The sequence below is a fragment of the Topomyia yanbarensis genome, chromosome 1 (genome assembly GCF_030247195.1).
Source record: "Topomyia yanbarensis strain Yona2022 chromosome 1, ASM3024719v1, whole genome shotgun sequence".
In the NCBI taxonomy this organism is placed as follows: domain Eukaryota; kingdom Metazoa; phylum Arthropoda; class Insecta; order Diptera; family Culicidae; genus Topomyia; species Topomyia yanbarensis.
Genome location: NC_080670.1, coordinates 38,340,962 through 38,413,050, shown reverse-complemented (window position 1 = coordinate 38,413,050; position 72,089 = coordinate 38,340,962). Strand labels below are relative to the sequence as shown.

Below are 72,089 nucleotides of genomic sequence, written 5' to 3'. Positions count from 1 at the left end.
AAAATGTAAAAAATGTAAAAAATGTAAAAAATGTAAAAAATGTAAAAAATGTTAAAAATGTAAAAAATGTAAAAAATGTAAAAAATGTAAAAAATGTAAAAAATGTAAAAAATGTAAAAAATGTAAAAAATGTAAAAAATGTAAAAAATGTAAAAAATGTAAAAAATTTAAAAAATGTAAAAAATGTAAAAAATGTAAAAAATGTAAAAAATGTAAAAAATGTAAAAAATGTAAAAAATGTAAAAAATGTAAAAAATGTAAAAAATGTAAAAAATGTAAAAAATATAAAAAATGTAAAAAATGTAAAAAATGTAAAAAATGTAAAAAATGTAAAAAATGTAAAAAATGTAAAAAATGTAAAAAAAGTCAAAAATGTCAAAAATGTAAAAAATGTTAAAAATGTTAAAAATGTTAAAAATGTTAAAAATGTTAAAAATGTTAAAAATGTTACAAATGTTAAAAATGTTAAAAATGTTAAAAATGTTAAAAATGTTAAAAATGTTAAAAATGTTAAAAATGTTAAAAATGTTAAAAATGTTAAAAATGTAAAAAATGTAAAAAATGTAAAAAATGTAAAAAATGTAAAAAATGTAAAAAATGTAAAAAATGTAAAAAATGTAAAAAATGTAAAAAATGTAAAAAATGTAAAAAATGTAAAAAATGTAAAAAATGTAAAAAATGTAAAAAATATAAAAAAAGTTTAAAAAGTGAAAAAAAAGTAAAAAATGTAACAAATGTAAAAAATGTAAAAAATGTAAAAAATGTGAAAAATGTAAAAAATGTAAAAAATGTAAAAAAATGTAAAAAATGTAAAAAATGTAAAAAATGTAAAAAATGTAAAAAATGTAGAAAATGTAAAAAATGTAAAAAATGTAAAAAATGTAAAAAATGTAAAAAATGTAAAAAATGTAATAAATGTAAAAAATGTAAAAAATGTAAAAAATGTAAAAAATGTAAAAAATGTAAAAAATGTAAAAAATGTAAAAAATGTAAAAAATGTAAAAAATGTAAAAAATGTAAAAAATGTAAAAAATGTAAAAAATGTAAAAAATGTAAAAAATGTAAAAAATGTAAAAAATGTAAAAAATGTAAAAAATGTAAAAAATGTAAAAAATGTAAAAAATGTCAAAAATGTCAAAAATGTCAAAAATGTAAAAAATGTAAAAAATGTCAAAAATGTAAAAAATGTTAAAAATGTTAAAAATGTTAAAAATGTTAAAAATGTTAAAAATGTTAAAAATGTTAAAAATGTTAAAAATGTTAAAAATGTTAAAAATGTTAAAAATGTTAAAAATGTTAAAAATGTTAAAAATGTAAAAAATGTAAAAAATGTAACAAATGTAAAAAATGTAAAAAATGTAAAAAATGTAAAAAATGTAAAAAATGTAAAAAATGTAAAAAATGTAAAAAATGTAAAAAATGTAAAAAATGTAAAAAATGTAAAAAATGTAAAAAATGTAACAAATGTAACAAATGTAACAAATGTAACAAATGTAACAAATGTAACAAATGTAAAAAAAGTAAAAAATGTAAAAAATGTGAAAAATGTAAAAAATGTAAAAAATGTAAAAAATGTAAAAAATGTAAAAAATGTCAAAAATGTAAAAAATGTAAAAAATGTAAAAAATGTCAAAAATGTAAAAAATGTTAAAAATGTTAAAAATGTTAAAAATGTTAAAAATGTTAAAAATGTTAAAAATGTTAAAAATGTTAAAAATGTTAAAAATGTTAAAAATGTTAAAAATGTTAAAAATGTTAAAAATGTTAAAAATGTTAAAAATGTTAAAAATGTTAAAAATGTTAAAAATGTTAAAAATGTTAAAAATGTAAAAAATGTAAAAAATGTAACAAATGTAAAAAATGTAAAAAATGTAAAAAATGTAAAAAATGTAAAAAATGTAAAAAATGTAAAAAATGTAAAAAATGTAAAAAATGTAAAAAATGTAAAAAATGTAAAAAATGTAAAAAATGTAAAAAATGTAAAAAATGTAAAAAATGTAAAAAATGTAACAAATGTAACAAATGTAACAAACGTAAAAAATGTAAAAAATGTAAAAAATGTGAAAAATGTAAAAAATGTAAAAAATGTAAAAAATGTAAAAAATGTAAAAAATGTAAAAAATGTAAAAAATGTAAAAAATGTAAAAAATGTAAAAAATGTAAAAAATGTTAAAAATGTTAAAAATGTTAAAAATGTAAAAAATGTAAAAAATGTTAAAAATTTTAAAAATGTAAAAAATGTAAAAAATGTAAAAAATGTAAAAAATGTAAAAAATGTAAAAAATGTAAAAAATGTAAAAAATGTAAAAAATGTAAAAAATGTAAAAAATGTAAAAAATGTCAAAAATGTCAAAAATGTCAAAAATGTAAAAAATGTAAAAAATGTCAAAAATGTAAAAAATGTTAAAAATGTTAAAAATGTTAAAAATGTTAAAAATGTTAAAAATGTTAAAAATGTTAAAAATGTTAAAAATGTTAAAAATGTTAAAAATGTTAAAAATGTTAAAAATGTTAAAAATGTTAAAAATGTTAAAAATGTAAAAAATGTAAAAAATGTAACAAATGTAAAAAATGTAAAAAATGTAAAAAATGTAAAAAATGTAAAAAATGTAAAAAATGTAAAAAATGTAAAAAATGTAAAAAATGTAAAAAATGTAAAAAATGTAAAAAATGTAAAAAATGTAAAAAATGTAAAAAATGTAAAAAATGTAAAAAATGTAAAAAATGTAAAAAATGTAAAAAATGTAAAAAATGTCAAAAATGTCAAAAATGTCAAAAATGTAAAAAATGTTAAAAATGTTAAAAATGTTAAAAATGTTAAAAATGTTAAAAATGTTAAAAATGTTAAAAATGTTAAAAATGTTAAAAATGTTAAAAATGTTAAAAATGTTAAAAATGTAAAAAATGTAAAAAATGTAAAAAATGTAAAAAATGTAAAAAATGTAAAAAATGTAAAAAATGTAAAAAATGTAAAAAATGTAAAAAACGTAAAAAATGTAAAAAATGTAAAAGATGTAAAAGATGTAAAAGATGTAAAAGATGTAAAAAATGTAAATAATGTTAAAAATGTTAAAAATGTTAAAAATGTTAAAAATGTTAAAAATGTTAAAAATGTTAAAAATGTTAAAAATGTTAAAAATGTTAAAAATGTTAAAAATGTTAAAAATGTTAAAAATGTTAAAAATGTTAAAAATGTTAAAAATGTTAAAAATGTTAAAAATGTTAAAAATGTTAAAAATGTTAAAAATGTTAAAAATGTTAAAAATGTTAAAAATGTTAAAAATGTTAAAAATGTTAAAAATGTTAAAAATGTTAAAAATGTTAAAAATGTTAAAAATGTTAAAAATGTTAAAAATGTTAAAAATGTTAAAAATGTTAAAAATGTTAAAAATGTTAAAAATGTTAAAAATGTTAAAAATGTTAAAAATGTTAAAAATGTTAAAAATGTTAAAAATGTTAAAAATGTTAAAAATGTTAAAAATGTTAAAAATGTTAAAAATGTAAAAAATGTAAAAAATGTAAAAAATGTAAAAAATGTAAAAAATGTAAAAAATGTAAAAAATGTAAAAAATGTAAAAAATGTAAAAAATGTAAAAAATGTAAAAAATGTAAAAAATGTAAAAAATGTAAAAAATGTAAAAAATGTAAAAAATGTAAAAAATGTAAAAAATGTAAAAAATGTAAAAAATGTAAAAAATGTAAAAAATGTAAAAAATGTAAAAAATGTAAAAAATGTAAAAAATGTAAAAAATGTAAAAAATGTAAAAAATGTAAAAAATGTAAAAAATGTAAAAAATGTAACAAATGTAACAAATGTAACAAATGTAAAAAATGTAAAAAATGTAAAAAATGTAAAAAATGTGAAAAATGTAAAAAATGTAAAAAATGTAAAAAATGTAAAAAATGTAAAAAATGTAAAAAATGTAAAAAATGTTAAAAATGTTAAAAATGTTAAAAATGTTAAAAATGTTAAAAATGTTAAAAATGTTAAAAATGTTAAAAATGTTAAAAATGTTAAAAATGTTAAAAATGTTAAAAATGTAAAAAATGTAAAAAATGTAAAAAATGTAAAAAATGTAAAAAATGTAAAAAATGTAAAAAATGTAAAAAATGTAAAAAATGTAAAAAATGTAAAAAATGTAAAAAATGTAAAAAATATAAAAAATGTTTAAAAAGTGAAAAAAATGTAAAAAATGTAACAAATGTAAAAAATGTAAAAAATGTAAAAAATGTAAAAAATGTGAAAAATGTAAAAAATGTAAAAAATGTAAAAAATGTAAAAAATGTAAAAAATGTAAAAAATGTAAAAAATGTAAAAAATGTAAAAAATGTAAAAAATGTAAAAAATGTAAAAAATGTAAAAAATGTAAAAAATGTAAAAAATGTAAAAAATGTAAAAAATGTTAAAAATGTTAAAAATGTTAAAAATGTTAAAAATGTTAAAAATGTTAAAAATGTTAAAAATGTTAAAAATGTTAAAAATGTTAAAAATGTTAAAAATGTTAAAAATGTTAAAAATGTTAAAAATGTTAAAAATGTAAAAAATGTAAAAAATGTAAAAAATGTAAAAAATGTAAAAAATGTAAAAAATGTAAAAAATGTAAAAAATGTAAAAAATGTAAAAAATGTAAAAAATGTAAAAAATATAAAAAAAGTTTAAAAAGTGAAAAAAATGTAAAAAATGTAAAAAATGTGAAAAATGTAAAAAATGTAAAAAATGTAAAAAATGTAAAAAATGTAAAAAATGTTAAAAATGTAAAAAATGTAAAAAATGTAAAAAATGTAAAAAATGTAAAAAATGTAAAAAATGTAAAAAATGTAAAAAATGTAAAAAATGTAAAAAATTTAAAAAATGTAAAAAATGTAAAAAATGTAAAAAATGTAAAAAATGTAAAAAATGTAAAAAATGTAAAAAATGTAAAAAATGTAAAAAATGTAAAAAATGTAAAAAATGTAAAAAATGTAAAAAATGTAAAAAATGTAAAAAATGTAAAAAATGTAAAAAATGTAAAAAATGTAAAAAATGTAAAAAATGTAAAAAATGTAAAAAATGTAAAAAAAGTCAAAAATGTCAAAAATGTAAAAAATGTTAAAAATGTTAAAAATGTTAAAAATGTTAAAAATGTTAAAAATGTTAAAAATGTTAAAAATGTTACAAATGTTAAAAATGTTAAAAATGTTAAAAATGTTAAAAATGTTAAAAATGTTAAAAATGTTAAAAATGTTAAAAATGTTAAAAATGTAAAAAATGTAAAAAATGTAAAAAATGTAAAAAATGTAAAAAATGTAAAAAATGTAAAAAATGTAAAAAATGTAAAAAATGTAAAAAATGTAAAAAATGTAAAAAATGTAAAAAATGTAAAAAATGTAAAAAATGTAAAAAATATAAAAAAAGTTTAAAAAGTGAAAAAAAAGTAAAAAATGTAACAAATGTAAAAAATGTAAAAAATGTAAAAAATGTGAAAAATGTAAAAAATGTAAAAAATGTAAAAAAATGTAAAAAATGTAAAAAATGTAAAAAATGTAAAAAATGTAAAAAATGTAGAAAATGTAAAAAATGTAAAAAATGTAAAAAATGTAAAAAATGTAAAAAATGTAAAAAATGTAATAAATGTAAAAAATGTAAAAAATGTAAAAAATGTAAAAAATGTAAAAAATGTAAAAAATGTAAAAAATGTAAAAAATGTAAAAAATGTAAAAAATGTAAAAAATGTAAAAAATGTAAAAAATGTAAAAAATGTAAAAAATGTAAAAAATGTAAAAAATGTAAAAAATGTAAAAAATGTAAAAAATGTAAAAAATGTAAAAAATGTCAAAAATGTCAAAAATGTCAAAAATGTAAAAAATGTAAAAAATGTCAAAAATGTAAAAAATGTTAAAAATGTTAAAAATGTTAAAAATGTTAAAAATGTTAAAAATGTTAAAAATGTTAAAAATGTTAAAAATGTTAAAAATGTTAAAAATGTTAAAAATGTTAAAAATGTTAAAAATGTAAAAAATGTAAAAAATGTAACAAATGTAAAAAATGTAAAAAATGTAAAAAATGTAAAAAATGTAAAAAATGTAAAAAATGTAAAAAATGTAAAAAATGTAAAAAATGTAAAAAATGTAAAAAATGTAAAAAATGTAAAAAATGTAACAAATGTAACAAATGTAACAAATGTAACAAATGTAACAAATGTAACAAATGTAAAAAAAGTAAAAAATGTAAAAAATGTGAAAAATGTAAAAAATGTAAAAAATGTAAAAAATGTAAAAAATGTAAAAAATGTCAAAAATGTAAAAAATGTAAAAAATGTAAAAAATGTCAAAAATGTAAAAAATGTTAAAAATGTTAAAAATGTTAAAAATGTTAAAAATGTTAAAAATGTTAAAAATGTTAAAAATGTTAAAAATGTTAAAAATGTTAAAAATGTTAAAAATGTTAAAAATGTTAAAAATGTTAAAAATGTTAAAAATGTTAAAAATGTTAAAAATGTTAAAAATGTTAAAAATGTTAAAAATGTTAAAAATGTAAAAAATGTAAAAAATGTAACAAATGTAAAAAATGTAAAAAATGTAAAAAATGTAAAAAATGTAAAAAATGTAAAAAATGTAAAAAATGTAAAAAATGTAAAAAATGTAAAAAATGTAAAAAATGTAAAAAATGTAAAAAATGTAAAAAATGTAAAAAATGTAAAAAATGTAAAAAATGTAACAAATGTAACAAATGTAACAAACGTAAAAAATGTAAAAAATGTAAAAAATGTGAAAAATGTAAAAAATGTAAAAAATGTAAAAAATGTAAAAAATGTAAAAAATGTAAAAAATGTAAAAAATGTAAAAAATGTAAAAAATGTAAAAAATGTTAAAAATGTTAAAAATGTTAAAAATGTAAAAAATGTAAAAAATGTTAAAAATTTTAAAAATGTTAAAAATGTTAAAAATGTTAAAAATGTTAAAAATGTTAAAAATGTAAAAAATGTAAGAAATGTAAAAAATGTAAAAAAAGTAAAAAATATAAAAAATATAAAAAATGTAAAAAATGTAAAAAATATAAAAAAAGTTTAAAAAGTGAAAAAAATGTGAAAAATGTAACAAATGTAAAAAATGTAAAAAATGTAAAAAATGTAAAAAATGTGAAAAATGTAAAAAATGTAAAAAATGTTAAAAATGTTAAAAATGTAAAAAATGTAAAAAATGTAAAAAATGTAAAAAATGTAAAAAATGTAAAAAATGTAAAAAATGTAAAAAATGTAAAAAATGTAAAAAATGTAAAAAATGTAAAAAATGTAAAAAATGTAAAAAATGTAAAAAATGTAAAAAATGTAAAAAATGTAAAAAATGTAAAAAATGTAAAAAATGTAAAAAATGTAAAAAATGTAAAAAATGTAAAAAATGTAAAAAATGTAAAAAATGTAAAAAATGTAAAAAATGTAAAAAATGTAAAAAATGTAAAAAATGTCAAAAATGTCAAAAATGTCAAAAATGTTAAAAATGTTAAAAATGTTAAAAATGTTAAAAATGTTAAAAATGTTAAAAATGTTAAAAATGTTAAAAATGTTAAAAATGTTAAAAATGTTAAAAATGTTTAAAATGTAAAAAATGTAAAAAATGTAAAAAATGTAAAAAATGTAAAAAATGTAAAAAATGTAAAAAATGTAAAAAACGTAAAAAATGTAAAAAATGTAAAAAATGTAAAAGATGTAAAAGATGTAAAAGATGTAAAAAATGTAAATAATGTAAAAAATGTTAAAAATGTTAAAAATGTTAAAAATGTTAAAAATGTTAAAAATGTTAAAAATGTTAAAAATGTTAAAAATGTTAAAAATGTTAAAAATGTTAAAAATGTTAAAAATGTTAAAAATGTTAAAAATGTTAAAAATGTTAAAAATGTTAAAAATGTTAAAAATGTTAAAAATGTTAAAAATGTTAAAAATGTTAAAAATGTTAAAAATGTTAAAAATGTTAAAAATGTTAAAAATGTTAAAAATGTTAAAAATGTTAAAAATGTTAAAAATGTAAAAAATGTAAAAAATGTAAAAAATGTAAAAAATGTAAAAAATGTAAAAAATGTAAAAAATGTAAAAAATGTAAAAAATGTAAAAAATGTAAAAAATGTAAAAAATGTAAAAAATGTAAAAAATGTAAAAAACGTAAAAAATGTAAAAAATGTAAAAAATGTAAAAAATGTAAAAAATGTAAAAAATGTAAAAAATGTAAAAAATGTAAAAAATGTAAAAAATGTAAAAAATGTAAAAAATGTAAAAAATGTAAAAAATGTAAAAAATGTAAAAAATGTAAAAAATGTAAAAAATGTAAAAAATGTAAAAAATGTAAAAAATGTAAAAAATGTAAAAAATGTAAAAAATGTAAAAAATGTAAAAAATGTAAAAAATGTAAAAAATGTAAAAAATGTAAAAAATGTAAAAAATGTAAAAAATGTAAAAAATGTAAAAAATGTAAAAAATGTAAAAAATGTAAAAAATGTAAAAAATGTAAAAAATGTAAAAAATGTAAAAAATGTAAAAAATGTAAAAAATGTAAAAAATGTAAAAAATGTAAAAAATGTAAAAAATGTTAAAAATGTTAAAAATGTTAAAAATGTTAAAAATGTTAAAAATGTTAAAAATGTTAAAAATGTTAAAAATGTTAAAAATGTTAAAATTGTAAAAAATGTAAAAAATGTAAAAAATGTAAAAAATGTAAAAAATGTAAAAAATGTAAAAAATGTAAAAAATGTAAAAAATGTAAAAAATGTAAAAAATGTAAAAAATGTAAAAAATGTAAAAAATGTAAAAAATGTAAAAAATGTAAATAATGTAAAAAATGTAAAAAATGTAAAAAATGTCAAAAATGTCAAAAATGTCAAAAATGTCAAAAATGTTAAAAATGTTAAAAATGTTAAAAATGTTAAAAATGTTAAAAATGTAAAAAATGTTAAAAATGTTAAAAATGTTAAAAATGTTAAAAATGTTAAAAATGTTAAAAATGTTAAAAATGTTAAAAATGTAAAAAATGTAAAAAATGTAAAAAATGTAAAAAATGTAAAAAATGTAAAAAATGTAAAAAATGTAAAAAACGTAAAAAATGTAAAAAATGTAAAAAATGTCAAAAATGTCAAAAATGTCAAAAATGTCAAAAATGTTAAAAATGTTAAAAATGTTAAAAATGTAAAAAATGTTAAAAATGTTAAAAATGTTAAAAATGTTAAAAATGTTAAAAATGTTAAAAATGTTAAAAATGTTAAAAATGTTAAAAATGTTAAAAATGTTAAAAATGTTAAAAATGTAAAAAATGTAAAAAATGTAAAAAATGTAAAAAATGTAACAAATGTAAAAAATGTAAAAAATGTCAAAAATGTCAAAAATGTCAAAAATGTTAAAAATGTTAAAAATGTTAAAAATGTTAAAAATGTTAAAAATGTTAAAAATGTTAAAAATGTTAAAAATGTTAAAAATGTTAAAAATGTTAAAAATGTTAAAAATGTTAAAAATGTTAAAAATGTTAAAAATGTTAAAAATGTTAAAAATGTTAAAAATGTTAAAAATGTTAAAAATGTTAAAAATGTAAAAAATGTAAAAAATGTAAAAAATGTAAAAAATGTAAAAAATGTAAAAAATGTAAAAAATGTAAAAAACGTAAAAAATGTAAAAAATGTAAAAAATGTAAAAGATGTAAAAGATGTAAAAGATGTAAAAAATGTAAATAATGTAAAAAATGTTAAAAATGTTAAAAATGTTAAAAATGTTAAAAATGTTAAAAATGTTAAAAATGTTAAAAATGTTAAAAATGTTAAAAATGTTAAAAATGTTAAAAATGTTAAAAATGTTAAAAATGTTAAAAATGTTAAAAATGTTAAAAATGTTAAAAATGTTAAAAATGTTAAAAATGTTAAAAATGTTAAAAATGTTAAAAATGTTAAAAATGTTAAAAATGTTAAAAATGTTAAAAATGTTAAAAATGTTAAAAATGTTAAAAATGTTAAAAATGTTAAAAATGTTAAAAATGTAAAAAATGTAAAAAATGTAAAAAATGTAAAAAATGTAAAAAATGTAAAAAATGTAAAAAATGTAAAAAATGTAAAAAATGTAAAAAATGTAAAAAATGTAAAAAACGTAAAAAATGTAAAAAATGTAAAAAATGTAAAAAATGTAAAAAATGTAAAAAATGTAAAAAATGTAAAAAATGTAAAAAATGTAAAAAATGTAAAAAATGTAAAAAATGTAAAAAATGTAAAAAATGTAAAAAATGTAAAAAATGTAAAAAATGTAAAAAATGTAAAAAATGTAAAAAATGTAAAAAATGTAAAAAATGTAAAAAATGTAAAAAATGTAAAAAATGTAAAAAATGTAAAAAATGTAAAAAATGTAAAAAATGTAAAAAATGTAAAAAATGTAAAAAATGTAAAAAATGTAAAAAATGTAAAAAATGTAAAAAATGTAAAAAATGTAAAAAATGTAAAAAATGTAAAAAATGTCAAAAATGTAAAAAATGTAAAAAATGTAAAAAATGTAAAAAATGTAAAAAATGTTAAAAATGTTAAAAATGTTAAAAATGTTAAAAATGTTAAAAATGTTAAAAATGTTAAAAATGTTAAAAATGTAAAAATTGTAAAAAATGTAAAAAATGTAAAAAATGTAAAAAATGTAAAAAATGTAAAAAATGTAAAAAATGTAAAAAATGTAAAAAATGTAAAAAATGTAAAAAATGTAAAAAATGTAAAAAATGTAAAAAATGTAAAAAATGTAAAAAATGTAAAAAATGTAAAAAATGTAAAAAATGTCAAAAATGTCAAAAATGTTAAAAATGTTAAAAATGTTAAAAATGTTAAAAATGTAAAAAATGTAAAAAATGTAAAAAATGTTAAAAATGTTAAAAATGTTAAAAATGTTAAAAATGTTAAAAATGTTAAAAATGTTAAAAATGTTAAAAATGTTAAAAATGTTAAAAATGTTAAAAATGTTAAAAATGTTAAAAATGTTAAAAATGTTAAAAATGTTAAAAATGTTAAAAATGTTAAAAATGTTAAAAATGTTAAAAATGTTAAAAATGTTAAAAATGTTAAAAATGTTAAAAATGTTAAAAATGTTAAAAATGTTAAAAATGTTAAAAATGTTAAAAATGTTAAAAATGTTAAAAATGTTAAAAATGTTAAAAATGTTAAAAATGTTAAAAATGTTAAAAATGTTAAAAATGTTAAAAATGTTAAAAATGTTAAAAATGTTAAAAATGTTAAAAATGTTAAAAATGTTAAAAATGTTAAAAATGTTAAAAATGTTAAAAATGTTAAAAATGTTAAAAATGTTAAAAATGTTAAAAATGTTAAAAATGTTAAAAATGTTAAAAATGTAAAAAATGTAAAAAATGTAAAAAATGTAAAAAATGTAAAAAATGTAAAAAATGTAAAAAATGTAAAAAATGTAAAAAATGTAAAAAATGTAAAAAATGTAAAAAATGTAAAAAATGTAAAAAATGTAAAAAATGTAAAAAATGTAAAAAATGTAACAAATGTAACAAATGTAACAAATTTAAAAAATGTAAAAAATGTAAAAAATGTGAAAAATGTAAAAAATGTAAAAAATGTAAAAAATGTAAAAAATGTAAAAAATGTAAAAAATGTAAAAAATGTAAAAAATGTAAAAAATGTAAAAAATGTAAAAAATGTAAAAAATGTAAAAAATGTTAAAAATGTTAAAAATGTTAAAAATGTTAAAAATGTTAAAAATGTTAAAAATGTTAAAAATGTTAAAAATGTTAAAAATGTTAAAAATGTTAAAAATGTTAAAAATGTTAAAAATGTTAAAAATGTTAAAAATGTTAAAAATGTTAAAAATGTTAAAAATGTTAAAAATGTTAAAAATGTTAAAAATGTTAAAAATGTTAAAAATGTTAAAAATGTAAAAATTGTAAAAAATGTAAAAAATGTAAAAAATGTAAAAAATATAAAAAAAGTTTAAAAAGTGAAAAAATGTAAAAAATGTAACAAATGTAAAAAATGTAAAAAATGTAAAAAATGTGAAAAATGTAAAAAATGTAAAAAATGTAAAAAATTTAAAAAATATAAAAAATGTAAAAAATGTAAAAAATGTAAAAAAAGTAAAAAATATAAAAAATATAAAAAATGTAAAAAATGTAAAAAATATAAAAAAAGTTTAAAAAGTGAAAAAAATGTAAAAAATGTAAAAAATGTAAAAAATTGAAAAAATTTAAAAAATTTAAAAAAATTAAAAAATGTAAGAAATGTAAAAAATGTAAAAAATGTAAAAAATGTAAAAAATATAAAAAATGTAAAAAATGTAAAAAATGTAGAAAATGTAAAAAATGTAAAAAATGTAAAAAATGTAAAAAATGTAAAAAATGTTAAAAATGCAAAAAATGTAAGAAATGTAAAAAATTCTAAGAAATGTAAAAAAATCTAAAAAAAGTAAAAAATGTTAAAAATGTTTACATTTTTTACATTTTGCGCTTTAAAAAAGACAATCGTTCATCCTTTTGCCTTTGCGGTGTATATCTGACTGAAAGCCATTTGCTTCGACCCACTTGTCAAGTCGGGTATCTTGATCATATTTTCAAACAACTTTCGGATACAGATCTGCACTTTGTCTACACTGAGTTCCTATTTTACCGACGCCACAGAGGTGACTTCGTCGTCTATACCCTAGATATAGTCCCATTAATACATAAACCGGCTTTTCTTCCCTTCTGAACCGTACCGAAGAACCAAACGTAACGACTTCGACTGGGGCTGTATCCAAACCCACTGGGGTGAGAAGGATTCGCGATTACCACTCAACCACCGGCGCCGTTGAATGATACGAGTTGTGGTCGGCGGATCGGTGGCTTACTCTCACTCAGGGGGAGTTCATAACGTAGTTGGTACAACGATGGCCTTGTACGCAGTTCACTAGGGTTTTGATTCTCAACTCCGCTCAAAGGGTTATAGATTTTTCTAAAGAGATTTTTCTAACCCGAAAAAAATAGTCCGATTAAAACCTCTTTAATCGAAATAAGAAAGCACTTATTTGTCTGTATTCGTGTGATACAAGAAACGTGTTCAATAAATCTTCTGTTGGTAGACTCTGACAAATTCCTCAACAATTGCCCTGAGGCTTTATTGAACAAGATGGTGGAATCGATGAACGTGAACGTACTGGAAATCTACCCGAGCAAATTCTCATGGATTCAAACACCTTACAAGCCCATAAATAAATATACCATGAATATGGTCCGCACTAAATTTAACAACCATCAAAACACTATGAAATGGTGTCAAAAACCCATAAATAAGCGAGAATATTGTTTTTAAATGGGATCTTCCGGACTATGGTGATTGTGTTTTTGTTTTCATGAGGTGAACCCATTCCAAACACTATCAAAACACCATGTCGTGGGGATGAATTTGGACCATGAGCAGGGAGCGTTATAGGCTTTTCGTTTGCTCGGGTATTGCGCAATTCTTTTGATCTCCATTCCACAGCACTTCCTTAAAACTTTAAAACTAAAGCATAACAACATAGCTTACGTTGTATGCATTTCCAAAAAGAAAAAGGTTATCTAATTCAATCACCTACCCGTAAGTCACCCGAGTATGTCCGGTCGAGGTGTGAAACTCTCGCTGAATTCTTGATGCGATTCACCTGCAAATACTCGCCGAAACAAACATAATCCGTTACATGACCTGCGAAACTGCGTCAACGAATCCGTCAAACTGAACCGGATACAAGATTTAATTGCGCATGCACGGGCGTCCACTGCACTCAGTGGGGGCTGGGTTCAGCATTTTAATCCTGCCAAGATTTGTAATCGCAATGCGACCAACCGAAAACAGCGGGCTCGATTCAACATTGGTTCCTTGTCAAAAGTAATAGTGTATGCAACCTGCTGAAATTGTGTAAGCGATATCGAACTACACGTCTGCCTCGCCGAAGAAGATCCATTCACGAAACGGGCCAGCGAATAGCGGCCAAACTTCCTACTACGGGGTTGGGTGATACATGCATAGTTTATCGACGAGGAGTCGAGACTAAACACAATTGCTGATCGATTCGTGCCACATATAAAGTTTCGTCAGGATGGAAGTAAGTTTCCGAAAACGTTGCTGCCTCAGAGACACTTGCGATCTACTATCTACTACTATCGCTCATATATCGGGATAGTAGTAAGAAGAATTTTAATTAAAGAGTGAAAGCGACACTAGTTGGATTTTGATGTGGTTTACTAACTAATGGAGCACACTATATGAGAAATTGTCGTTTGTCATTGATCGACATAACTTAAGAAAATGTTGAATTTATGATTTTGGTTAAGGGATAAATTAAACTAATGCTAAAACTAATCTTAAATATTATACCAATTACACTAGTCCTCCTTTGGCTTTTTATATGGGGCCTCCCATGAATTTCATAAAAATCCAAAATTAAAAAAATGTCTTTGAAATTTCAGCAAAATGGTTCATATGGTTGCTAAACTCAACAATCAATGGTGTGGCGTGGCGATAATGGGCGATGGCGTTCCACGACCTTGCTGCAAACCAATTAAGACAATAATTCAGACTTCCAAATAGCAAAGTAGGCTGCTTGAAGCTAGAAAATAGAAAAAGAAAATATAGCAGCCAAAAAGTTAATTTTCTGCAAGCAACTGCTTTGGCAATGCAAACCTTACGTCTCGATTGACACGAGAAACTTACAATCCATTTTTTGTTAGGGTAAACTTTGCCACTGCGACTACTGTTCAGGTTAGAGATAAGTGTACCAGAAGTATCGCTGTCTTCGAAGCAAAAAAGGCTGCGCAATGGTAGAGAATATGTTCCGAACTCTCAAGCTCGTAGCTACAGAATCGACAAATGTCCTCTTGACAAATGTCAGAAACACAATGGCAACTCTTTGTTTTTCCGTCATTTGAGCACTGCAAAAAATGTTAAAAATATTAAAAATGTTAAAAATGTTAAAATGTTAAAAATGTTAAAAATGTTAAAAATGTTAAAAATGTTAAAAATGTTAAAAATGTTAAAAATGTTAAAAATGTTAAAAATGTTAAAAATGTTACAAATGTTACAAATGTTACAAATGTTACAAATGTTACAAATGTTACAAATGTTACAAATGTTACAAATGTTACAAATGTTACAAATGTTACAAATGTTACAAATGTTACAAATGTTACAAATGTTACAAATGTTACAAATGTTACAAATGTTACAAATGTTACAAATGTTACAAATGTTACAAATGTTACAAATGTTACAAATGTTACAAATGTTACAAATGTTACAAATGTTACAAATGTTACAAATGTTACAAATGTTACAAATGTTACAAATGTTACAAATGTTACAAATGTTACAAATGTTACAAATGTTACAAATGTTACAAATGTTACAAATGTTACAAATGTTACAAATGTTACAAATGTTACAAATGTTACAAATGTTACAAATGTTACAAATGTTACAAATGTAACAAATGTTACAAATGTTACAAATGTTACAAATGTTACAAATGTTACAAATGTTACAAATGTTACAAATGTTACAAATGTTACAAATGTTACAAATGTTACAAATGTTACAAATGTTACAAATGTTACAAATGTTACAAATGTTACAAATATTACAAATATTACAAATGTTACAAATGTTACAAATGTTACAAATGTTACAAATGTTACAAATGTTACAAATGTTACAAATGTTACAAATGTTACAAATGTTACAAATGTTACAAATGTTACAAATGTTACAAATGTTACAAATGTTACAAATGTTACAAATGTTACAAATGTTACAAATGTTACAAATGTTACAAATGTTACAAATGTTACAAATGTTACAAATGTTACAAATGTTACAAATGTTACAAATGTTACAAATGTTACAAATGTTACAAATGTTACAAATGTTACAAATGTTACAAATGTTACAAATGTTACAAATGTTACAAATGTTACAAATGTTACAAATGTTACAAATGTTACAAATGTTACAAATGTTACAAATATTACAAATGTTACAAATGTTACAAATGTTACAAATGTTACAAATGTTACAAATGTTACAAATGTTACAAATGTTACAAATGTTACAAATGTTACAAATGTTACAAATGTTACAAATGTTACAAATGTTACAAATGTTACAAATGTTACAAATGTTACAAATGTTACAAATGTTACAAATGTTACAAATGTTACAAATGTTACAAATGTTACAAATGTTACAAATGTTACAAATGTTACAAATGTTACAAATGTTACAAATGTTACAAATGTTACAAATGTTACAAATGTTACAAATGTTACAAATGTTACAAATGTTACAAATGTTACAAATGTTACAAATGTTACAAATGTTACAAATGTTACAAATGTTACAAATGTTACAAATGTTACAAATGTTACAAATGTTACAAATGTTACAAATGTTACAAATGTAACAAATGTTACAAATGTTACAAATGTTACAAATGTTACAAATGTTACAAATGTTACAAATGTTACAAATGTTACAAATGTTACAAATGTTACAAATGTTACAAATGTTACAAATGTTACAAATGTTACAAATGTTACAAATGTTACAAATGTTACAAATGTTACAAATGTTACAAATGTTACAAATGTTACAAATGTTACAAATGTTACAAATGTTACAAATGTTACAAATGTTACAAATGTTACAAATGTTACAAATGTTACAAATGTTACAAATGTTACAAATGTTACAAATGTTACAAATGTTACAAATGTTACAAATGTTACAAATGTTACAAATGTTACAAATGTTACAAATGTTACAAATGTTACAAATGTTACAAATGTTACAAATGTTACAAATGTTACAAATGTTACAAATGTTACAAATGTTACAAATGTTACAAATGTTACAAATGTTACAAATGTTACAAATGTTACAAATGTTACAAATGTTACAAATGTTACAAATGTTACAAATGTTACAAATGTTACAAATGTTACAAATGTTACAAATGTTAAAAATGTTAAAAATGTTAAAAATGTTAAAAATGTTAAAAATGTTAAAAATGTTAAAAATGTTAAAAATGTTAAAAATGTTAAAAATGTTAAAAATGTTAAAAATGTTAAAAATGTTAAAAATGTTAAAAATGTTAAAAATGTTAAAAATGTTAAAAATGTTAAAAATGTTAAAAATGTTAAAAATGTTAAAAATGTTAAAAATGTTAAAAATGTTAAAAATGTTAAAAATGTTAAAAATGTTAAAAATGTTAAAAATGTTAAAAATGTTAAAAATGTTAAAAATGTTAAAAATGTTAAAAATGTTAAAAATGTTAAAAATGTTAAAAATGTTAAAAATGTTAAAAATGTTAAAAATGTTAAAAATGTTAAAAATGTTAAAAATGTTAAAAATGTTAAAAATGTTAAAAATGTTAAAAATGTTAAAAATGTTAAAAATGTTAAAAATGTTAAAAATGTTAAAAATGTTAAAAATGTTAAAAATGTTAAAAATGTTAAAAATGTTAAAAATGTTAAAAATGTTAAAAATGTTAAAAATGTTAAAAATGTTAAAAATGTTAAAAATGTTAAAAATGTTAAAAATGTTAAAAATGTTAAAAATGTTAAAAATGTTAAAAATGTTAAAAATGTTAAAAATGTTAAAAATGTTAAAAATGTTAAAAATGTTAAAAATGTTAAAAATGTTAAAAATGTTAAAAATGTTAAAAATGTTAAAAATGTTAAAAATGTTAAAAATGTTAAAATGTTAAAAATGTTAAAAATGTTAAAAATGTTAAAAATGTTAAAAATGTTAAAAATGTTAAAAATGTTAAAAATATTAAAAATATTAAAAATGTTAAAAATGTTAAAAATGTTAAAAATGTTAAAAATGTTAAAAATGTTAAAAATGTTAAAAATGTTAAAAATGTTAAAAATGTTAAAAATGTTAAAAATGTTAAAAATGTTAAAAATGTTGAAAATGTTAAAAATGTTAAAACGGTTAAAAATGTTGAAAATGTTGAAAATGTTAAAAATGTTGAAAATGTTAAAAATGCAAAAAAATACAAATGTTAAAAATGCAAAAAATTACATTGCGGAACAAATGTGTGTAACAAATGAAAAAATGTTAAAATTTCTATAAATTTAAGAAATGCAAAAATGTTAGAAATAAAAAAGTTTAAAATGCACAAAATGTTGAAAAAGTAAAAAAAGAAATGAAAATTATTTTTTTTACCACAGGACAAAAATGTAAAATATTATAAATGTTTTAAATAAATACAGTGAAAAGACTTGAAAAAAATATCAAAATGAAAAAAATGTTAAAAATGTGAAAAAGTTGAAAATGTAAAAATTTTGAAAATGGATAATGTATAAAATTTTGAAAATGTATAATGTATGGGAAAATTTAAGAATGGAAAAATGTCATGGTGTATAATATGTAAATAATGTTCAAAATTTCAAAAAATGTACTAAATGTAAAAAACTACAAATGTAAAACGTCCAAAAAATTATAAAAAATGTTAAAATGTAAACAGTATAAAAAATTTGATAATATCAAAAATGCTGAAGATGTAAAAAACGAAAAAAAAACAAAAAAAATGTTCAAAATGTAAATAAAAAACTAAAATTGCAATAAGTTTAAAAAATGTCAAAAATTTGAAGGCTGTAAAAATGTAGAAAAATTAAAAAAGTTATTTTACATTTCTGTATCTTTTGGATTTTTACTTTGCTTACATTTTTAAAATTTTCTGATTTTTTTCGCATTTTTGACTTATTTTTACGAATGTTTCATTATTATTTTTTTTTTCTACCGCTTTTACATTCCTTAAATTTTTAACATATTTTGTGTCTTTTTAAATTTTTTGCTTATTTTAAGCGATTGTTCTAGCTTCCAAAATCTCTTAGTATTAAATTAGTAGGTTGACCACCGGGAGTGTTGCTACTATTAAATTGAATTGATAAGGAAGATATTTCGAGCGACAAATGAACAAATTTTTTTTTGCTTTTTTTCATTTTTAGATGAAATCAAATATGAAATATTGTTAAGAATAATGACTGAATTAATGTTAATAATAATAATTTATAACTTCCATTGCTTCACTGCAATTCAACGAACATAATATCCATAATTCTTATGCAAACCTCAAGTTATCATTTCTCTCAGGCAAAACAATGCGTATTCCCCCGCATAATGAACTGCGATTTGATTACATTCAAGAGAAGTTTATTTTTAAACTAAAAGTGCATTTCAACATCCTTTCATCAGTATCGTGGCAAATTAACTTGGCGGCTATGATAGACGCTATTTAACAATCAAAAGATTCGAACTGTGGGGTAAAAGTTCCTTTTTATGGACAGTTAACAACTAGAAAATGTAAATAAGTATGCAATTAATCAATATTTCGAACACTATGCTCACACTACAATGTTAAAACAAGTTATAATAATTAGCAATAGCAAAAACGTAAATCACTTTGTTTATTTTATGATAATTTTCGCATGTTCCTTGGCACATACTTTATAACATTTGAATCAAAATATCTTCGATACCATACCAAATTCATACACCATTGATAAAATGGTTATTTGTGTTGTAACCAGCTCAGCTCCTTTTACAGTTGCACAATGAAAGTTTGATTACGGTGTTTGGCTATAATTTTGAGCGCAACTCTCAACTGACAGCCCGAACGTAGCTATCCTGCGTGCCAACCATTACATTTAACTTTCGTGCATCGTAGCAAATTATTAACCAATAAATCTGTGAATCCATATCAGCCCTAAAAAAATATTAGGCACAAAAGAAAACAATGTACAGCAGTGCTCTAAACATTCCAAACATATCGTTTGTTTTAGCATATTCAACTGTACCTTCTTTCCTCGCTTGCCCCCGGGCAGCAGTAGTTGGGTTGTAAAAGTGTAAGAAAATAAAACCTCCTCCTACGTGACCGAAATCCTCAAGTAAATTTTCCTTCGACATATTGTCACTTGGCAGCAGTTCGGACCACCGCTACAATTTGGGGGCAATTGTCGCCTTCCTCCCCCACCACAGCGAAAAAAAAGCGACAACAAAACAAATCATTACAACTTCGATTCGTAGGCAACGTTGGCAAGTGCGTGAATATCCGAATCAAAGCGAACTTTTCCGAATCCGTCCGCACATGGCACATCCCAATCGACGAAATCGGAAACTATACACGGTTACCGGAAGGTCGTATATAAACTGAAGTGATTAAATTTTACACCAGCAAATCGTACATTTCGTTCCCCGTGGTCACATCGATAGTTAGAGCAGCGGTCAGCTGAGAAAGTTTTTTGTGGTGGAAAAACGCAAGAAAAGTCGTCCTGCAAGATGGCATTCAAATATGTGATACTAACTGTCGCCCTGGTTGGGCTGGCCGGAGCGAACCCCGCGAGTAAACCTGCCTTCTGGAAGGGAACCCCGATGGACGGAATGGTCGAAGAGATGCGATCGTTATGCAGCACTGACGGGGACTCCGGAGCTTGTCTCAAGTACAAGATCATGGACTTCTTGGATACCGTGTTCAAGAAGGATAACTTTAAGGTATGTTGAGATGTGGTCACAACTTAATCAGTTAAGTTTTTACGTGTCATTTATCCCGCCAGCTCACTGATGACGTCGAAGTTCACGGCAACGGATACACAGGAAATGGAGCTCGCAGTGCAGCCGGTCTAATGGAAAACGTTGAACAGTACCTGAAAAGTCACGACGTTACGTTCAAGCTACCGGTTGCGAACGCTAAGGTTACCGTTTCGCCGCGCAACCTGGACAGTGAAGAGCTGAGTTTGACGGTGAATTTCGCCAAAGTTGACAGCGGTCGCAGCGTAGGCGAAGCGCGCAAATCCAAGCTGAAGAAGATCGTCATCCCAATCATGGTGTTTATTCTGCTGAAAGCCATGACTTTGATCCCGATGGCTCTCGGTGTTCTCGGGCTGAAGGCCTGGAACTCGCTGCAGCTGTCCTTCTTCTCGTTCATTGTGTCCGTTGGGTTGGCCGTCTTCCAGTTGTGCAAGAAGGTGGGCAATTGATACATTTAATGGGAATATGAATTGAAATATAATTTTTTTTTGGAATTTCAGCTTGCCGCTGACAGTCATCATCCGCACATTGCCGCCCACGGTCCATGGGATGCAGGCCGATCTTTCGCTGCCGTGGATGCCGAACCGGAGTATGTTGGGCAGAATTTGGCGTACAGTGCCTATGCATGAAGCTGGCTAGGGAAAAACAAAATGTAAAAAGTTTTTAAGCAAAAAAAAACAAACCGACTCGTCGAATCCAGATTTTGCTGGGACAAAAGCCAAACTCGGATTCAGTGGACTTTCCGTGACTGATTTTAGTGCAACAGTAATTTATTTATTTATTTCTAATGAGATGCTCTCTTGATACGAACTCTTCCGTGCAATAAAACGAACAAATCTGAAGCATTGTGGATTTATCTTTTGATGACACGTATAGTAGGAACATCCCATTAAAAATTGGCTATAATGCAATTAAAAGAACTTCATGCAATTTTTATAAATGAATTTTAATTACGACCTACGACCAATAGGACTAGTGTAACATTAAAAAAAATATTTCACAAAAATTATTAGATTGATTGCATGTCTGCAGCAGAGTTGTAAAAAATTACCCTGAAATTTGAAAAAAAAACCCTGGTTCAATCCACCTAACGGTGCAATTGTGCCTTTCTCATTTCTTCAAACTATGACTTCATGACCGATTATGTTCAATACAATTGTGGAAATGTCTATTACATTCTTAACCCTAGAACGTTGCACTTGCGTTTTCCACCCTAGAACGTTGCACAGGGGTATAAATGTACCCCACGTGTTCGATCGCATTTTTCGCAGGTAAAAATGCAAACAAAAGAAATGTATTATACATCACTTTCTTCGCTTTTAAATTTCGAAAACAGCTGTTTAAGAGAAAGTAAGGAATTTATTGAATCAATGATACATAAATTGGTTTGATCAAAATAAAAAGTGAAAAAATCGCTTACTATAAAAACAAATGATTCTAAAAGTTCAAAGAATGGTCTTGAAACGGTAAAAAATGGAATTTCGATATTTTTGAAAAAGTGCAATTATTTTGAAGAGTGAAAGTTTAAAAATCGTGTTTTGGAAAATACCACGAAATGGGTTGGAAATTGAAATGAAAAAAATATTTCTGACCAGTAATACATTGGTAACACGCAACGTTACTGTTACTATAGTTACTGTGCACAAATTATACTTGCGAACCATTGCTTTGAAAAACTATAAAATATAAACAATAAAAATCAGCAAAAATGAGAACAATTTTTTGATCCGCTTCAAAATTAAATTAAATTAATTAAATAAATGATTAAAAACAATCATATAATACTAGTTGTTATTTACGCAATAAAACAACCAGTATTTAAACTGGTATTGTCACGAATCACATTTCCACTGACAGCACGAAATCTGACGAAACACTAACGGCAACCGTACACTGGGGTACAAATGTACCCCACGCTAACTTTGACACCTGCTTCCACAAAGGCTATAAGCAAACCACCTTTTTCTACTCTTACTAGGAACTCTAAATTGAATTATGGTGAGGGTCCCAGGTCGGTAAATGCCGAATTCTCGCTTTCACACGGCTGCAAAGAAGGCGTAGGGTACATTTGTACCCCAGTGCAACGTTCTAGGGTTAATACACTTTGCACCTACACACGCTCGCCGGACCTGATGTTCTCCTTACTTCCCTAGCCCCGTAAAATCCATAAATCCTATGTCAGTCGCAATAAAATTAGGTTGACGATTTTCAGAGTGATTGCATAACCTTTCTATATGAGAAAAGCAAAGGCAAAAATTTGCCAAAATACAGAAAAGTCAAAAAAGTCCCAACCATCCCCGATAAACTGATGTGAGTTTGTTAATTTTTATAGGTGGCGATTCTTCCGGGGCACTTCCGGAACTGTCTACCGAACTGTCGACCGCATTCAATGAGACTTCGGTTGGCCGTCAGTGACCTAGAACGGCTAATGCAAGTTGTTTGACACAAAGATATATTCATTTTAGCGAAATTTTTCCTTTTTGCCTTCATCGGGGTATCATTTTGAGTCGGAATTTTCTGTGACCGCATGCCACAACCCGCAACACCGGAACCGTAAGTCGGATCGGAATTAAATTTAATAGCAGTTTACGGGGTAGTAAAAGCTTTAATTTAAGTTTGGTTTAATCGGTCTGGCCATCTCCGAAAAACCTATGTAATTATTATTCTTGGATACTTCCGCCTGGGCTTCCAGATCCGTCGATGGTGGTCAATGTGGCCACAGAGACTTTGAATGACTGTTAGTGACATAGAACTACAAATCCAAGCAGTTGTGGCCATATTTTTGAAAAAATCTCACCTTTATCAATTAATCGCAGTATCCGTTGAAATCGGGATTTTCTGCGTGATCGTACTCATCATCCTGTAATTCAGGAACTAGAAGTCTAATCCAAAAAAATCAAAAGCAGATGGCAACATTGTACCTTTCATTTAAGACTAAGATTGTGATAATCAGTTCAGAAAATTCCGAGAAACCGATGTGGACAAATTATAACAAGATTTTCTATGTAACCGTACTTCTCAACTCGTAACTCCGGAACCGGAAATCAGAATTAAATGAAATTCAATAGCTGCCGATGGGAGTCTTGTGCCTTCCATTCGTGACTAAGTTTGTGAAAATCGGTTCGGTTCTCCGAGAAAACGATGTGGACATTATGTTAATATATCCGCACATACACACACATACACACACACATACATACACACATACATACACACATATATACACACATACATACACACAGACATTTTCCGATCTCGACGAACTGAGTCCAATGGTATATGACTCCGGGCCACCGTTAGAAAGTCGGTTTTTGGAGCAATTGCAAACCTTTCTATATGAGAAAGGCAAAATAGATACACTGATCAAAAAAAAAATGTAGAAAATGTGAAAAAGTGAAATAAAAAAAAATATGTTCATAGAATATATTCATATTGAACATTGAGAACATGAAAGTTGAAACCTTTATAATAGAAATAAAGATTTCAACTTTCACTTTTAGTTTTTTTTACCCTATGAACGAGAATTGGTCGGTGTTAAGTCAGACCGGACTAAGTCGCAAAACAACAAAAAAATGAGATAATGATAACACTGGATAAAGAATTTCTTCAGTTACATTCGACTTTTGCCAGATTATAAATATGTAACCGTAAACATGAACCATGGCAAAAAATTATTTCCAATTATAATGTAGAGGATGCTGCGATTCAAACTTTAAACACGTTTTCTTCTTGTGCACAACATTTTGTGTGTTGGTATCAAATAATATGGAATTTTCTTGGCGTAACTTTTTTCTAAAAATTGATCTAATTTTATTTTTTCTTCTATTAGAATTGATTTTGACGGCAAAAACTGATTTATGATATCAAAAATTAAGATTGATTTTTAATAGAGACACAACATTTCTGAATCACTCAGTTTTTTTTCCAATTATTTGATTTATCCCCTTAGCCGTATTGAAAATTATACTACTGATGGTGATCATTGAAAATAGCAGCTTGAATGAAGATTGTAATAAAGGTTAAGCTTTTTCGTGCGCTTGTGTATAATTTTCTCAACGACTAGAACTTTCCTCAACCAACAATGTATATGCACCACATAATCAGACGAACGCATCCAAAGATAAAGATGAATGAATAATGGAATTAATGAATGAAAATATTAATAAACAGACAGCAAAAGCTGTGCAAAGTATTAGCAAAATCTGAATCACAATTTAATACGAAATTTTGTTGCGGAAAGTATGATAAGTCTATAGTGTTTCATCAAAAATTTGAAGAGCTTCTTGATCGAATATGTAATCTTGAAACTGCAAAGTTTCATTGTGGTATAGCTTCCAACTAAAAGAAAGTTCGAAAGATGTGAAGATCGTGCTTAAACGTTTTCCAATACACGATAACTCGGACGATTCATGCTGCTAATTACGAAATTTTAAATCAACCAGTAATGAAAAAGTACTCCTAATAAATCCTATGCATCCGGGAGCCCCGAGCTTTCGACGCTTCATATAGCATTTAAAGTACCTGAACATTTTCAAAGCAACATAAGGTTAGTTACTATATCTGACAAAATCAACTCATCAGTCCGGATTTTCACTTTCTTCGCAAACGAAAATCATTTCCAATAATTCCGACAATGACACCCCCGAACGACGAATAAATGTCCGGCATGCTCATAAATCCTGCGTTCCGCATTTGATGTAATATTTAGTTCTTTCTCTTGCGAGTTGACATTACCATACCGAATACCAGACAGTCGGTGGCAGGAAGGAGAAACTTCGTACGTAGGGTGCTGCCTGTCCACAAAAGCAAGTATGTAGTACAAATTGCTTTTGTGGACACTTTCCATTTGCCATGTCGATGTCGGTTTATGGATGAAAATCGGTTATCGTTAATCCAGTCAAAGCCAAGTAGTAATAAAACAGAATACCAATCCGTAGCGGACAGCGTGCACGTTCCTCCGCGTATCGCGAGTAGGTTCGATTGCGTTATGTTGCTCGCTTAACAAAATACTGAGGATTTCTTCGAGATATTAAATACGATAAATTTCAACGTGTGTTGATTTTTGACCAGGAATCTAAGGATATTTTTTTTAATTTTCCACTCATCCACCATATTATCGCAGATATGGCGACAATTGAAATGCTTATGGAAATGTCGTTCCGTTCAAAAACACTTTCGTTTCCATAAGGCCAGCAATATCTTCCGAATACTGGGAATGGAAAATGTCACTTAAAAGTGTTATATTCAATCAGCTGATCGTTTCACAAAGAACATACCTGAAATCATACACTCCGTACAATCCGTCATTTTCTTGTGAAACCGCAAGCATATAAAAATCAACGGTGGCGGCGGTGAAACACAGCGGGACACAGCTCTAAATAAAATGTGCGCAATCGATCAGGCTTTCAGCAAAAAATAGACAACGCAAATCGGTTGAGAAGGCTCCATTCTATAGCTACATAACTCTTACTAGATCCAAATTGGTCCAGTTCCCCGTACAGAATTTTGTAAAAATGGTTAAATTTTGTAAAAATAAAAAAAAAATTGTGCGAACTACCGAATTTTGTAAAAACAATTTTTTTTGTGAAGATTAAATGTTTTTGTGAAATTTAAGAAACTTACACAAATTACAAAATTTGGCTAAATCAGAAAATTTTGCAAAAATTACGAAATTTTACGAAAATTTTTGAGATTTTGACAATATATTATATACGGAGCTTTGTATATATTACGGAGCTTTGTAAGAATTACAAAATTTTGAAAAATTCTCAAAATATTGTAAAACTAGAAAAATATGGTGGAAATTACGAAATCGATTGACTAGTAAATGTGGTGTTTATTATTACTTGATAATTACATGAATATTGCTTTTTCTTGCGAAAACGGTAATTTCTTAGTGAACGAATAAATTTGTTTTAGTTCGATTATAGAGATTTTAAACTTAAGGAAATTCGCCCCTTTCTTTGGGATAGAAAAATCAACAATCGATTTACCAACTACACCATGTCTGCCCCTTTGATGTGGGACACTGCCATAACAAACTAAGGAAACGCACCGGTGTTTCCAAATTTCGAGAAACATCGTTAATTAAGCTTTAAAACAAATCCTGTAAATTTGGTTCAGTTTGTTTGAATAGAAAAAAACTTATCCTGAAAAAATAGGGTGAAAGTATAAATGTGGGACACACAATAATGCAAAAACTAAAGCTACGTCGTTCGACGTTTTTCTAAGTATCCCTTTAGGTTGCCCTATGTATTATACATGTATCGAAAGGACATATTCTGCTGAACAAAAATGTAATAAGTTTAGCTGCTACTACCTGCTACTCTGCAAACTGTAGCCCCTCAAAGTTAGAGTAAAAACAATCGTAAACCCTTAAACGGTCATAAATCCTTAAAACGAAGAGATAGCGAGTTAGAATGTTCCGCCAAAAATGTATTTTTAAAGCATCTACAACTTTCCTGAATATTGCAAAACTGCCAAAAATCAAATAAAAAAGTTATAGCAAAAAAAATTGTTTTTAAGCGGGTCTGTCGACATTAGAGCTTTTTTCTCATTAGAAATAGACATTTGGGATCTTCAACTAATTTTCTCCAAAAAAGTTTCTCAACAAACTTCCCATAGATGAAAAAGTTATTTTTTTCATTCGAGTACCCCTTAAATTAAAATTTGCTATCATTAGATTAAAATGCTTAAAAATTAACGAAACCTTTCTGAAGATATCGAAGTGCTACAACTAATAGTTTCGTTTCAAATATCAATGTCCGGCTTTTTTTTATTCCGTCCCACTCAGGGTTGTTAATACGATACATTTTTCACGATAATTTATCGGCGTTACTCGTTAACGATAATGTATCGTCATCGGAAACTCCGTTAACGATAATGTATCGTCGTATTCATCGTCATCGTCGGTTCATCGGTTATCGCGATACATTTTGCGTTACTTTCCCGTTTATTGGAGTTGAAGTTAATGCGGTTAACTTTCAATTTTTTAGAAATAAATACCTATTGAAGGACTTGTTGTTGGCAGATGAAAATCAATAGTTTTGGACATTTTCTATGCACAGCGGAGTCCGACGATGCGTCAAAATGAATTTTTTCAACTTTTCGGGCAAGTGTATTATATTGAAGGGAAAGTTGTTGCCAGTTGAAAATCAATAATTTTGGACATTTTAATACGCAGAAGGTCGATGTGTCAAACTAGAATTTTTTCAACTTTTCGAGTAAGTTGGTTCACAGAAGAGTCCCAAGTGCACAGTGTTTCCAAGCGGCAAAATGTGATCAAAATTGTTTTGACCGTGAAGAAAACAAATTTTGAGCTATTGTGAAATTGTTGTGTAATTATTTTTAGCGCGCAAAAACATATTTTGAAGAAACTACTAAACCACTGTTATTAGACCATTCACAATTTAATTTAAACTAGAAGATTTTGGATTTTAAAAAGGACATGCATATTTCCAATGTTTGATTTCCTTTTCTAGTTGGGAAGCTTTTAGACCCCTCCTCCGTTTCTTCTCTCCACTATGTTACAAGATGCTTCATGCTTTCTTCCTTTACCCTTAAATATGTAGTGTAATTTATGAACGGCCTCATAATAGAGTTTTAGTCGTTTTTTGAATAAAGTGAAAACCCGTTTTTATCAGCCCCTAGGCGAATTTTATGCTGATAAAACGATGACATTGACAAAATCGGCTCATATTTTTTTCTGGTTTTGAAGAGACGAAGTCAAAACGCAAACCTGGACTAACATATTTTTTTCTTTCTTTTAATAAACCGCAGTGGTTAAAATATTCTTCTTTAGTTCCTCGACAAAGCCTCATAACCCGTTCTGATTATTTAGTAAAAATTTCCCTTAAAGAGGGATTACAGTACAGTATTATTATTTTTGTATATTTTGCATCTCTAAGATAAGAAAAATATGCTAAAGAATGAATTTACTCGAATTTGACTTGAAAGTAGACTAGAGCCCACCAAACGATTTTGATAGTGTTTGTTTTACAGATTCGTATTGGTCGTCGTCTGCGGAAAATTGCGGTCGTAAGAGATACAAATAAACTTACATTACAAAAATTCTGTATTTTCTTATGCTGAACAAAATCATGCGACATTTTGAAATTCTACAAAATTACCAGGAAAAGTTTTTTTTTTAAAGTCACATAGTCTCTTCAGCGAAGTTAATACTTAAGATATTCTCAACAACTTTGCCAAATAACGTTTTTTTTTTATTTTCATAAATGACCAAACAAAAACTTGCTTCACAGCTTTAGAGGGATTAATCACCCAACTAAAACCTTTTAAATGCAAAAAAATACAAATAAACTTTGCTGAAGTCACTATAGCTAAAAATGTATTTCGTGGTTCAATGAATTTCTTTCACCTTTTTGCCACTTTGGAAACACTGGGCACTGGTGGATCCTCCTGTGAATTGAAAATGTCCAAAACTATCGATTTTCAACTGCCAACAACCTGCCCTTCAATATAAAAAGTTCGCGATAAGTTAAAAAAAATCTATTTTGACGCACCGACGGTATATTGAAAATACCCAAAGCTATTGATTTTCACTTACCAATAACTTCTTCAATATAATAAACTTTCCCCAAAAGTTAAAAAAATCCATTTTGACACATCGTCGAACCCCCTGTGTATTGAAAATGTCCAAAACTATTGATTGTCAACTGCCAATAACTTTCCCTTCAATATAAAACTCTTGCGAAAAGTTGACAAAAAATTCCATTTAGACACATCGTCGGACCCCCCCCCCCCCCCCCCCTGTGCATATAAAATGTCCAAAACTATTGATTTTCAACTGCCAACAACATGTCCTTCAAAAGTTATTTTTTTCGAAACATTTGAAAGTTTACCGCATCAACTTCAACTCCAATAAACGGGAAAGTAACGCAAAATGTTTCGCGATAACCACCGATGAATTATCGACGATGACGATGAATACGACGATACATTATCGTTAACGGAGTTTCCGATGACGTTGACGGGTGGTTAACGTTATCGACGATGACGATTAATTATCGATTAACAACCCTGCGTGCACCGTCGGAAATTTTGTAAACATTTCAAAATGTTGCAAAAATCATAAAATTTTGTAAAAATTACGAAATATTGTAAAAATTGCGAACTTTTATATGTACTACAATGCTTTGTAAAAATTACAGAATTTTGTAAAAGTTTCGACATTTTGTAAAATTATGAAATTTTGTAAAAACTACTGAGCTTTGGAAATATTACGTACTTTTGCAAAAGTTACGTAATTTTGCAAATTTTACAAAATATAGTAAAAATTACTACATTTTTTACAACACGAAATGTTGTAAAAATTTTGAAAAAAATGCAAAATATGGTAAAATTTATAAATTTTGTAAAAATTTCGAAAAATGGCAAAATTTTGTAAACATTTCTAAATTTTCTGATATTACAGAATTTTATAAAAACCTGAAAACCTTGAAAAAATTAAGAAATTTTGTCAAATATAAGAAATTTTGTCACAATCAAGAATTTGTGGAAAAATTACGAAATTTTTAAAAATCACGGAATAATAAAAATTGCGAAATATTGTAAAAAAGGAAAATTACAAAATTTTCTCAAAATTAAGAAATGTAAAACAAAATTTTGTAAAAAATTCAAAATGTTGTGAAAATTAAAAAATCACGAAATTTTATAAAATTTGCGAAATTTTATAAAATTAACGATAGTTTGTAAAAATTACAGAATTTTGTAAAACTTACAAAATTTTTGAAAAATCATAAAATTTTGTAGAAATTACGGTAATTTGGAAAAATACGTTATTTTATAAAACTCGAAATTTTGTATCTATTACAAAAAATTGAAAAAATCATTAAATTTTTAAAATACACGAAATTTTGTAAAAATTTTGGAAACGTTTTGATAAAAATAAGAAATTCTGTAAAAAATATATAATTCTATGAAAATTTCGAAATATTACGAATTAATTTTGGGAAAAAAATACAAAAATATATAAAAATGACAAAACCTTTAAATAATCACGATTTTTTTATTAATTACAAAATTTTGTAAAATAATATAGTTTTGCCAAAAATGCAAAATTTTGTAAATATTACAATATATTGTAAAAATTACTAAATTTTGGAAAAAGTTCGAAATTTTGCAAAAATGGTGAAAATTTAATAAAAATTTAAAAATTTTGTAAAAATTTTGTAAAAATTTCAAAATTATGTAAAATTACAAAATTTTGAAAACATTACTAGATTTTGTAAAATGTTTGTAAAAATAAATTACGAAATTTAGGAAAAAAAATACTAGATTTTGCTGGAAATATAAAATTTTGTAAAGATCACGAAATTTTGTAAAACACCCATATGTACCCCAAACATTAATATTGACAAGCAAAATAGTAGATGATCGTCAATTTTCAGGATCCCTACATGTATTGGCTGTGTATGTGTAGATTAGACTAGACAAAACCAGAATTGCGAATTTTTTTAGGAAATACAAAATTTTCATAAGATTTACATTCTGCAAAAAATACAAAATTTTGTAAATATTATCTGCAAATCTGCAAAATTTTGTAAGTTACAAATTTTTGTAAAATTACGAAATTTAAAAAAAAATTAAAATAGTTTTCAAAAATTACAAAATTTTGTAAACATTACGAGATTTTGTAAATATTGCGAAATTTCATAAGAAGTATAGAATTACGATATTTTGAATAAATTGCAAAGTTTTGTTAAATTACGAAATTTTGTGAAAACTACATTTTTTTTAAACAATTAAAGATTTTGGAAATAATTACGAAATTTTGTAAAAATCACACAATTTTGTAAAAATCACACAATTTCGTAAAAATCACACAATTTTGTAAAAATCACACAATTTTGTAAAAATTGTAACATTTTGCAAAAATTTACTAAATATTGGAGAAATCACGAAATTATTGAAAAAATTACGCAATTATTTAAATTTTTTTTGAAAATTAGGAAAGTTTGTATTGCAATAATTACGAAATTTTGTCAAAATTACCGTTGTGTAGCTGAATGTACGTAACTTCTGCGAGTTTAAGCTTCATTTTAACTTTAACCAGTTGTTTCACCTACTGAACTGTGGTTTTAGTTAACCCGTAGTACGGGCAATTTTGTTTCCTTTGGCGCTTATTTCACTGCGTACCCGAGGGAACCATACAATGCTGTATGTGCACTCGATATAAAGCAAAGCGCTGGCTTGCTTCGCTGGTGCCTAAAGCGTACACACTTAAAAATATTACATCTCGCAAGATGCACATAAAACGAGCGTCACAATTCACTTGAATTTACATTCAAGAACGTGTAAAAATGCGCTTTGTACACAATCTCCATCTCCATTCAACCGAGTTCTACGTCAAAAGAGACACAATATTTTATTTCACATGTCGAAACATGTGAAATTCAGCAAAATACGTCGCAATGTTGTTTACATCAAATGTAATTTTCATTTTTTCTAAGTGTGTAGCGATTTTTTGCTTCTGGTTTGTACGAGGTCAGAAGATTGACTTATTTTTTGTATTTTCTTGTATTTTATCTAAGTAAGCACTAAACATGATGACGTAGCGTTATATCTGCTTTAAATTTGCATATAGAGCAGGCCCTTTATTCCGATTTAATGCTGTTATAATGCTAGAAAACACGAAATATTGTGCTATTACTGTGCAAAATTTGGCAGTTTGTTGTCTGCATTACTAACGCTGTTATTGAGCACCAATATAGAACTGTCAAAATCGAAAGCCTGCTTTCTGAAATGCTCGTGCTTTTAGACAGCTTTGATGGGTTATCAATTTACGCAATGATTCAGCGTAGCTTTTTTATGTTTTCTTTCCAGAATGATAAACAAAAAGAAATGTTCAATGTTTAGAACTGTAATTTATACAATCTTCCAATGAAAAATGATGGATAATAGCCTAAGAATATAAATTTAATTTTTTTGCAATTTTCTTTCTAGAAAACGCATTTTTTGTCAGAGCCGTCCAATAAGAAAAGTACACACTTCAAGTTCGATAGATTCAAGATTCAGCTGTTTTTTTTTTTAATTACTATGGTGCCACTTGTTCGCCCTTGTTGGGCTATTTCGAAAAAAAACTATATTTTCAAAATTTAAGAAGCTTTCCAGATACCTGATTCGCTGCCAGAAACAGCCTTATAACCCTTAGCAGCCCAGGCAGATTTATGCAAGTATACTGCCGGACCAGCCTAATTAGGGGCAAATCAATTCCGTTAGAACTGAGAAATATTCAACAGGAACCGAGCCACTCCCTGGTAGCATCATTTTAGGAACCGTGCTAAAGCCCCGGCAATATAACCCAAAGCAGAATTTTAGCAGCAATCGAGCAAAAATCTTACAAAATAATGACTACTTTTATGTAATTGTCTCATTCTCATCTAGTGAAAAGGGGTAAGTGAAATACAAAAATGTAAAACGTTCAATATATCCGTGCACGTAAATTAATTTTGGCAATTTAAGACTAGTTAGAAAGGTATTTGTATTAATTTTCTAATTAAATACACATAGCAAGACACAATTGTTTTGTTTGAAAGTTATATGTCCAAAAAACTTCGACAAAATCACCCATATATCAAAAGCTATGAAACATAAAATAAAACAAATTAATACCGTTGAATTGTCACGTAACCGATTGGTTACCGTTCTAACAACGTTTTTTTCAGTTTTGTCAACACCTACTAACACCTACTTGGATACTAATGGGTACTTTAATCTGAAACGTCAATGAGTCTGACATTAGCCTTTCTGAAGGGAAATTCAAGCTAAGTTATATATCTTGAGCCTATAAAATTCTACAGATCATAAAAAGTAGCGATGAATTTGGTATTGTTCCAATATTCAACTACATATTCAGCAGTTAAAGTAATATAAGGTGCATAATACCAGCCTTTTCACCTAATTCCAAATGCACTGGCGAACCAAACCCTTCCCACGATGAATCCGCTGCTGATACGGATGTGTTAAACTATTTCCCCGACAGTTATGTTCATGAATGCCTGAAATTATTTGAAATTTTAAACGATTTTAATGACCCTCCGGAAACGTGAACCCAGCACTAAAGGGAGGACTTCCGTATCTTACATAATGTACGCGCCAAATAAAGCACAAGGACTACACCGCCCCGTTCCACCCGTTCAAGCAAAGGTTGCAGTTGCAGTCGTAGGGAAAAACTTTCTTCAGAGAAAGTGATTCTCGTAAATGCGGTCGAAATTCTTTCGACCATAAGCGCATAACTATGCCGATGGGGTAGACCCTACCGTTACGGCCTACCGGCCGTACCGAGTCAACTCTGCGCACCCAGAATACTGATGAGCCTACAATAAATAAAGTGGAACATTTGCGCGCTCCCGCGTATGTATGACGGTGCGGGTGACGAAAAATCGAAAAAACTCTCCAACGCTCGTAACGTCGTTGGGGTACTCGGAGAACTACATCGCTGGACGGTAGTTAAATATTTGCTACGACAAATCCGGTCCACTCTCCGGGGTTCGATTGCAACAAAAACCTGACCAAAAACGGTTCCGCGCGCTTATTTGGTGTTACGCTTTTCGGCTGTCCGGTAGTGTCCCCAGACAAGGGAGCTGTTTTTGGACGAATTCGGTGTGAGTTTGCCCAGCTTACTGAGTGATCGCAGGCAGGTCCCGATCGCTAGGTCCGTACGGTGTGGAAAGTGTATTGGGAGCAGTGGTATAAAATACTCGCACAGTAGCAAATACACTATCATTAGCTTGCAGTCATTTGTTTAATCAACACGCATAGATTAAAATAAATTGAACGACACGTTGGTTGGTCAGGTCCTGCGGCACTTCCTGCGGTGCGAAAGTGAAAATTGGAAACAATACAATAACGAAGAAGAAGAATAACGACAATGAAATCCTCCACGTGCCTGCTGATGTTGGGTGCCGCCGCCCTGTTTGGCGCAGTGTCCTGTGCTTCGATCGCTTCCAATCTGGTTGAAGCGGCCACACCCAGGATCGCTACCAGCGAGCAGCTACTATCGGCGATTGTGAACGAATGTTTCGAGCAGGATTCGGTGCTCGGTTGCCTTAAGGGTAAAGTGCTCGTCTATCTGGACGGTGTGCTCGGTTTAAGTGAGGAGCAAGCCCGTGCCTTCGAGGAGCAGAACGTGGACAAGGTGATACTCGATCGGGTAGCACGGATTCTGGCCACCCACGAATTTAAACTGCAGCTGCCGGACGAGGCAGTTGTTAGCTATCGGGCCGATAAGGGCGTGAACTTGGACGTGCTGCCAGCCGGGCTCGGTGTCGGTGGGTATTAGAAGTGTGATTTAAGTGAAATATTTTTTGCCACTGCTTGGAAGTGTAGCTTTGAGTGGAGAAAGTTAGAAGGTTTTCGGGTGGAGTTGTACTAAGAACACTAAAACTAAGGAACGCATGAGGGTGGTCTGAGTTGCATGAGTGATAGATGATCCGATTGAGGGGAGTAGTTTTTATAAATCGGAATCGTTGGCAAATGGTTCGATTTGCATGAGGAAATAATTGAGGTTCAAGATAACATAGTTGGGTGAAGTGGAAACAAAACCGTATCATTCAAAAGTGATTTTACTGTTCGAAATGGTACGGAAACTATTAGCATCAATTAGTTGAAAAATGTTGATAAACGTTTATTTTTTTTTTGCGCAACTTAACTGGATTCCAAATGCTGAATATAACTAAGGCAGCCATAGTGAATGTAGATATTTTGCCAATTACAAATTGATGTAAATAGGACACAAATAAGTTAAGTTAAAGGTATATAATACAAAAATTTTCAGTCATGAGAATTTAAAGAATCGGGAAAAAAATTTATTCCAAAATATTGGATGAACATATTTGAAAAGTAAATCAACATCTCGTCTGAATCCAGAAACATGGGCAATTCAGACTACTATACACCAAAAACGTTGGCAATAAAAGTGAAGCTATTGAATCTTGACGAGTAACGTTTTTGTGGTTGAACCTTTGTGCTAGACCATTACTATTTTTGGTGGAGACGCGTGGTACTCGATACCATGAGACGAATTGCCATGATAAATCCTAGCAGAGACAGTTAAATGCAATTACATGAGTGTAAAGGGGGGAGTGAGTTGAGCTTAATTCGCTAAAAAAATACACATTTTGCCTTTCTCATATCAACAAAGGCATGCAATCACCCTAAAAATTATATTTTTTTAATTTGTTTTGGCAATTCATATTGAGCGACATTTTCTCATATTTGCACTGAGCGAATGACTGTGAATCCACGGATGTGCCTCGAAAAAGACATGTTTTGCGGTGTACATCTCACAACTGCAAATCTACTGAATCAATAAACCCAGGTAACTGCGTGATCTATTTGTATTTTTTAACGGCAAACATGTTTTTTTGTAAATATAATAGTAACTGATGTTATGTTCAAACGACTGAAATTTTGAGTTATTTGAAAACGGCTGTCTCAGTCTTTTAGAGCAAAACGATGGTTGTTTACTGGGCAGTAAACAATAGGGCATTGCAAAAATTTTTTTTGAATTCTCGAAGGCCCCCCCCCCTCTCATATTGTGACAAATGTCAAAGTAAGGTCAGATGCCAAATTTAACGTCATTTGGACAATTTTAGACCCCCGCCCACTTCGCTTGAAATTTTTTGAAATTGGTACTATGGGAAAATATGGAGGAAAAACACATTAAATGCTATAACTTTTGAAGTAGCAATCGGAAAATTACAATTTATACCTCTTTTGAAAGGAAATAATCTTAGTATTTAAATAAAGTTTTTCTGTTTCTAGGAAAATACAGGAAAGTGGGGTACTGGGTCATTTTGGACCAAAAATACCATATTTTTAATGATTTTTCTGCTCCGTGATGCAAATCATGCATATTTTGTAGTTTTTCTAATGTGAAAAAATCTCAGAAATCGATCGGAACCCTTTTGACCTTAGTCCGAATACGAAAAGTTGGGGTTATAGGGCTTTTTGTCATTCATATTAAATTTTATCATTTTCTCATGCATATATCTCTATTATTCTTCAATAAATTTTCATAAAATGTAACTTGTTGAGCGTGTAAAATTCTAAGGAATAAAACAAAAATAAAAACGTTAAAGGGTAAAATTCAGAAACATCAAACTTTTTGATATTTACTCTACAAATCTCATATTTTTCATTATTTGTCCTAATACCTCAACTTCCCCTATTTTTCCAGGAATGAAACTTTTCTCATGTGATCCCTAAGCATATTTTACACTAAAAGTAGTAATTTAAATAAGAATTTTGTTGTTAAATGGAGTTAATATGTGCGATTTTATGATAAAAATGTGAAATCGACATAATTTGATGTTCCTGAATTTTACCGGTAACGAATCTATTTTGGTTATAATCCTAAGAATTTTACACGTTCAACAAGGTATAGTTTATGAAAATTGAGTGAAGAATAATAGAGATATATTCACGAGAAAATAATGCAGTGGCGTAGTAAGAAAATTTTTGGGGGGGGATATGAAATTTTTTTATATATTTGAAAAAATGTTCAAAAATATTCTGAGCAGGAGAAAAAAATGTTCAAAAACCAACAACTCAGGGAACGGGTTTGGGTAGTCAAGGTAGGAAAGCTAGCTGTTGGTATAGAATAAATGCTCTTCCTCTACGAGGACAATCTGGGCGGCAAACTTCAGACTGTCTAATTTACTGAGCCCTTCAGTTCCCTTGTGCCATTCAGTACCACTTCCTCGTTGAGCTTTCGACTGATTCGCGAACTACTCGGTCTAGTTTTCGACGCTAGATTCTAGCCTACTCCGACGAAAAGTTCCCCGGCGAGAGAAGTTCGAGCCAACCAGCCAGGTGCTGCGGTCAGTTCGGCGATTCCGGTAGAGTAGGGCATCCGGTTTGCTGGATCCCCGGCGTGACTGGTGGTGTATCGTCGCGGTCCACGCGGTCTCGTTCCCGGCAGTGAATCTGACTGTAAGCTGACGGAGAGGTCCCAGACGAAAGAAGTTCTCCCGATACCGATTCTTATTTGGTTTCAGTATCACAACTTCTTGATCCCTTTGACTCCGTAACCGGTGCCATTTAGCACCGCAACTCCTTTAAGCCATTTAGTTCCCTTCTTGGGCCATTTAGCACTACTTCCTTGATGGTCCATTCAGTCCTCGACTTGTTCGCGAACAACTCGGTCTAGTCCCCGACGATGGACCTGACCTACTCCGACAGAGAATTCCCCGGCGAGAGAAGTTCTCCCGAGATCGAGCTAATCAGCTAGATGCCGAGGTCAGTTCGGCGATTCTGGTGAAGCAAGGTATCTGATGCACTGGTGCGCCGATGACCCGCGACTAGTGGTGTCTCGTCGCTGTCTACTCAGTCTTGTCCCCAGCGGTGAGTCTAGCTTACGCTAACGGAGAGTTCCCTGGCGAAAAAAGTTTTCCCAATATCGATTCTTCTTTAGTTTTCGCTATTTTTCTATCGGAACAACCGGTGGGGTGCCGTGGTCGGTCGGGCGAATCCGCATGGAGCGTGACGTCCGGTTCGCTGGCGTTTCGACGACTCATACTCGCTGCTCTGTTGCAGTCTATTCGACTAGTCCTCGGCGGTGGATCTAGCTTATACCTGCGGAGAGTTCCCTGGCGGTGATTGCTCTCCCGAAACCGTTGTTCGATGTCCATTCCGCTGTAAGACGGTGTCGATCTACATCAGCGGTTCTCAACCTTTTTCTTACCACGGACCCCTTAGATATCACACTGGGTTGCTGTGGACCCCCACAGATAAACATAAATTTTGTATGCTATCAATATGTTATTTTCAATTTGTTAGGAAACAAGATTTGAAATTCAATATGCACTCGGAAAATATATTTCTCTTCGCGGACTCCCAGCAATGACTTCGCGGCCCCCAAGGGGCCCGCGGACCCCAGGTTGAGAATCACTGATCTACATCATATCTCTGTTTACTGCGTTCCACGTCCCTACGTCGCTTGTAATTCTGTAGGCTACATTATCCGGGTTGATGTCCGGTCCTCCCGTTTTAAGTAGCTCCCTGCACGTCCCTTCAAACCTCGGACATTCAAAGACTCTGCTCGGACATTCAAAGACTTCAAACCTCGGACATTCAAAGACGCTCCGGTGTCTCCCCGACGTTCTCACACTCCCGGCACAGTGTTGACGTTGCGTACCCACACCGATGAAGATACTCCTTAAGCATCTGTGGCTCGGTAGGAGCTGTTTCAGGTGGAAGGTTATCTCTCCGTGCTTTCTATTGACCCACGTCGACAGGATTGGATGAGCCGGTTGGTCCACTTTCCTTTCTCCGTATTATCCCATTCCTGCTGCTACGTCACCATCGAATCGATTCTCATCATCTTCCTCACGTTTCTGACGTTTCATCGATTGTAGCACTTGATATCCTCCGTCAGGGTAATGCAGATGGGAATCATCTCGGCGTCAAGGCATACTGCCTCCGGTACGCAATCGCAACTCGTACGACCAGCAGTCGAAGAGTCCTGTTCAGCTTTTCGCGGTTTCACTTGGTTTTCAGCGCCGCACCCCAAGCAGGAGCCCCATATCGCAGTATCGATGACGAAACACTAGATAAAGACCCGACATTTCGCATGTGTAATCAACGTGGTTGTGTCAGCTCAATCAGTCGTCGATTATCACTCCCAATTGCTTCAGTGCACGCTTCGATGCATTCACATGCCCTTCGATGGTGATCTGTATCCGCTGAACCGCTTTGCAGTAGCTGTCCAACAACAAATCCGTCTTGTAGTGAGCTATTTGCAGCCTGACCCGTTCATCCAGCTCTCGATCGCATCTATTGTCTCCGTCACCGACACCTCCATTTCTTCAAGTGTCTCACCGTTATTGACACATCGTCCACGAAACCAACGATTTTCACTTTCCTGGGCAGCCGTTTCGTCCCCAAACCCCCCCCCCCCCCCGCCTCTACTACGCCACTGAAATAATGAAGTTTAATATGAATGACAAAAGGCCATATAACCCCAACTTCTCGTATTCGGACAAAGGTCAAAAAGGCTCCGATCGATTTTTGAGATTTTTTCACATTAGAAAAACTACAAAATATGTATGATTTGCATCACGGAGCAGAAAAATCATTAAAAATAGGGGATTTTGGGGCCAAAATGACCCAGTACCCCGCTTTCCCGTATTTTCCTAGAAACAAAAATATCTCCATTTAAATACTAAGATTATTTCCTTTCAAAAGAGGTATAAATTGTAATTTTCTGATTGCTACTTCAAAAGTTATAGCATTTAATGTATTTTTCCTCCATATTTTCCCATAGCACTAATTTCAAAAAATTTCAAGGGAAGTGGGCGGGGGTCTAAAATTGTCCAAATGATGTGAAATTTGGCATCTGAGCTTACTTTGACATTTGTCACAATATGGGAGGGGGGCCTTTGAGAATTCAAAAAAAATTTTTTTTGCAATGCCCTAGTAAACAACCATCGTTTTGCTCAAAAAGACTGAGACAGCCGTTTTCAAATAACTCAAAATATAATAGTAACAATAATAATATTGTAGAAATCGTCCGTGGTTACCTGGGGAATGATGTCAGGAATTGTTCAAAATTTTAAAACGCTTGGCGTAGTAATTTTTTATTATGATTAACACAGCATGTATTTAAGATGCCTTCGGAGATTCATTGTCATTCGTCCAATTTTGAAAATTTTTCATTGAAGTTTTGAGAAAAAGGAAAAATGCTGCATATTTAAAAAAAATTACTGAACAGACTAAAACTCTCTGAAATTTAAAGGAATCACTTACATTAATGCGAGACTCCCTTGCCAAAACTGCAAGTAATCTACCTCAAATTTCGGTCTACGTTGTTTGTGAATGGTCCCATAGCATCCTCCGGAAACTGCTAGGATTAGATAGCAGCCCCCGCAAGAAACTGGCTATGAATGGCAGCCCCACAAGCAGTTGACTTTGAATTGTAGTCCCAGCGATCAGCGAACAATTGGATTTAATAGAATTCACCGATATCTACTCGTTCAATTGGAAGAATCCACCGATATCAACTCGTTCTGAATAGCGCTGCCAGCGTTGAATAGCAGTTTCTATACAATCAGCATATAGTCATTGGCGGTAAAGAAGGGTACCCTTGAAGCTGTGGCAAAGATCGTGGAGTAAGAACAATTATCATCGAGAAGACAACCCCATTCCGTACCGTGAAGATTGAAGTCTCCTCGATGCTGGGAGAAGTTCCTCGATATCACAAACTGGCCGGTGCCCAGTATAGCCCAACCAGTCCTGTGTCGGAGATTCTTCGAGCTGTTCGGTAGTCCACGCATGACAAACTTGAATCGGTGACCACACCATCGATCTCAATGTTGCTTGCCTGCCACAATTACCGGTCGAAGTTTTTCGTCTCCTACAAAAAAAAGTCATTTACTTGCTTTAGACAGAATATCACAATATGGGGGCAAGCTGAACTCACACCCTTACAGATTTTTTCAGAGATTTTTCTAACCGGAAAAAAGAGGCGAATTTCTACAATAGAAACTTTTACAAAAATCACAATTCTAAGCTCGCCTGGGCGAACTTTTGAGATATCCGGTACGGCTGATAATTTCTTTCTTTGATCCGAAAGAAGATATTTCGTCCGACGGAGTTCAACAAAAATGGTTTGGCTATCGATGGCTATCGAATGGCTATCGATCTAATTAACTATCACGAAGAATGTGTAAAAACTTTTATCAGAAATAGATAATAAGAGCATCTTTGTTTCACTCGAATTTGCGAAAAGATGGGTGAGTAATGTTTGGACTTGGAATGGAAATTCCATTCTAATGATTTACACCGTAATCTACAATCCACCAACCAGGACACAGCTCCTAAAAACTGTCTAATCAGTATACTGGTCTTGATATGCACTTTCTCGAATAGATGCTCGCTCAGTCGTCTTCAAAACCTAGCGTCAACTGATTTCACGAATATACAGTACAAGATTTGCGACTGGAATTTACATGAAATGAGCGACTATCAAACACGAACATTTGAACATTGCCTACTGGTTGGATTGTCTTAAAATGTTACAGGGGCGCAAAACTGAGACTCAGTCAAGGGCGCTAGAAGACCACGCTACGGCCCTGTTGGTTTTGAATAGCAGACCTCATATGGAGCAGGTTTCGAATAGTGGTGCCCACAATCAGCTAGCTTTTGATAACAGCCTCAGATGACTTCGGGTGGTAGCTTCATAAACAGTTGGTTTTGAGTAGCAGCCTAACCCTCGTAAGCAATTGATTTTAAAGAGTCCCCCCAATCAGCTAATTTTGAACAACAGCCTTCTAGCATTCCCTAGTAACAACTGGGGTTTTTTGACACTTTTAAAGACCTTCTTAAAACTTAGAATGCACTTGTAGTGTACTATAAAACCAGAATTGCTACTTGGGTTGGATATTAGTCTTCGTAAGCAGCTGGCTTTTAATGGCAGCGCCACTATCCGTTGACTTTTAATCGTAAGGATTTGGCTTTGGTTGGCAGTCCCGCAAGTAGTTGGTTATGAACTTTGGAAAGCGGACCCAACAAGTAATCGGTTTTAGAGGTAGCGTAAAACTTAGTTAAGGGTTGAATAGCAGATTCCCAGGCTTTGAATATTACTCTCCGCAATCAGCTGGATTTTGAAAATAGCTCCTGCAGGAAGCCTCTCAACCCACAATCAGCAGGCTATGAACAGTAACACCCGCAAAGACCTAGCTTTGAACAGTAGTCTATCGACGCAGACTCCAAGAAACAAACATTGGGCTTCCCACTGAGAATAACAAGTAATTGAGCCTTCTTGCCCTTTGGTCGAACCAAGTACTCTACCACGCGAAGCTACCATCAACGCTCAAAAGATCGGTTGTCCTATACGGCCTTGAAACCTGGACTATACTGGAGTAAGACCAACGCCATGGGTGGTTTTTGGAAGAAAGATGTTGCGAACAATTTAGGTTGGGGCGCAGTTGTAAGAGGGAATATTGAAAAGAATTATGAACCACAGTTGCAGAAGTTGCCTGGATAACATCCCAATGTTCGAATAGCTAACATTGTGCGACTGTGGCTAGCTGTTTCTGTTGTCTGAAAGACTGCCTATATAATGGTTCTGAAAAGTAGTCAGGCAGTTGCAAGGAGAAGAGGTGCGCAGCGGACAAGGTGTATCGGCCAAGCTGAAGGGGACCTGAAGAGCCCCGTACGCTACGTGATTGACAGAAAACAGCCATGGACCATGGACAAGATTTCTGGACAGCTCTCGCAAGCAACTGGTTTTAAATTAAAACTGTCAAAAGCAATACGGATCTTTAACTTGAAAAAAAAATGTCGCTGTTTTTCATTTGTACTGATAGCGGATGTCCAAAAGAGTACATCCATATTGTTTTTAAACCAGAATTATTATTTTTAGATTTTTAAACTTAAAAATACCAAATTTAATTCGACTAACAAACTGACAGTTGTACTACTAAATGACGTATCTGCAAACATGTCCATTCGCCTTATCGTTAACCGGGACAGCACCCCATACAGCATGATCTGGTACTTTTGCAATCCGCTAGCAGCTTGCAGTCCCAAGTTTAATCTGCCAACTATAGTAGATCTGATGACGCAACCTATACAATCGTATTCTCAAGTCAAGTACGTCTCAAGGGTTTGGATGTGTTGTTGTCCTAAAAGGAAACGAACCAAAAAATGTTTTTTTCAATAGTTTCGGACTTAAATAAAAAGTGGATTGAGATATTAAATCACAATAATAACACAGAGAACAGACATATAAGCTAGAACAAACTTTCCCGAAAAACCTGTGTAAACATTTAAATGAAAATACGTTGAAAATCACCATCGCATGCAGGTTCGCATGCGTGAGTCACCATTGTATAAAAGTTTGCATACAAGTACCGTATAGATTGCTGGCCGATCGAAGCGCCGACCAGCGGCAAGTTGCTACTTGCTGTTGTCATTTCAAAACGACAGTTTAATTTTTTACACAAGTTGAAAATTTTACTTGTGTGTCAGTTCTCAGTGGTAATAATCTGCATCAGAAAATGCCCTACACACTTAATTTGAATTACTGGGCTCAGTAAAATTTTGCTGGGGTTTTGAACAACAAACCGTTCGGTAATCAATCCAGTAAAACAATTCGGTTACCGAACTCTCCGCAATCCGTTCTATCCAAACGTCAAAAAATACTGGTCAGTCAGCAGTTTCCTCTGAAGATGGCGACTTGACAGATGGTTTGCTGTACCTGTTTTGTAAGTTTTTGACGAGGTTCGGTAATGTTGGTACAATTTTGCCGAACAATCAGTCAGTATTTTACAGGATAATGTTTATGTACCGAAAAAACCGTAGTGCTGATAAATTCAGTGAAAAATATTGCGGGTTTCAGCAAGTTAATCGAAAAATTACTGAAAATCGCTAAAAAATTAAAACTTTACCGCAATTTTTTAAACAATTTGCTGACAGCTCCGTAAAAATATTACTTTACAGTGCAAGAAATTACTGAACAAGGGCTGGTTTAGTGTGTTAACCGCATACCCCTAAAGATCCCTATTGGATGTGAATTGCACTACCGCAAGAAGCTGGCTGGAGAAAGTCTCTTATTTTCTCTGCTCTTCAATTTAAAAGCTGTTTTTACAAATGATATTGCATTTGTCTTTTCCGTGAAATTACAACAATTTTCCGGTGAAAGCATCTTTTCTTCCAATAAATCCACTTCTAACAATATTGTTTGACACTTTCTTTCCTTTGATTAATATGAAATTTGAACACCTCAAAAATTACATAGAAACCGTATGTTAGAAAACTAAATAAACTACTCGATGAAAATGCTATCAAGGTAGTAGTGCCTGGATGTAGCGAGACCAAACCCAGTATCTATTCTTGGATCCAACTCCGTAGTACTGATGGTAGCTCTGCTGAGTCAGTGGAATTACATTAAGTAAGCACCATTTAAACATACCGCGTTTTATTCTAAGTATTAGTGACGATTGCCATGTTGATAAATCTTTGAGAGCGGCAGATTTAGAGCACATTCGGAAAATCATTACTGAGATAAATTAATAGTGAGAAAGAGAAGGAGAGCGAGGAAGAATTGAACAACCAGAAGAAATTTTCTCACAAGCATTCTTTTTTTTTATTTAAAGAAATGTGACAATTGGCAATCTGCAAACAACCACATTCAAATTGATTAGCTTGCAAATGCAAAATCATTAATACGTTCATAGAATTTTACTTGTCTGTAAATCAGGGACTATCTTTCGGTTAATGGTTCAATGGTAAAAAAGCACAAAAACCGATACACGTCTGCTAACAAATGATACAAACTTGACACACTATGTTCCTAAAGAGCGACGATTTATTGGTGAATTTATTGAAGCTAAAAATAAAATTTAATAGGCCTCCTGTTTGTCACCAAATAGTTTTTCCCATCAGATCACCAGTTGAATAGATTTTGAACTCCTTCTAAAAATTATTTAAACGCACGAGCTTTCAATATGCACTGACCACCAGACGCACTCTTCTACTATATACCTCTGATCAAGTCAGAACTATAACAGACTAAAGCAATTAAGAAATAGTCGCTTCAACCGGATATGAGAGTTAAACACTGTTACTTTCATTATTGCCCCGGTGATCGTTTATCTGTTTGTCGTCGGCTGGTCGAAATTAGTGGGGTACTAAAGTAAAGGGGGACTAAACTTCGGTTACCTTTATACAGTTCCATCATATACGAATTTCTACATTACTACAGCTCGATTGCATCGTTTGAATCACGCTACTCACAAGTTCAGCCTGCTTATACCACACTAATCAACAGGCCCCTTCTCTGCTCAAGCCGGACTTCCACTACCTAATCGCATCAAACAAATACATAACAAATAGAAAACTAACTTACTAAACCAACTCTTCCCCAAACCGCACGCGCCCATCCCTTCGCCACGCAGAATCCCGTGGTCACTTACTGAAGAAGAAACTCCTGCTTCCAGTTCTGCTGCTGCTTAAGCTGAAAATGAAAGCACTGATGCCGATCGTCGTCGCCCTGATCGGACTGAAAGCCATGAAGGCGCTGATCCTGTCCAAGCTGGCCATCACCCTGGTGCTCGGTTTCCTCATTGCCCAACTGGTCAAGAAATCCGGTCTCGGCATGCCAATGATGTCAATGATGCCAATGATGCCACCGGCTGCCGAATATGGTGCCCCAGCTCCAGCTACCACCGAGCCACCGTCCAGCTACAACCCATCTTCCTGGGAGCCACAGTCCGGGGGACCGTACTCCCGCGTTTGGGAACCATCGACCTCGTCTTCCTCGCACAACCTGGCCTACAGCTCCTACTACCCAAGCTCCAGCGGATCGTCGTATAGTTCAACGGCGTACAACTCCGGATCTTCCGTCTCTAGCTCTGGTTCGTCGCCGTCGTCATCGTCATCATCGTCATCATCATCGAGCTCCGCTCATGCATACTAGGGAACCAAAGTAAACCAAAAAATAAATAAATTGTGCCGGGACACCACAATCCGCGGGTAACGCAAATGTACAGAACGGAATGTCTTCAAACCAAAAAGCAACTTTCTCGTCGAAGACGAATCGAAACCACAGAATGCCAGACTGGTTAACCTTTCAGATTGGGTGAACCAATCGAACCAAAGGAATGACCACGCGCTGTTAGACGAATTTCGTACCAATTGTTAACTGTTAATTATTTATTTGCTTTCGCCGCTTCTATTTATTGTCTTTTCGAAAGGATGTATTTAATAAACGAATTATTTTGAATGCTCTTTTACTGTCATACTGAAAGAAATCTACGGAATCTTAGATGATGTGTGCATCAACTGCATTGGAAAGGATTATTCAATCCTAAAAACTTGAGATTGCTTGTTCCAATTCGTCGATCGAAAAAAAAACCGAAAGAACGCAGGAAGAGTACGAGCGTTTTGCTAAAGGTTAAAATATAATTTTAAACACTCCCTTAGATTACCAACCAATACTAACAAAACGCTCCCTTTCATTCATTGCGCCCAATAGATCTGAGTTTGAAGAAGGCCCTTCCAAGGCGCAAAAATTTAAATCAGCAATTGTCAAAATACTTCCCAAATAAAATGCTCTGCTCGTTTTGAAACATCAATAATGACACCTAAAAGAGTAACTTATATTTTACCAACGTGCGAGCAACGGCTTATTGTACCCTGCCTTCTAGATTTAAAATTATATTGCATACGCACTTATTAATAAATAAATCGACAAACGCTATTCTAAAACTGCCATTTCTGATGTATAGATGTCGTTCACCAATCCAAATGAGCCGGTGCGTTATGCAACAAGCCTAGCGTGGAATGTGGTATGAAATAATTTCTCGTTCATCGGTGTGGAATCGTGTAAAAACGGATACTTGCTCTATTATTTGAGCTGCCTTTAAGTAGCGGTGTTTGTTATTTACATTCTATCTCATCTGTTGAATACTTCTTGATGCTACACCTAAGTATATTTTTCCTGTGATTATCCCCCCGCGGAAGTCGTTTTGTGCGCTGAGTGTATATATCGTTTTAAAATCGTAGCGAAATCGTCTTAAAGTTAAACGGTCGCCTAAATGTAGATAAGGCTGCTACTTCCGGAGTGTTAGAAGCGTTTGCATAGCATTGTTTCCTTAAATGTGTCAAAAATGCCCAATCAAATCAATTGGAAATTTCGACTCACTGTAATATTCGATTCCGGCTCACAATATCGAATAAAGATCCTGTTGGGTTGAGGGTGCTTGACTGCGTCCATGCGTATGTTAAAATAAAAAAAAAATTTGATTTGATAATAATATTCACCTAATTTGGCAAAGGACTCTAGATAACGATGCCAACTCATTTGGCCTAATGGCACCGAAATAATACGTAAACCAGTCGCCGAGTCGTAACCATAGTGTACAAATATACAAATAGAGCGAATTTTTTCTGATATCTGAATGATTGAATGTTTCAGTACGATCGTGGCACTCAAGAAATATTGGAATACAGTGAAGAAAAGATTTTGTCTGCGTCGCATGAAAAGCCCACCAAACAGGAACTCTAGCAGACGAACCAAGTCAAATTCGGATTTATTCTTGAGCATATTTTACGTGTCATAAATCTTTATATGCAAAAAATTATAAAAAAATATAATTTTTTCATAATTAGATGTTTTCAAGGCGTATGCGGGACACGCTCAGGAAACCTTTTAAAGAAGTGTTTTTCCCAAAGATTTACACAACTTGTAGAAGACTGAGAAACCTTTCGTAATGGTTTATGACCTGGCTCATACTAGAAATCGAAAAAATAACAATCAAAATAATTTGGTTCAATTAGCACCTACCTCACGTAGTTCGTAGATTGGGCTGCACAACTCGAAACTTTTATGGGTGTCCTGCATAAAATGAATGTACAATATAGACATTTTTGAATAAGAATCAACATTTTGGTAAATATGGAACACTTTCCGGGACGTTTTACCATGCGGGACAAGAGCTTGAAACCAGGAACTGTCCAGCCTTAATCCGGGACCATTTCATCGGTTTAATTTTAGTCAAGTTTGGTCGCGTTTTCGAGAGCGACTAGAGAAATTTCGTGAATAGCGCACTCAATGTTGACCTCTAGCTCATCACATGTTTGCTGTTGGTCGGTGTTGACGATAAACTTGACGTACACGCAGAATTTTATGTATGCATCGATAGCATACTTTTCTATCTGCCTCTCGTTTCTTCTGCTGTAAATTTTATGCATTGGACATATTCGGTCTATCCACTCATTGAATGCTTACTAGAAGTATATGTATGAAAATGCATAAAAATCACAGCAGAAGAAAAGAGAGAGGGAATAAAAAGTATGCTAACTATGCATATTTTTATTTCTCAGTGTAGTACCGCGTAATCATGACGTAGTAGACGTCGCAAGAACGAGGCAGCGAACCGACATTACCGCGGGTCGATACAATTCGTCTATCGAATTATTTAAAATATTTAAAAAACGTGTTTAAACATTTGAATTAATATACGATAAACACTAGCGCCGCCAAACCAACTTATCCCAACTGAATGGATTCAGTATGGAATCTTGCTCAAAGAAAACAACCGATTCCGACTCTATCGGTTCTTACATTTGAGCTGGAATTCATACTGGAAGTCCGAACCTTTGACTGGTTAGAGGAATAAACGCTGTCAACTCAGCTACAAAAAAAACATAACGACAGTAGCGCTCCTGGTTTGGATATCCCAACTACCTTCGAAACCGTTAGAGATATTTACACAAGTTGAATGCTGAAGATGGACGTCTTTTCTCTGTGATCGTGTTCAATAAATCGATTGTTGCAACGCCCGCATCGCTTATTACCGATCTTGTTTGGCGAAAAACATCTATAAAATCTTGAGGAACAATATTTGGAAGCAACCATCCCTTCACAATGTCTCGATATTCCTCCAGCATCATTTATGTAGACAACTGAGCCCCACATACCATTCGCATACAAGCCGCATAACACAGTCACTGTGCTAGCATGCAATGGGGTCTCGTGGATTTGTTCTGTATGCTCCTCGCAATAATTAGTCAGTTTTGTTTGTTTACACCCCCATTAAAGATGCTGAATCCGCCTGTCAAAAGCACTCAATCTAAAAAAAATCAGAGGGGTGTCACTTCTGTCATCAGCTATGGAGATATACAGACTTTGACAGTAGTCAACATATGATGGGCCGCCGCTTCTAGGCCCATGTCGCCCGTGCAATAGCACTGGCTAGGACAAAATGGCTGCCTAGCAGGAGGCTGGAAAAAATCGCATCGAATCCTTCTCAAACGAGAGCCATAGAGAGGACATGTAAACAAACGATAAAATCCTTGTCCAAAGCGATCGTTAATACCCATTTAACCAATCAAGATATGCTTTGGCAGCAACCTGTGAAAAATTTGCTTGACCGAACGGTCAATTTTGATTCAAAATTTCAAAATTTGGAAACGCTTTTCATTTGGATTTTTTTGCATGATGAAACTGCAAGGAAAACTGAAGTAATTAAAAAACGAACATCCCACTTGAAAAAAAAGATGATAAAACCTTTTACTAAGTAATCAGAAAGGGTTATGAGGCTTTGTCTAGGGACTAAAGAAGAACATGTTAACAGCTTCAGTTCATTAAAAAAAAGAAAGAAAATGATGCGCGATTTTGTCAATGTCCACAGCCTTCAATGACAGCCTTCATCGAGCGGCTTATAAATCGGGTCTTCACTGTAAAGGTATACTAAATCATTTGTCGTCATACACAGGCGCACTTCCAACTATGCGATAGTTATGATTTTTCAAAAAGTATCAATGTACATATCTCTCTACATATTCTGTGTTTGCGTTTGGTACAGATTTATAATTGAATTTCTAAATAGAGTAAGTGATCATGATAGAGACATATTTAAATCAGTTAAATGTATTACTATGAAGTAGATTTTTACTAGCTGCAGGCATCCGAACATCGTGCTTCCAAATCGACCATGTCTTGATAAACGGGCGACATTTCTCCGATGTCATTGAAGTCAGAACGTTTCGAGGACCAAACGTAGCCTCTTACCAATCATCTGATGGGGTATAAAATTAGCGCAAGACTTCCCAGCATTGCCAGTTCCAGGTTAGAGAGAACCATGAGATTGAACAAACAGCGACGTGAATTTCAAAGCAACGTGCAATACAGTTAAATGAAGCAAAAAGGCATAAAAGGCTGGAATATGACTTTCCGACAAAACTGATTACGCTGATCTGTACGACGATGGATGGATCCAAATCAAGCACCAGAGAAGCCAGAAAGTGTTTGTAAAAAAAAGAAACATTAAATGCTCCTTGGTACCTGTATTCTTTTGGCAATTCTGGTTGTGACGACAAAAGTATGAATTGTCGTTGATGATTCAATATTTTCTTTAATAGTTGATCGATTGCTGGTTGGACTGGACAAAAATCCTTGTGCACAGAGCTGATACGGTGCCGTGTGATTGTAAGAGTGATCTGCGGTGCTATGTTCTAGGGTCCTGTAAGACGAAATAGAACAGTCTAGCTTTAGGTTTGTTCCAGTATACGGAAGTCACTCTGGAGTAAACAGGAGCAAAAAATACACAAACCTTTTATCACCATCCGAAACTCCTCCAAAAATCACCCTTAACGCTTCGTCTCCGTATTGTAGCATGAACCTGCGGATCGCACTATCCGACCAAATTGTGCAGTCGAACCATCTCGAAGCCACTTGCACTGAGCCTGGGATTGTTCGCAACTTGCAACCGGGTGGCCAAGATATGGTATTTTGTCCTGAAAAGACTTATGTTAAGTATTTCGTGTAAAGTGATTCCTTTAACAAAGTTAGTTGGCCGCCCTTTTTATACTCAGCAAAACAGTGTAATTTAAGTTTTCATTACGCCAAAATTTTCGGTTTAATTAGTATTAGTGTTTGAGACTCAGTAACAGAAACTCAACAACAAGTTAGCAAAATTCAAGATATCGTTTATATGTTTATTTGTTTTGATAAGAATCGCTTTCTTCGATCCAGATAGGGAGTCATTTTTCTGTTGACTGGCGCCACTGATACGGTCTGAGACCGACGGGGGAAAATCCTAAAAAGAACATCCACCAACGTGTGAACCATCCCATATCACATGTCAGTACATCGGTCCTCTAAATTTCCACCAGGTCAGCTTTTTTCGTCTCGCGTGGTGACATCGAATCAAGGCCCGTTGCAAAATAATTAGCATGAATCAAACACACTGACTACACTGTTTTTGCCCACCGAGAGGATCCTATTTCACTACTCCCATGGCCCCGTGGGGCCACTGGGGCGAGTAGCGGCGTAGAAACTGGTGCCGCGCTGGTTTGCAATCGTTCGACCGAGCTTTCCCGGAATTCCGTTCGACCACGTCAAATATTGCTGCTGTTAGGCAACCGCGAACGCAATGTAAAAATAAAAGTGCATCAATCGAATTCGTTGTAAATAAAGTAACCTCTGAGAACCTGCAGCGCGGTGCACACAAATCAATCAAGTTCAAAGTACCCGCCAATTTTACGAGGAAACCCGGGAGTCAATGTTTGTTATTTGAGCCCCCTCCGGGGGCTAATCGCGTATAGGGACCTACAAACACTACACATGCGCATCGCGCACACGATGCAGTTGCATTTCGGCGAAAACAAAGCAACAAACTACCTATCGCCTACATTCATCCCGACACCGGCAGCCGCGCGGCGCTGCTGGTAAATATGCAGCGCGTGGCGGTTTGCTCACGGCCTGGGACCAATCCAGCTGCGTTCGGTTGTTTTGAACCGGATTAGCGTGAAATTCGGGAAAAGTGCAATCCCCGCCGTCAGCGGTTTGGGTGTCATTAACTTGATCGGTGACATAACGAGGGAGAAATTGCGCCGATGGTTGCACAGTCGGTTGCAAATTGTTTCTCACGCTTCTTTCGCTTGTGAGATCTTGATGGACCTAGGTAATGCATTTCCTCTTTTTCGATTTTTCAACCTTGTTGAGGTGCCTTGATCTGCATCAAATGATGCTTGTTGTTGTTATTTTTATCATCTCTTGCCATCAGCCTAGCAGGTTAAAATAATGTCAATCTTGAAGAAAATAATGACTTTTGCATTGAATTTTTCAATTCTTCTGAGTATTCAGGTGGAGTCTTAGGCACGAGTCAACTGTCAATAAAGAGTGCTGCTGTATCATAATTAGGGTTGTAATACCGGTACCGAAAATCCCGGGAATACCGACCCATTTTTGGTACCGTAATACCGGTACTGAACAAAAGCCAGTACCGGTATTTTCGGTACTATACAATTTTTCATGACAAATATATTAACTCTGCAGGGGGATCTGTTTCAAAATATCGGTCTGCAAGATAACGTTTAATTATATTAATTTGCCTTCTAGATAAATTCTAGATTCTAGATAAAGCCTTGAGAGCTTTGTGTGGGAATGAGGTGGGGCCATCATCAAAATAATTCTAGAAGTTAAAGTTTTATTAGCAACATTCCGATTGGTTTCCATTATTTACTGGGTGGCGCGTGACAAGACTATGGTCTAAGTCATGTCTATATTTGGTTTGCTCTTAAACCTTTATCTATAAAAGAACGAACAGCGTTTAGACTTGGTGAACTGCTTCAAATGGGGCGATTTGTAATTATTGGTGATCGGAAAATTCAGCAAAACTCCATAGTTTACAGGAAAGCAAGGAGCCTTGATATGCATTAGAGAATAGTGGGCAAACGACATAAAGGTCGGAACCAATTTTCAGAAAAGCAAGAGCGGAAATGCGATTAACCTGCTCGGATTTACTACCATTCTCGCTTTGATTTACTGTTGTTAATAGGGTTTCATACATTTACCATCTGTTCAAATCGACGAAAGTCGCACTACTTAGCAGTTATTGATTTCAAAGTGGCCTAGATTCTGAAATAAAAGAAGGTACCCTATATGAAAAATATCTTCTGTGAAATAAGTCTTGCCATTCCGAAGCAATTAAAAATAATAAACATGTTTTTGATCAGCGCAAATCAATAAGAACATCAGTTTGAGCATTCAATTTCAGTTTGAAGCTTTTTTCGAATTTTTTAAAAAAATATTCGAGTACTTTACCGGTACTACCGGTACTGAGGGCTTCAGTACCGTCGTACCGGTTCTCGCCAAAAAGGGTCGGTACTGCGAACCCTAATCATAATCGGCCTAGCAGAATGTATCGACTCGTAAATTCAGTACTTGGTAGGTACTTGAATTGGTAATGATTGAGGTCAGCGTGGAAATTCGCTGCAGTTTACCTGCTTTTCGACTGTAATTTGTAATGATAAATATTTATTTTCATTAAATCTCTCAAAAAATCAAACTTTCAAAGTGTTATTGAACTGATTATTACTTCACTTAAAACTACAGAAAATTAAAGGCTTAAATTGAACAGAATCCGTTTCACTTCATGTGTTGCATTTTAAGTTAAATTTTTAAAGGTATTTTACAATCAGGAACAACTCACGCTCCATAACAAATGCCTACTATGTATTATTCTATTCTATTCTATTCTATTCTATTCTACGCTAACCCTTACACAGCCAGTATTGAAAAGCATCCTGGAAAACACTGCAGTTATTCTGTAGTTTTTTCTTTATTAATATTTGAAGCATATTTTCGTATGTCGCAAATTTTGATACGGCCAGGCCTACTGTGCAGAGATGGGTTTGAAGATGTTTCAAAATTAGACGGCAATTAAATAATTCATTTAATGAATTAATGAATTAATGACCTATTGTGATTCTTAAAGGAGGAAGCAACGAAGACAACCGTACCGGCCGTTTCATTTTAAAGGGGTTGTAATAAATCGTTGGGAATGACTAGGTTAAAAGGTTAATGTCACTCCTTTGATCCTTTGGGATGGGACAGAGGTATTTACACCTTGCCCTGACTCATAAGCCTAGGTTAAAGCGCATTTACTCGCTCTCAAACCCAAAAACAATTATATATATATATATATATATATATATATATATATATATATATATATATATATATATATATATATATATATATATATATATATATATATATATATATATATATATATATATATATATATATATATATATATATATATATATATATATATATATATATATATATATATATATATATATATATATATATATATATATATATATATATATATATATATATATATATATATATATATATATATATATATATATATATATATATATATATATATATATATATATATATATATATATATATATATATATATATATATATATATATATATATATATATATATATATATAAAGTACGTTCATTCCGCTAAGACCTCCGTTCGCGTATAGATTGGGATAGCACAAACAAATGTTGGTAAACGGGATCGATGTTATTTCTTTTGACTCGTATGTCATTTTCGTTTTTGACAGTGCTTAACACAGTTGTCATCGGAAATTCACTCATTCAAACCTGGATGTAATCAGTCTACTGCTGTTTTGCACTACACCGGTATAACACTAGGTAAAAACAAAAATGCCATTACTAGAAGCGGTCGGATGAGCTAATGTCCGGTTCACCAAACAACTGTCATTTCCAATGCACAAAAATGCTTCTTTGTAACCAAAGCCAAGGCCTGGAAATGTTATCCCGAAGCGGAACAACCCTGACGAAACACAATGGAACGACAATGAAACTCTTGCAGAAATCGATTTCATAGAAATCTCGGGACTAAATTCTGCAAGGCCTCGTAGCTGAGGATGTGCGCCAGTTGATGAGCGGCATCTGCAGAAAAGTAAGACCACCTATTACCTTTGTTTCATCCTTATAAAATTTTTCGATTAAATGAGTGGTTAGAAATAAACGGAAAAGTATCCTACAAGGATAACATGAAACGCTCTCACCAGTATGCTGCTCTGAATTTATTTATCTCGTTTTCTAAAAACTGACGGCCGTCGTATTGCTTCCACAATTAACATGGGTTCTTCATTACCACTTCATTGCTTCATGTTGGCTAAAGGCTAATCCTATGGACGGAGTTACACAATGGCCCCATTCCGTCCTCCATAGTCTGATCCCGCAGATGGAAACCGCTTCGCACTTCATTGATGCATCCTCCTTTTAAAACGGGTCCTGCATAGAGCTTCCATCCCGGGAATTTATTTCCCGGGATTCCCGATTCCCGGGCAATTATGTTTTCTCATTCCCGGGTTTCGGGAATTCCGGGAAAAAAGATTTTTGATTTCTTCCTTAGGCTTAGGTTCTGCGAAAGAAATTCTGTAGGAAATTTCTTTACCGACAAATAATTGGAGTGAGCAGTGAATGCAGATTGTGCTTTTCCAACTGATTCGCAGAACAATGGAATATGTATCTTTTGGCTAGGCTGATATGTTTTTGTGATTTTTTTAGGTATATAGTCCAAGCCTTACTCAAAACACTGCGGAAAATGTTGATATTTTCAAGCAAAAATGGATTAATTTGCCGGCCGTTGTACCGAAGCTTTTCCTTTCGTTAGTGATGCGCACGATATCTCTGCAACCGATAAGCTGATTGATCAGATTTTTTAACAGTTTTTTTAAAAGTTTATTTTAATAATTAGATCGTGAATGAAAGGGCTTGCAATCAAATTAGTAATTGAAATAGCTGTAATTTCTTAAAAAATCGATGAGTGTTTGTTTCAAAACGTGGGATGGTTTGTAATAATATTATGCTTAACGCAAACAATATTTAAAATAAGAAATGTTAAAGGAATATTTGGTCGGTTCATCGAATGCATATTTCGTCTAATTTGATATACCGTAACTGTAATATCTGTACATTTTTGGATGCATGAAAAGAAATACATAACGCTGTAGTTGTCCAATATCATGCGCATCCAAACCCTTTGAATGTCGCTTTCAAGGATGCAGGCAGGATTTTTGAAGGGATAAGATCAAACAATCCAGATACTCGCCCGTAACAGGAAATTGATGACAAACTTCATCCATCGCTGCACAGTTCGTTCAGGGCCTTGCCACTGATCTTTTTTTGTTTGATTCATTTTGGATTCGACAATAAGTAACTCACGGTCCCTTGAAATGTCAAAACGCGGTCACACATTTCTCATCGCTAATGCAAATGTCAATAATTGAGCGTTTTTTCAAAACGTCATATCTGCAATGAGTTACTCTCTTTGTTTACTTTCTCTTTCGATTTTTACGGCGTCACTATAACACTTTTCACTTATTTTACAGTACAGATCGAAAGACGGCGGTTTTAACTAGCATATTATGCAATGAGTTGAGGGATAAATGTTAAAGTGACCAAATTATTAACAGAAGAGAAAGTAAACAAAGAGAGTAACTCATTGCAGATATGACGTTTTGAAAAAACGCTCAAGAATTATCTTTCAGCAAGCGCGAAAATCCATGTATGCATGGAAACGATGGACTCGCAAGAAAATAACAAATAATGAAAGGGATGTCTTTTTGGATATCGAAACGGAAACCCGGAACGAGACTTCGAAATTCGTTCATGTAGTGTTTGAAATGTGCTCGATAAAATGTGTAGTTCCTCTAACGGAACCAATGCGTGTCCGGGTTTCCGCAGTTAGTATGCCCATAACGTTTATTCTACCACTATTTTGCTACCAAATTCCCCGGAGCTACTCATGTTTACCAATGTTTGCTCCTGGGAGGCCAAATTAAGAGGATGGTCGAGAAAAAAACAACTTCAAAAGTTCATTAACATCCATTCGGATTAATCCCAATTCTTTCTGGTAGTAGAACAAATTTACATTCAACTATACAACGTACCAAGCTGCATAACTCGTCCAGAAAAGCACTAAGAAGCCAGTCCTGACGCTAATTATTTCGATTCAGTTTGCCAATTTTTGGGGAGCAAGATTAAGGAATATTTCAAATCATGAAAAAGAAAACAAAGCCAACTTTCGAATCCATATTGTACAATTTATTACAGAATACATATTTTTGAATAAATGCATGTAAATGAACAAAATAGCGGCTTTGGCATGATGAGCAGCTTGTGTAGATATTGGAGACTCCATAACATTCTAAGAAGTGATTGTGTGGGGCGGTTTGAATGTAAATGGCACACTGGGTCAACATTTGAAGAAATTTTCTTCAAACATGATGAATGCAACGTCAACGCCATCGGCTAGTAATATTGAGACACCATCTAAACGCCAACATTGAACGCGTTCTTTGCTTAATTTCACTAATACACTATTGTTGTAGTAGCTACTTACCGGCCACTTGCTTGACGATCGCTTTCATCGTCCTCGTTAAATACATCGTCATCGATGTATTCAATATCTTCATGTTGTTCAGGCCCGTGCGCAGAAAATTATCATGGGGAGGGTTTTGATCTTTTTAGGTATCTTTTGAAAGAAAGCATAGAAACCTTCAAACTTTTAAGATTTTTCCCTGACATGGAGGGCCGAGTCTTATGTACCAAGCGACTCAGCTCAACAGATTGTGTAAGTCTCTGTTATCGAGAAGGAATACTCAACATACACTGCTGCCTGCTGGCTCGTGGTAGTGTCGGATTGGTTTGTAGTAATCAGGCCTATTGACTGAACCTAACCCTCTTGTACCTCGCAATCCTCATCAATCCCGGGTAACCGTTAGGTCTTCTTCAGTGGCGGTTGTGCTGTAGTTCTTTTTATTTTGCGTTAATCGTTCATGTTTTTTTTATTGCTGATTTTTATTGCTTGCTGTCTAATCTTCAGCCCTGCTGCAAATATCGTCACCTGTTGAGGCAGGAACCGATTCGGAGGTGTCGACCATAATGTTTTACATTTTTTGTAACCACCTTCGCAGGGTTTCTTATCATTGTTGGCGCTACTCTTTCCTATTTATCTGCTAACTGGTTCTGAGAGTTCCTCGACGTTGGTATTTCTACTGGTACCAATACCTAATTTCCTGAGCCATTTAGCTGTCACTCCGAGGGAGAAATCATCGGCGATGAAATATGAAAATTAATTATATATGACACTCTGTTGTTAGTGAGTGCTAAATTATTTAATGATTCATTAAAAGTAAACTACTATTGAGCTGTATGCAAAAAATACCTTACTCTAAGAACTCTATATTTCTCCGGCGGGAATTTTTCAACGCCTCGTGGAATGAAGTGTTTAGAAAACCAGAAACTCTTCTTTTACGTTGCAATCACAACAATATTTATTTCCTGGTCAGGAAACTAATATTTTTTTAAAAGTAATTCCAAACTCTCATGGGAGGGGTTTAAACCACCAAAACCCTCCCCTTGCACATGGGCCTATGTTGTTTACCTTCCGAAGGGATTGCGTCCTGTTTCAAAAGGAAGTTTATCAAATTTTTAATTATCATATATGCAATTTGATGATATTTACCCTTTAGATGGATTTGAGGGGTATTTAAAGCACGACGGTTTAAAATGCGCGGAACATATTCTTCGATTCTGCAGGTTTTTCATCTTTGTTGCATTCTGTAGATCCAGACACTCGCTGAACCGAACCCATTCTTTAATCCTAGGATCACTACAATAATAATAATAATAATAATTAATATACTTACATATCCAACTGCTCCGGGAAATGGTGCAAGGACACCAACGGTGGTTTTCTGTCACAATGCTTCACAGCACAGCTCTTTCCCATCGTTCACCTTAGCAACTTTATTTATTTGCTTAAACTAGGCCTGCGTTGATAATTTTCCTTTTTCAGGACACTCAACAGAATCCCCAAACTGGGGCGCCATCAAGTGGAGAGTGCGGTCAAATCTGAAGGGACCGGAGACACTCATTCGAGAAGTGTAAAATAAGCCACATATTTTTTAAAATTTGTTCGCATGATTTACGTCTTTATTATTTGTCTTTGGTTCGTTCATCATCTGCTTGCAGGGATTGAAATTCTCTCTCACTCACGCGAGAAGTAGCTTATCCGATGTCCAACTTTTCCGAGATAAGATGAATCGCAAAATTCTCCGTCTTCACAAATAGCGTGAGAATGATTTTTCGGATAAAATTTATTTGACTTTTTCCTTCTCACCGGAGAAGGTGATAAAATTTTAATTTCGTGGAAATCAATAAAAACTTCAAAAAATACGCTTAAAAATAATACAAAGAAAAGCGACAAAGAAGTATGATAGACTTGTTTTATCGTGTTTTGAAATAACGACAGCAAAGCAGGGAACGCAAAAAGGATACCGTGATGAACTCATTCAATCATTCTCCGGCTGTTTTATTTATCCGGAGAAATAACACGTTGTACTTATCCGTAGAAGTTGTGTGAGTGCCAATAACTTGTCGTGTGAAAATGTGAGTTTTTATTGTCGCAGTAGCAAACTAACCGGGCGCATTTCCTCATATGAGCGATAAATGCAATGCCTGTCTGCTTGATTTTGATTCACACTTAGTTCGGAATGGTGCTGATCCTACTGCGACAGAAATGGATTCCATATATCACATTTTCTCATTGGATCGGAAATAACTGCACAATACCCTGGAGCAGCTCAATCTATTCATTCAAGATTACCAAAGAAGGTGCTTTGCATTAAATTGATCACATTCTATCATATCAGAACAACGAATTCCAATTTTGGACAGTAACTCCAGCAGCTGCGTTTAGTAGTCCAATCGCAAGCGTAATTACCAAAATTTAGGGTATACATATAGCCAAGAAAAATCATCAAAAGAAGTTGATGTTACGTAAACTTATTGACGAGTTATCAAAAGATTGAATGCTGTGTAGGACACCAAATCGCCGTTTTCTGACAGCTGCTTCTAGGACAGATATACATGCAATAAAACGGGTTTCAAACTTTCCAATCTGTTCTTTTTTTTTCAAGAAAATCATTCACCTTTTTATTTTACTGCTGTATTTCCGGGATCCCGAGATTTCCCGGGAAATTTATTATTTATTATTTATTTCCCGAAAAGCTGAAAACCGTCGGGAATAAGCAACAGGACCGAAACTTTTGTTTGTTTGGTACACACATCCACACTCTGACCTAATTTTAATTACTAAACCACTCATTGCCGATGAGAAAATCTGTCTCAAAATGCAGATTGCAACCCATTAAAACTCGGCACAATAATCCACCATTCTTAAGAAAAACTATGTCCGTGTTCACACTGCGCTTACTTGGACACCGACCTTAACCTCATAACAAATGTCTACTATGTATAATTTTTTACGGCAATCGGTTAAGCCGTTTGCGAGTTCATAAATCACACACATACAAACATTGACTTTTATACATGGATAGATAGATATGTTTATGAACTACACTCATCGCGATATCAGTCTGAATCCTGTTATGGAATAACGTACAAGACAACTAAATTGCAAGTAATTTCGTCAATATCATTGTCTTTTAATGGACCACGTAATCCATAACACACTCTTGATTATCATTTCACAAACATTGGGTACCAATGCTCATAAAACTTTCCAGTGTTGTTATTAGTATCAATAACCGATATACCCCCACTAACGATCTGTCGTCGCTGCTGTTGGACGGCACCGTACCGGCGAAGTCACGAGCAGTGCTAGGACGGGTGCCACTGAAATGGAAAGTGATTCAATAACTGTAGTTAGTCATTCATCCGTATTTTTAATCCTCCTTCTTCCTGCTCCGAACCGGTCGTAGGCAATTGTTGCAAATTATTTATCTATATAATAGCAGATCCTAGGGCTGCCAGCTATTGCAATTGCGCTTTGATGACATCAGTTAGATATTGTAGTTCGACTGAATTCAATTCAATTCAATTAATTACAATGAAGAGGTGTTCGCTGACTCCTCTTGAACCTTGGTCTGAACAGTTCCGTTGATTTATCGAATATGCAGGTACCACAACAACGCCAACAGCCCTCAAGCACCCGTTGAGTCCTGATGATGGGTGAGTGTGTTAATGGGACAGACATACGACAACTTGTTTATTGTAGTCATATCACAAGACAGGATGTTATTGTACTGGCTGATACGACCCGAAGATCATAACAAAACACTATCAAATGAATATGTCCCGTTGATACTTGATATAATTTACAATTGCTAAATCGCTGATAAGAAAAAACCTTAGATTTCGTACCGCTAAATCTTGATATAACACATTAGTCAAAATGCAAATAAAGTCTGATAGAGAGATAAATGACGTCTATCAACAACACATATCAACACCGATGAGTCCGACGATTTTTCTGCGATTATTTATTCATCGATCTCCAATCTAAGTAACATTCGTCACCACACGTTGTGGCAGGTCCTGTTCTCTATAACTTGCATATGATTAGAGCGCAATGAATGAATTCCTGCGTCGAACACGAGATAATACATGATGCAAATGTCACCTGACTAGACGTTCGATAGTAAATACACGTATCTAGTACTCGATCAGAAATGTTGACTAGAAACAGTAGCAGTAGCATTTTTTCCCCATGTCTATGTATGCCTATGACCGAACCAGGAACCGGGAACTCAAGCAAGCTGATTGCTGCACCTGCTCGATTAATCTGAATACTGGATTCAATTCGCGATCATGTCACAAAACGTGAGTCACTGTTCGGTATTAGTGGTCTAACCAACGATCGGAGGATACTTTTTGTGTCTGAATCTTAGTTCACTTGATAGCGCCGTTCGGGGGTTGTCTAATAACTATGCCATGCACGTGCGCGATTCTAGCTGCTAAAAATACGTCCGTTCGTTTCGAGTAGCGCCATCTAAAAATGACTAGTTGATGCAACGATTTCATTGATTGATAATAGAGCAATTGTTGCACCTTAATTTATTCAGAACAAGACGCTGATGAGATCGTTTTATGTTATTTTTTCAATGTTTGTATATTTTATCTAAATATTTTTCTTATTGTAACTACATGCAAGAATCAAAAATATTATTTTTCATTCTGGAAGTGTGAGTATATTACCAATACCCAGTTGATAATTCGATATATTTGCATGGGGCTTTTTGAATATGAAAGCGACCTCATAATGTACATATATGGATAGGAATTATCGAAATGGGTCGTTACAGTAGAGCTATCACCATTTACCTCCAAGGTTGAACATTTATATATCTATGGATAATATCTAATATAATTAGATGCAGACAGGTTTCTTCCATAAAAGCACTGCCTGTCAGTGGGAGATTATTTGTACACACATATATACACACTTACACACACTTTTAGAAAGTGTGGGAAACTCTTCCACTTCCGGGGAACTTTTCATCGGAGTAGGACACATACATCGTCGGGGTAGGGTTACCATATTCACAGATTTTTCTGTAATGTCACAGATTTTTTCCACAATTTTTGATCACAGATTTTTTTGCACAGATTTGTGGCATTTTGATTAAAATTTCACAGATTTTCTCATATTTTTGGAAATATTGAGATTTTGCACAGATTTTTTGGAAATTTAACACAGATTTTTTTTTCGGTTTTAGTGGTAAAAAGATTGTTTTTACCGTAACATAGAATTCAATGTGACATCCCTGCCGTCGGGGACTATTTCGAGTAGTCCGTAGCGACTCGCCGCGGTGGCTTGAATCGTCGGAGACCAGATGCAAGTATCCACCCGGAATCGCTGGACAGATCTCAGAACTCTGCAGGTCAGCATCGAAGCAAGAATAACGCGTCGGTCAACGGTTTCGGGAGTCAGTCTTTCGTCGGGGAACTCTTCACCGAGGTACTTCGAACGTCGGGTACTACGTCGAGTATAGGGTCGTCGTGGTGGCACCAGTGAACCGGAAGCCACCCTCCAACCGGAATTGCTGGATCGACCACGGCATCCAACTGGTCAACGCAAAGAGGAGCGCATGTGTAATACGGCGGTGGTGATGAGACCAGCGAAGTAGCATGATCAGTTAGACATAGAATCAGGCGAAGTGCATGAGCACAGCTACCCCCTTTTAAACATTTCAAATGCAATCTGAGGGGATCAGGCAAATGTCAGACTAGTGGTGGTATTAGGGGAGTACGGTTCAGAGTAATCTTCTCTGTTCAGAGTCACTCCGGCACACGATGGGCCAAATCGGTAGTCTAACTACTGAACGTGTGTTGGGTCGGAGTAAAAGCTTTACCACCAAGACAAAAAATATTTCCTGGAATCTAAGAATCCTTGATTCTGGATCCTGGCAGAGAAGAATCGTATATCTCAAGGATATTTGAAGTACCCTCGTTCTTGAATTTTAAAGATCACTGACTTCCAAGATCAATCGGCATAACTATCTGGATCTCGAAAGAACTGAATTATCTTCTCTATGAACTTAGCGGAAGGGGCCTAAAATTTCGATTATAAAATGAATATTGCACAATTCGTAATACGTAATAACTTTATTTAATGAACATAAGTTGTGTTGGTCAAATTTGGTTTAGAATGATTTTGAGTTTAAAACTGATATAAACTTGAATTTAAAATTTCACAACAGTTAAAAAAATTTCGGACGAGTCCGGACCACAGGACCCTGATCCGCTAGTACCTAGATTCATAGCTCAAAACCATTTTCAAATATTTTTTTGTAGAGCGTAAAGCCTAAATTTCTTTCGAAAATACGCATAACCTAAAAAAACACGAATAAAAGTAATATCATTTCTTTATTAAGGTTTTAACGACGAAAATCGTTCGTCTTTTCTGAAAAAAAAACATTTCAAAGAAAAAAATACAGTTAAAGAAAAAAATAAAAAAGGGACAGAAAATCTCTCTATCGTCCGTCCTGGGCGCACTGCTTTCCGCTACGTGTGTGAATTGTCTTTCTCGGCGGGGAATCATTGTCTGCTTTGCCCTCTGCTGCTTGTTGATCCTTCCGTCTGCCTTCTCCCTCGCTCGTGTGTACATCCATATCGTCGCCACTAGAGCAGTTCTGGTTTTCACTGGTGGTTGTTTGATGCCTTTTGTGTTTCGGATTGACACTGGTATAGCCATCTTCCTCCTTATTTATTACTTCCCTAGGTAGGTTAGCTCTTGGTTTGGGGATACCGTGGAATATTATTTGACTGGCAATTATTTCGCGGAACATCAGTGGTGTATTGGCAGATGTCGAAGGCTGTTTTGCTGGTTGGGGTATACAGCAAAAAAAAATCTTGTGATTTTACCTTTAGCAAGACGCACATAGAAGTAGCATCCCAATTTACATTAATTTACATTTAATTTCATATGAATTGATCACCTTTTTCTAGGACAGTGATGGTCAACCTTGGGCCCGTGAAGTCGTTGCTGGGGGTCCACGAAGAAAAATATTTTTTTCTAGCTTATATTGAAATTTCAAGTCTTGTTTCTTAAGACACTGAAAATAATATATTGATTGCATACAAAATCGATGTTTATCTATTGGGGTCGGCAGCAACCCAGGGTGATTTGTAAGGGGTCTGTGGTTCAAAAAGGTTGAGAACCACTTCTCTCGGACATTCAGCCTAAGTTTTCCATCAGAAAAGTCGCAATGTAATCTTCATTTTTTCTAAGAGTGTACATTTGAGAAGATTAATGTTCTTTAGTAGTTTTGGTACATGGCAAACCTTAGTGTGCCGCCTGGTTACAACACTAGTACATGGGCATCTGCCCAAAACATGAAGAAATAGATTGGTTCAGGCATTTTAACCACCCGGACACCGTTGAAGATGTCAGGGAAACAATTCACCAAGTGTCAATTGTAACACTTCTTAATATTTCGTTATGAATCTTTTAATGTAATCTGTGCTAGTGCGTAGAACTAAATCGTGTAGGCGATTTTCAGCCATAGTTTTGTCCAAATTTGCGGGGATCTTGGTTTGGATGATTGAGTATTGAACGTTTTAAGCACAACGTTACGTGTATGATGTAGTTGTATGTATGGCACATGCCTAAGTGTAAACTCCATTTTCATTTTAAGACGGGTATGTGTAAAGTGAATCGCGATTGCGTTCTCCCGTAAAGGGTGCAATTTATTTTGTTGACTCATTTCACCCACAGTAAGAGGCAACGGGACTGTTTCTCACTAATTTTCTTAACATGTCCTTCTCGTCTTTGACTGTCTTCTTGCTCTTCCGAAGTTCCCGCTTCATCATTGCCCAGTACTGCTCCACCGGGCGCAGCTCCGGACAGTTTGGCGGATTCATGTCCTTTGGCCTCATACCACTACCACTTGGCCTCATACCACTCCAGGACACTTTTAGGATAGTGGCATGGTGCCAAATCTGACCAAAATAGCGAAGCTTCGTCGTGCTGCTGCAAGAACGCCAAAAGGCGCTTCTCGAGGCACTCAGATTTGTACATCTCGCCATTTACTGTGCTCTTTGTCACGAAAGGCTCACTCCTCAGTCCGCAAGAGCAGATGGCCTGCCTAATGAGATATTTGGAGGCGAACTGCGACATTTTCTTCTTCTTAAATTTGTCGTCCACATAGAACTTGCTCTTGCCGGTGAAAAACTCCAACCCCGGAATTTGCTTAAAATCGGCTTTTATATACGTTTCGTCGTTCATCACACAGCAGCCTTATTTTGTCAGCATCTTCTCATAGAGCTTCCGTGCCCGAGTTTTAGCCGTCGATTGTTGCCGCTCATCGCGGTTTGGGAAGTTCTGTACCTTGTATGTATGTAGTCCAGCTCTCTTCTTAGCATTCTGGACGTAGCTCTGCGACATGCCGATCTTTTTAGCCAAATCACGGCTTGAGACGTTGAGATTTGCTTTAATCATCCGCTTCACCTTTCCCTCCGTCTTTTTATTCTCCGGTCCCGGTTTTCTTCCAGCTCCTTTGCCGTGGTCCAACGTCAACCGCTCCTGGAACCGCTTCAACACTCTGAAGACGGTTGAATGGTGAATGTTCAACATTTTTCGCAACTGCCGACAGCTCAGGAAATTCCAGGTGATTGGAAAGAATTTGTTCTCTCGACTCGCGTTGGTTCAGCTCCATTTTTGTTGAATCGAAAAACACGACTTCGAGTTTGACAGCATGTAAACAATACACATCAATGAGAAAGTGTGCAAAATTTGGTTGATTTTTACCCAATGGTAAAAAAGTTATGCCCTGTTGAATGTGTCGCAATAATTTCGTGTTCGCCCTTTATGCCATTTATTATAAACCAGGGTTTGAATACAACGTCGATTGAATGACCACCCTCTTTTGTGTATATGGCATCTAGATCTAGACTAAAAACTAGATTATCTCAAGATAGGTCACCATTTTAATTAGAAACATTTGTTCTAAATATTGCCACATTGGTTTGCTAGCCATAAAAACTATATTTCGTTAGGTCCACATCAATAAAAATTGGAGCTTCTGCACGATCGGGACTATAAGTTCCGACCAGTCGTTTTATTCGCGCACCTAAGTTGTGTCTCATATTTTGGAATTAGCGTCTAGGTAACGGCCTAGTCAATCTGTTAGCCATTGACGATGAGAATCCGAATCACAAAAATTTATCTTTACCCTACACACCAAAAAATTCTGAATTTTATCGTTGACGTAATTGCAAACATGACACAATTTGACAAGTCGTAATTCACTAAATGACGAAAAATAACCGTGTTCCGTTTAATTTTACACGAAACTTACACTTTACATGCTCAATGACATAAAATTACACTTACAACCATTCAGAACAAACGCCATATGTGAAGTAAAATTACGTGCTTTACGAAATTCAATGTCATGTAAAATTGGAATCAAACGTAAAACTAAGTCATTTTTGATGCTCGTATGTGTCAGGGTCAGGAGACGTAAATTTACATGATTTTTTCTAGGTGTGTAGTTAGTTATGTTCCCCTTTATGAACAAATTTAGGTTCAACTCAATTTGCTCACTATGGAAAATCAGCATCCACGTTTAAGTCGGCCCTGTTTAAGATTAAGTCGGCACTCTTAAGATGGTCAAATGAAACAAATGGATTGCACCTTCTTTTTCCCATTTTATTGACGACCTTCGAGTCAGTTTTTTAACTGTTATAACGGCAATAAATTAGCAGGGGACTGGAAGTTGAAGTATATTTTTAAATATTAAGCAAGGAGTGGAAGGAAGAAAGGTTAAGAAAAGCGTGAAATAAGGTCATATGAGCAAGCTTACAGTTTTCCGGCGACTTAACCTTTTGTCTGCTACCGCAGGAGTCAGGATCTTTTGGCATTAGAAATGCGAATCGCCTGAGTCTGCGGCATATCCGGGCGAGCATAAAGTAACTTTGTACTTCATACTGTCGGAACCGACTCTGTACCTGCTTTAATTGAAGTTTAATAATCAAATTGATTTATGATAAAGGTTGCTTGCAGTTGAAAAAAAAAACCGTAATGGAATAACAAGGTTTGCAAATAGCTCTGGGTACGAATGTACCCAACAAAGCCGTTCTAGGGTTAAGACGATACTATGAGTTCCTCTTGTCGTGCCACTCTTTAAACTATTATTCTCACTAAAAAAGTTACTTATTCTGATTTACTCAATTGCTACAAATCAACACCTCTACCTCGTATTGAATCACAAGTGATCAGCTAGATCGCCATCCTGTACCCCCGGCAAACTCCGTTATGTACGAAGAATTATTTACAACAATCATCGTCGTTATTACCGAACATCAGTTGTGGGCCACGCAGCTGCCCACCGTCTGCTCCGATGTGCAAAGGACATTTCATCTTAGCGACACCAATGCGCCTTTTTCCCATTTGCGCAGCATCCTCGAACCGGTAGTAATAAAACCAACATGAGAAGACCCTTTCGGCTACCTTTGTGTTCCGGGCTGACCAGGCGTGCAGGCGGATCGCACGCTTTGTTCTTCTGTCTATTTGATGAGGATGGCTTACGATTAGATCCCTTCTGACATTTTGCAATAAAATGTCAAATTTGTGATGACAGGCCGCAATTTCCTTCGATAGGTCATCTGGCCGGGCAGGTTTAGTTTTCAACTGTATAAAAAAATAACTCCCGCTGCAGAAGTAAGCAACATATAACATATCGGTTGTCCATCAGTAGGAATTTCCTGTTTCGTTCCCCTGGTACACGAAACTTCGCATTAGCTTTTAACACTACAGTGAATAAATGCGCCCCAAAAACCTTGACGGAGCTGATCTTTCCCACCCTGGCAGAACGGTAATTATTTGGGTGGAAAAAGGGCTGCATAGGTAGCGCCAAATTACGATCCATCTCTATGGCGAATATTGTTTCCGAGGAAATCGATTACAGCGGCAGGTTCTACCTACCCGGTTTCTTTTCGCTCGAAGTTGAACATTTAGACATCTAAATAACAGCAATTCAGAATGAAAACCGCATTTGAATAATATATAGCTGATGATGGGCGGTAGTGAATGAATACAGTTCGAAGATGCAACCACTAGAGGATGCGGTCCTAATTATAACAATTTTGATGCACGCTCGATGAAATGGGATTCCGATCAGATTATAGAGTCAAAGATTGGAATCAATCAGTTTGGGCTGGGAATGTTTAAAAAGATTTCTATCATTCGGTTTTCGGGTCGGGATTTTGTGCCGGAGTTGTCAAATTGAACAAAAAAACTTAGCTTCATGCAACGAAATTGCATTAAAATAAAATTTTAAATGACGCTGCAGGGTGGCTTTTTAGTAGCACTGCGTTTCACATTACCTAAATGCATTGAATAGAGTTTAAGTCCCTTCTACATCAGAATCTTGGATAACTGTTGTTTAATTGCCTTAGTAGCAAAACAATAATCACAGTATCGAATCTTTGCAACGCAATTAGTCCTATGCCATATTTCTCTTTGTGGCAAACAATTTTGGTCAAAACTATTTTTTCTATTCAGGTAAAAATTGTTTTAAAACCATTTTTGTGCGACAAGAGCACTATAACTAAATTAGTTATGGAATTTGCGTTTTGATTTCGTCTCATCAGAATCCGACACTAACTTAGTGACAGGACTAAGCTACCGGCGGATTGACGCTAGTTCCGCTAGCTGTGTTCCTGATCTAATGAGACGAAGTCGAAACACAAATTCCATAACAAATTTAGTTATAAGCTTTGTGCTCTTCACGCACAAAGATGGTTTTAAACAGTTTTCTCCTTAATGGAGAAAACATAGTTTTTACCAAAATTATTCTTCACTAAGCAAAAATATAGCATAGTGCATCTTGCATTGGTTTGCTAAGCCAAACCAAATGTTTCGATTTCATCAGTTCTCATCAGCTTAAAATGAGCTCCTTTTCACGCTTGACACTTGACTTGTGCTCAGGAACACAAATTGTGTCTCCTTGTTTTGGAGCTAGCGTCAATCCGGCGCTAGCTTAGTCCTGTCACTAAGTTAGTGTCGGATTCTGATGAGACGAAGTCGAAACGCAAATTCATCATCATAGTCTTCGATTCCATCCATTCTATACCATGCATAATAACAGAACAAATTACAGTTTAATTGAGCCATTCGTCAGCATAAACCGTTATCGCAACCACTCTTCAATAATAACTTTTCTAGTAAAATATTATAAAAGAGCTCCTTCTTAATTTTTTATGGTACTAACACTAGGTTTAGATCCAGTTTTTTTGTTAATGTTAATCAGCAATAATATATTATCTCTGTCGATACATAAGGTGTGACGGATTATGCCGACTGAAAAAAAAGTTGGAAAGAAATCGGACTCCGTTTCGCTTTTTTCCCCGCTCCCGAAACGCATCTGCCAACCAATCATAATATTTTGTCGAAATCCCTTCCAAAGCAGACAAATAAATTTGCGCATCAGGCACAGTGGAAACGATTTACTTATCAAATCCCGAAATCCCAAAAACGCTCCTGATTGATTTGGATTTGAATAATTCCCAATCCATAGACGTTTTGCCGAACTTCTCGGAACCGGGTTCGGTCTGGCGGCAATCCGGGTAGGTTATTATGTTGCCTCGCTAATTATGTGAATGCAAGCAACCATTTCCCAAATCCAGCGATTGCGTTGCGTTTTCGTCGGCCTGAACGGGTTGCATATCCACCATCGCGATTTATTCCATCTGCATGACGATGGCGCGCGGGGCGGCAGCCAGCCCATATACAATGATGATTATGATGATGGAATTTCCGTGGAATAAATTCCCAGACTACTGCGAATGTTGACCGAAAATCGGGGGCTTCGCATAAATCCGCAACTCCCTAGACCACGCCGCTGCAGACAATTATGAGCACGAGTCATCAATTTAAATATGAAAGAGCGAGAGAGAGAGAGAGAGAGAGAGAGAGAGAGAGAGAGAGAGAGAAGATAACAGAACCAGAACAAAACAAAAAAAAACTAGTCGATCGAATTTATGACCAATTTAGGACCTGGAGCCTGGACTAGAACGTTTTTTTACCTCTGATTTCTATAAAGATCGATCAACCGCTTGAAACACACAGTAGTGCATCGTTGAAGACAATATAACATCATCATCGTCTAAACATCTTTAATTTTTTTTTGTGCACAAAAGTTACGGCAAGTACGAAAAAGTTTGACAGGATACTGATTTTGACGAAGCAAGGGACGAGCACACAAAAGATTGAAATCCACCAGCGACATTTTGCGCCAACCAATAAGTCGCATCGCTGATTGTCTAAATATGGGATTCAAAGTGACCGCAAGTCGCTGCCGAAAGTGCATTCCTGTGTGAGTTTGGACTTGACTCGACCTCTAGGGGAACGAGATGAATGCAGTCACGTGAGCGTGTGTTTTGAAGTGTTATTGGAAGGGGTGCCAGCCGCTGCGAAATTGTTGATTTTTCTCAGGCGAATGGGACTCTGAAAACAGCACCAGTATTGCTGTTTCATTATTTCATTCAGGTATCATTTAGCGACTTTAGCAATTTTTAATTTGAACGGTAATGTAAGACTTTATGCGAAAATTTAAGATGACCATTTTCGTTGATATCTGCCCTGTAGAACATCTCTAGTTCTCCATACAAACTTTGGTTTTAAACTGTAAAGCTCCGTTCCATTTTTTTTTTCAAAAATTGCTTCACCAGGGTTTCCTGGGACCCTACACTTTTGCCATTTTTTTCGTTCTGCTCCCCGATCGTGTGTTGAACAGTGTTATACGGCGAACTACCCCGATCATATTGTCTACCAAGACATATTCTGATCCTTTTCCTTACCTACTAACACAATTCCTTTCCCATGATTCTCGTAGAGATGCAGAGGTATTCTCGTTCTCTGGTCAAAGCGAGTGTCGAACTAACATTCCTTCCCTTCCTCGGTAGAACAGCCATGGTCGTGGCCGGCGTCGGTATTGACCAGTTTATTAAAGTATTAAATCAGTAAACATGCACAGTGAGAATGCTTTATTTCTCCCAAGTAACATTCTGTTGGTTCATTGTGCATTTTTACTCATCCGGTCAATCACGAAGTGCAACTACGGGCAGTCTACCTAAGCTAAGCTTGCTCAACTATTGAACGGTGATGTATAGCTTGTGGCACAAAAACTGGATTCGAACCGCACTGCGCATTTAACATTCTTCTCAAAAAATTCTTCGCATAGACTGGTTAGTTCAACTGGTCTGTCTAGGATCTATCACTTAAAATACATGTGTTTGACAGCTTGAAGTTTTAAGTAGCAGTTTGATCACTCAATATGTCATGAAGTTGGAGCAGCTACGATTCTTCCAGAGTTCGGCTAATCACTCGAAGGCGTTTTAACCCTCCGGCACTCGCGCCGTTGTATTTTGTACAACACCTTCCGAAACTCTAGCGAAATCTTCTTCCAGCACCAGCGGCTGCTCACACGTGGAGCCATTCGCGCGAATTCCAGTGGGTTAAACAAGCAAGGATTCAAATTTGTGTTGCCGTCCAAAATTAAGAATATCCGAATTTCCCTCTGGAACGGCACGTATTACCTGTTGGACGTTTAACAACATGGACTGAGCCGTAACCGCTGTAACCAAAACCGATACACAGACCTCAGATGAAGCACAAAGTATTGTTACACCAGCAACCAATATTCAACGAACAATAGCTACACCCAGTACTTCAAAACCGACAACCTGCGCCTCGAGACAAAAACAATGAGCAACAATAAAATCATGACGATCAAATAGCGAAAATAACACCATAAGAGAAAGTGAACTGATCGAGCCTAAGCTAATTTAGTGTATGTAAATAAACGAGTTCATTTCTAAGAAACAGGTTTAAGGGAAGGGTCAGTTTTCTTTTTC

The 72,089-nt window shown here is 32.7% G+C and overlaps 2 protein-coding genes across 2 annotated transcripts; both read left to right on the top strand.

The window, feature by feature from the left end:
* Nucleotides 1-20,296: 20,296 nt before the first annotated feature.
* On the top strand, nt 20,297-21,174 carry LOC131676291 (uncharacterized). Its single transcript, XM_058955411.1, has 3 exons — nt 20,297-20,509; nt 20,572-20,982; nt 21,046-21,174. Exons 1-3 carry the CDS (start codon nt 20,297-20,299, stop codon nt 21,172-21,174), a joined length of 753 nt encoding a protein of 250 aa, XP_058811394.1.
* A 13,262-nt stretch (nt 21,175-34,436) lies between these two features.
* Nucleotides 34,437-46,109, top strand: LOC131676290 (uncharacterized). The gene is made up of 2 exons (XM_058955410.1): nt 34,437-34,836; nt 45,469-46,109. The coding sequence occupies exons 1-2, from the start codon at nt 34,437-34,439 to the stop codon at nt 45,987-45,989; spliced, it is 921 nt and encodes a 306-aa protein (XP_058811393.1). The 3' UTR covers nt 45,990-46,109.
* The last annotated feature ends 25,980 nt before the right edge of the window (nt 46,110-72,089 follow it).

Excerpts from the sequence above, each read along its gene's own strand:
- LOC131676290 (XM_058955410.1), top strand. The coding sequence starts at position 34,437 with ATGAAATCCTCCACGTGCCTGCTGATGTTGGGTGCCGCCGCCCTGTTT. Across the intron at positions 34,837-45,468 it reads GCCAGCCGGGCTCGGTGTCG|AATCCCGTGGTCACTTACTG; the intron begins GTGGGTATTAGA and ends TTCGCCACGCAG.
- LOC131676291 (XM_058955411.1), top strand. The coding sequence starts at position 20,297 with ATGGCATTCAAATATGTGATACTAACTGTCGCCCTGGTTGGGCTGGCC. Across the intron at positions 20,510-20,571 it reads TCAAGAAGGATAACTTTAAG|CTCACTGATGACGTCGAAGT; the intron begins GTATGTTGAGAT and ends TTATCCCGCCAG. Across the intron at positions 20,983-21,045 it reads TCTTCCAGTTGTGCAAGAAG|CTTGCCGCTGACAGTCATCA; the intron begins GTGGGCAATTGA and ends TTGGAATTTCAG.